Source organism: Equus przewalskii, chromosome 19 (assembly GCF_037783145.1).
Source record: "Equus przewalskii isolate Varuska chromosome 19, EquPr2, whole genome shotgun sequence".
NCBI classification, from domain to species: Eukaryota; Metazoa; Chordata; class Mammalia; order Perissodactyla; family Equidae; genus Equus; species Equus przewalskii.
This window is the reverse complement of record NC_091849.1, coordinates 46,490,550-46,560,914: the sequence shown is the minus strand read 5'-3', so window position 1 is coordinate 46,560,914 and position 70,365 is coordinate 46,490,550. Positions and strand designations below refer to the sequence as shown.

General features: G+C 39.9%; 1 protein-coding gene across 1 annotated transcript; it reads right to left on the bottom strand.

Annotated features, from left to right (window-relative positions):
- Positions 1-32,483: 32,483 nt before the first annotated feature.
- OPN5 (opsin 5) lies at positions 32,484-60,675 on the bottom strand. The gene is made up of 6 exons (XM_008523631.1): positions 60,546-60,675; positions 56,165-56,284; positions 51,891-52,061; positions 48,247-48,581; positions 37,785-38,026; positions 32,484-32,547 (listed from the first exon to the last, which is right to left on the bottom strand). The coding sequence occupies exons 1-6, from the start codon at positions 60,673-60,675 to the stop codon at positions 32,484-32,486; spliced, it is 1,062 nt and encodes a 353-aa protein (XP_008521853.1).
- Between the last annotated feature and the right edge of the window lie 9,690 nt (positions 60,676-70,365).

Genomic DNA, 70,365 nt, shown 5'->3' with positions numbered 1-70,365 from the left:
AGATAAACCAAATCTGCAACTGATAATAAAGCAGTCAGTGTTCCTAAACCTCCCAAGGGGAGAAAATCAAGAAATGCAGGCATGAAAATGTTAGAGATGCAAACAATGAGGAGCTCAAATGGGTTTGGCTGAGAGATACACAGGGAAATTTACCACAAACCTGGGTTTGGAAGCGGGGTTAGGAGAAACACAGAAATGTAATAAAGCCAACAGAGCCCAACGAAGTATGAGAAAACAAGTTGAGAATGCATTCGTAGTATTTATACGAAGTAAATAGGCCAGTGCTCTGTGGAGTGACATGCAGTATGAAATTGAGAGGTGAAAATAGTTTTTATGTACCCCTGAAATGGGAGGACTCATTCAAAAAAGTTTGGGACAAATTGGAAGGATCAATAGTGCAGGGAAATACTGGAAGCAGTTAGATGAGTACGCTTACAAAAACAAGCCATGGCTCAGGGGAAATAGAGCAGTGACACACCGTGGTGATGCAAGTCTAGAGGAACATCATAGATCTGAGCCAGTGAGCCCAAACTATGCACCACTTGTGTTCACTCTCTGTTGGGTCCTTGTGGTGATAGGTGCTCGAAAAAGCGATTGACAGCATTTCTAGAGGCAGAGTGAGTTCCATTATCCCTACAATGAGAACTGCAGGAGATGGAAGGAGGTGCTATTTGGTATAAACTAGGGTTTCTGAATTTTTAGGTGTAGAATCCTTTCTTCAAACAAAGGTCAATGCAGAAATTGCACGTGTAGAACAGATGAGTACAGTAGCTCTGAGGCCAGGAGCCTGTCCTTCCTACCACTCTGCTTTCGACCCCTCAAGCACCCTGGAAGAATCTGAAAACCATTGGTAAATGAAAAAGTAGAGAATCCCCCTTATCTCTGCCTCTGTATGGCCGAGTGATAACAGTTAGCCTTGTCTATAAAATGAATGAATTACATTAATGATGTCTAAGGCTTCTTCCTTCTTTCTCTAATTACTGTAAGTATGGCCTCTGCAAATTTGGCAAATGAAAACCATCATATCCTATCTTAACACTTTCTGGCTGAACTATACCAGAATGGAGATGTTTTTCTTGGGTCAGCTTGGACTCTGCACTATTCAGTATTTATTGACTAACTTCTTACCCCAAATTTCAATCCTTTCTACAAACATCTAGCTTCTGCTTGCGTATTTCTTGTGATGAAAGCCTCACTCACTTGTGAGGCAACACACTGAATCTTCACGTAATTGTTGGAAAGTTCTTCCTTACATTGATTTGATATCTATGTCCACCCTTTGGCCCAATCAGAATAAATCAAGCTCATCTTTTACATAACAGATCCTCAAATATCTGAAGAGATCTCTCTTGTTTCCCTGAGGACTCTCACCTTCCAGAAAAATAAAAGAAAATCTTCAGCCCCTTCAGTTATTTCTTAGATGACAAGAGTTACCGACCCCTCATTATGCTGGTTTCCCTATTTGAACACGCCCCTGCTTATCGGTGACACTCTGGAAGCAGCTTGCCCAGAACTGGACACAGAACGTCAGCTGCAGTCTGATTGTTGTACAGAAAGAGGGAACATTTATTACCTCCTAAAGACAGCCTAAGGTCACATTAGCTGTCTCTGCACCCACATCACACTGTTGGCACAAGCACTACATAATCACACAAGTAGAACACTGTGACTTCTCAGAAGCTCTTCAGCTATCTTCTTAGTGATTAGACTCTGAGAACCCGCTCCTCTGTGATTTACTGATAGGAAACAGGGAAGGGAAAGCCTTGGGTGGCCATGCTGCAATTAGCTCCTAATTTCTTGAGATGCCAACAGCCGCAAGAGAGAAGCTATTCGCTGCCGGCTTCCCCCAACTCAAACCCTATGTAACAGCCTTCAAAGATTGATCTGAGAGCAGTTTCAGCGACCACGGCTCTATCAGGAGTGAGTTATTCATTTACTAAAGCAGCCAATATTTATTGGGCATCCCCACTCATCCTTTCATATTTGGGGTGTTAATTCCCAATTTGAACAATTACTTCTTAACTTCTAGGCTATAGAAGAAAATGAGCACTAGAAAAATTTCACCTTCTATTTTTATTATATGTTTACAAAATTACAGTAATTCAGCCAGTTATCTTTAAAGCACTATCACTGGCTCCTCTTCCCATTCTCCTCATGGGAATATGTATTACACATCTTGCCTCCTGCATCTAGAACATAAAAGGTGGGTGCTGATGTATTTGTTTTGAGATATCAAAAGAAGTCATCTTCTATCTCACATATGAATAGCTTCTCCTTAGGAGACCTTGCCCTTAACAATGTCAGCTTTCTGGAAGGCAAGCTGGCCTTCCTAGTCTCCTGTACCTCTGTTCACATCCTGACTCTACAATTTGCAAGCTGTCGGATATTTGGCAAGTTGTCTGACTTCTCTAAACTTCTTGTTACTGTATAAATAAAAGTCTGTCTTTGATAGTTATCTACCTAGAACTCAATATTCTTTTGTTCTTTCTTCCTTTCTGCTACCTGGAATTTTCTGTCTCAGCGCAGTTTAACCAGGTGATATACATATGCCATTACAGGCTTCATGGCCTAAAGACACCGTAATGCAGTTTCAGATGTTTCCATCACAGCCCCTCTGCAGCCTCCTCCTGGCCACAGCTGGGCTGTAGAGCGTGGAGAAACACTACAGTCACTAGAAAGACTGCCTCCAGGATTGCTCGCTCTTTTCCAGGTCTATGGTGCTGCCACCCTGAAATGTTTGTTTGGTCTTTTGTTCAGTCATCTACACTCATCAATCATTAATTGAGCACCTATTCCATGGTAGACTCTGGGATAAGCACTGGAAATATGGGTACTCTACCCTAAGGAGCATACATTTTAGCAGGGGGAGACCAATATGATTTCCAAAAGTACTAAAAGGGATAATGTATTATTTGGCTGAAGTCTGAACAAAGTACAGAAGAGCACAAAGGAAAGAATGTTCAATTCTCCCTGAGTGGATGTGGGGAGTGAAAACAAGAAAGACTTCATAGAAAACGTTTCTGGACTAGGCCATACGTTCTGAGGAGAGAGAGAGAGTCCTATTTGTCTTCTTTGCTGCTGGTCTCCCTATAGCCTAGCAGAGGGTCAATCAAGTGTTCAGGTACCAAAGGAGACTGAGACATAGAATTGGTCTACAGTTCAAGGCAAAGTCATGAGGAAGGAGAAACAAAGACTCTCACCGGAAGACACAGAGCTTGTAACTCTTCTCACAAGGAGAATCTGGAAAATTGACTGCAGTCAAGGTCTAGTTAAGATAAACCTCATGTAGCCCCTGACACTGATCCCCTCAACCCCCACCACCTTGTCCCTGGCAGAGAGCACTACCTCAGGAACAAATGTTTTCTTTGGTGAGCTTGGATTCAAAGGTGAGGAAATTGTGTGATCCAGAGGATATCTCCCTCAGGCTACGATAGATTCTAGTGGGCCAGCATCTCTCACTCAAAGTAAAGCAAAGTATTATCTGAATGTCAGCTGCCCTTGCGTGTATCCTTTGTTCTCACTCAGGCCAAGTTTGAAGTAGGGCCTGGCACATCCTTCCATTCCTCAGAGGAAGAAAAAGATCTGCTCATACCCAAAACATTAGTGAGTAGTATGGGATTGAGGGGAGATTAGAAATGGAGATGAAGATGTTTTATGCTCAAACCTCCGTAGCGCATATCCCTGTGATGCCCCAAGAAATATGTCTCTTCTCCAAAGACCTGTTGGTGTGGTTCACCTGGAGTTTTCTTTCTTAGCCATTCCCCAAGGGTGCTCCCATCCCCAATTCTGGTCTTTTCTGAGTTCTTTTCAATCTTTTGCTTCTTTTTCATAGAGAGCAACTCATCTCTGTGCCACATCCTGCCAACTCACCAACTTCTACCCAAACACAGACCTAGAAAGAACCTTCTGGCCGCAGGGGCCCACTCACTTTAGAAGGAAATTGGAGGTTGTAAATAACTTTCACAAGAAATATGTGTCTGCTTCATCATAGACTACTGAATATCACTGAAAATTTGCTTGACAAAGCTTTCTTTTTTCAGTATTTCTTGTTTCTATATTTCCAATTTTTAATCTTTTACACCATTGCAGTATGTTAGTCTGAGGTATAGCCGCTTAGGGATTAAGTGCATGGAGTCTGGAATTTGAAATATCTGGATTTATTTCAAATCTCACATCTGCCACCTCCCTGAATGTGACCTTGGGAGAGAGATGTAACCTCTCACTGCCTTGCTCTCCTAACCTCTTAAAATGTGGTTCAATAAATCTATATTGATAGATTGCCATCTACCCTTTGTTTATTCACTTAATCATTCATCCAATTTTTGTTTCATACCTTTTATTGGAGTTCATAGGTTTGTTTGAAATAATTAATGTAAAACTCTTAACACAGAGTTCATCATGCAAGTATTTAATCATCCATTGTCATTATTACTGCTATTATCTCTTTCGTTCTTGAGAAAGGGCTTGTAAAAATTTCCATTACTTGGAAAATCAATTTCTCTTGATCTTTGACTTACATCCATCTGATCAATTTGCCTTTTGTTTTTCCCCCTCTGTTCATACCAGCCTTATCCTTGAGGAAACCGGGCCTATTGAACTTTTTGACTGCTTGAATTTGTTAACTTTAATCATATTTTCAGAGTTAAGAGACAATGATTTTCGTCTAGCAACATTCTGCTACTTAGAGAGTAATCTTTCTTCAGTACCTTGAAGTAGTAAGCCAAACCCTGGTTATCACTGTCTTGTGGAGATGTGGAAGTTTAGGTATCTAGTTTATAAAATTATAGATTGGCTGCTTTTATTGTCCATCAGTTATCAAAAAATAAAATATTTTATCAATATTTTTTTAAGATTGGTACCTGAGCTAACACCTGTTACCGATCTTTTTTTTCCCTTCTTCCTCCCAAAGTCCCCCAGTACATAGTTGTATATTCCAGCTGTGAGTGCCTCTGGTTGTGCTATGTGGGACACCACCTCAGCATGGCCTAATGAGCGGTGCCATGTCCACGCCCAGGATCCGAGCCCGTGAAACCCTGGATGGCTGAAGCAGAGCACACAAACTTAACCACTTGGCCCTGAGGCCGGCCCCCAATATTTTATCAGTTTTTGTGTTGAGTATGGATTTAAGTAATTCCAAAAATTCAGTTTTAATTTTCCTTCCTTTCAACATAACCTTTCCATTATCACCTGTCAAGTCAACCTAGGTGATGCTGGCTGGAGCCAAAATTAGTTTTCCCCCTGGATCCAAGCCCAGATAGTAGACTCCTGAGAAAAATGTATTATTGTTGTTCTAAACCACTAAGTTTTGGGGTGGTTGCTATGCAGTAATAGATAACCAGTATGCCATTACACTATAATATCTAAAATCATGAAAGGCAGAATGCCAGAATTGGAAAACACTCTGGAGGTTGTCAGGGTAGGAAGCAGCAAAGAGAAACGATAGAATAGTTGAATGCACTGAGTTTAAAAGGAACTGGGTTTTTGCTTTTGGAGGGTTTTTTTTGTTTGTTTATTCTGAGGTCAAAAAAAGAAGAGAAATGGGGGCTGGCCCCGTGGCCGAGTGGTTGAGTTCGCGCGCTCGGCTGCAGGCGGCCCAGTGTTTCGTTGGTTCGAATCCTGGGTGCGGACATGGCACTGCTCATCAAGCCACACTGAGGCGGCGTCCCACATGCCACAACTAGAAGGACCCACAACGAAGAATATACAACTATGTACTGGGGGGCTTTGGGGAGAAAAAGGAAAAAAATAAAATCTAAAAAAAAAAAAAGAAAAAAAAAAGAAAGAGAAATGGCTTGGAAGCAACAATTGAGAGTTAGGGATATACCTATACCATTTTCTGGCCTTGAGGTTTATGAGATGTGAGAGAGAAATAGAGTCTTTATTTATGAGAACCACAGGAGAACCCTTGTCATCACAGAAAAGCCAGGTTTTAAAAAAGGCAAGAATATGGAGGGAGGATTCAGAGAACCGTTAGAAGATACAGAGAAATCAGCAACTCACAGACTAGCAGAGAGAGTCGGCTGGGGGTCTGGTCAGTTTAGGGGTTGTACAGAGTAGCGGGAGATGAGCATCTAGTCAATAACAGATGACAGAGAAGGCGTTGATACGTGACCTTGCCAGATTACTTCAACTCCCTGAGCCTGAATGACTTCTGAGGAAAGTGGAACGTACACATCCACCTAAGGAGATGCAAAACTTAAATGAAAGTGCTGGGAAATATTTATACGCTCAAGCCTATGAGAAGTGGCATGGAATCAAATAGGGTCACCCCCGTCACCAAAATCGAAACAACCTGAGGCAAATGGTAAGAGAGAATAAAGGGTCAAATTAAATTGCCATTGTCCAAGGGCCATGGACCTTCTGAAGGAAGAGGTTTGGTATCTACTGTGCAAGGGCTCCTGGGTAAGGTGGAAACTGACCTGGGCCTGCAAAATGGAGCAGAATTAGTACAGAGAGAACCTTCCAGGTATAGTAATAGTCATTTTCCCCCTCCTCGTCACTCCCTTTTGAGGAATAGCTAAACTGTCAGGCCCTGTTACACATGGTTCTTTCCTCTGAGTATCTTGGATTGAAACTCTCTTTTATCATTCCCACCTTTTCTCTGGGTCTAATCTCCAGATCTAATTAGTTCAGCACTTCAGTCAAAAAAGGCTTTTCTCTGTGCTCTCTCTGAACATCTTAACATCTACCAGGAAATTCCCCTTTCATACATCATCTTTTCATCCATGTTCCCTCTTTTCATTTATTTCTCTTTATATAAATATTTTCTATTAATGCATTAAGAGAACTTTATGCCATATTTATTCTAGAAGGACATTTGCTTCCAAATTGTAAAACAATCAGGGGCTTTAAAGGCAGAAGAAAATCTTCAAATAATTCTTTCAAAATTTGAGTCTCTTTTCTTTGTCTCTCTTCATAGCTCATTATTAAATTAAAAGTTACTGCCTCCTATTTAGAGCTCACTATGTGCCAACCACTGGGTGAAATGCTTTCCACCTCTCATCTCGTCTAATCTTCACAAACACACCATGAGGTAAATATTACTCTTATCCCCAATTTCCTGGTTTAGAAATTGAGATTCAGTGAGGTTAAGTAACTGGCCCAAGATCACACAGCTAGGATGGGGTAGAGATGGAGCTTGAACCCAGAGCTGACGCTCAAGCCTATCCTTTCAATCATGCTATGCTGCTTGAGAGTCAGTCCCAGTTGTGAAAATATGAGCCCCTATTTGACATCCATGAGTTAAAGTGAATATATGTACACGCTCTTGAATCCAAAGACAACCAAGATCAATTTTCCAGATCTTCAAGGCTTTGAATAACAGGTCACAACAGGAGACTAGAATGATTGAAGCATTAGTTGAGAAAAGTTAACGGAGGAGCCCCTGGGTCTTTCGAATATATGCTGCAGGCGTCACTCAAACAATCGCCACCAAGATGAAGAGCATTGGCCTCTCTAATAATTTTTCTTATATATTCTAAAGCCAGTTGGAAGATAACACCCAAAATAAAATTGCAAGAAAATCCTAGGAAGAACGTTTTTTCTCGGCATCTGAGATGGTACTTTCAAAGGCATTGCTATTCTAGCACCAGGCTCATTCTTATTAGTGGAAAAGAAAGAGAAATCTAGTTATGACAGGCCCTGAAACTTTTGCTTCTCTGGTCTGGCAGGCTATTTTGCTTTCTTAAGCATTTTGATAAGTTAACTTTGCTTTCCTGCCAAAAGGCCTCTGCTGAGAACACCCAGTTATTAGTACAAATCTAAGGAGCTATCACCCTGTCCTATTTTCAATTGAACTTGACCTTGAAGAAATATTAAGCATGACTTGTTTAGAGGGGAAGAGAAGAGAATTACTTCATTCTCCTGCCTCTGTCAGCTCTTCTTAATCAGAGGAATTTCACGCCAAGAGGAATCTGTGACATAATGAATTGCTAAAGTGTGAAACCCTCCAGAGATGGTGTACCACTGCTTTACGCTTATGGGGCTGAAAACGTACCACCGTCAATAGATGTTCATAAGACATCCCCTGTCACTTTGCCTAGTGAGATGAAGTAATTTCCCCATCACTGAATCTTCAGATTGGACATAGGAAGGAAGAGAGAAAACGCTTGAATCTTTTTATAAGGGAAGCTTGTTATTATACTTCCCCTTCAATTTGATCTTCAAATTATGTGAAATCCATATTACTTACATTTTATTAAAAAAACAAGAATGTGGCAATTTTATTTATTAATTTTATTGACTATTGGCAATGTTATTGAACGTCAGATAGTTCTAAATTTTAAAAAAACTAATATTTTTATTTAGGATTTGTCAAATTCTGTCAAAGTGCCCTCTGTGGAGAGTGAAATGTTTCTGATCATCCTTTGGGATTCCCCACATTACACGCATATCAGCCCCACTTCAAACTCACCTTCTTTTTGCTTTGTCACACAGGAGCATGTCTCAGAGTCATTGGTTCTATTCTATTCTTTATTCAGCACCTCTAATCAGTCCCCTGGCCCCCTCGCATATTTTTAAGCATGTCTCGCATCTACCCTTTCACTCCCGTTTCCAAAACTATCACCCCTCTCCTGGTGCTGCTCCATGCAATGATCTTTATACAAGAGAAATCTGACTTGCTGAGCCTTTAGCTCCCCATTACCATCAAGAGAAAGTGTCAACAAAATCACTTACAAAGCGTGTGGTCCACCTCGAGTTCCATCCCCAAATTAACCTCTTAATTCTCCCATCTCCCAAATTCTGTTCCCATCTTTCACAATTCTGAACTGCTATTTTGAGTTATTCTTACATGCCTTCCCACAAAAATAATAGCAGACCTGAAAGCTTCCTCCACACATATTTCTCTCTCATTTTCTAGATTTGGGATGTTCTCTGCTATTATTTCTTTGAGCACACTTTCTGTTCCATTCTCCTTTTCATCACCCTCGGGGATTCTAATTATTCTTATGTTACATTTCCTCATTGAATGGGCTAGTTCTCTTACACTTATATTCTCTTTCCCTAGGACATCTCCCCAGACTCCCACCCCTAGGCTGGCTGCTCCGGTTGCCCCCGCCCCACATGCCTGGGTTCCAGGCTGCTCATTTGTGTCCCTGTAACTTCTGTACTGTCCCTATAGCAGGATGTTCCAACTTGTGCTCCTGCAGACTTGCTTACTGCCTATTCCCCCCAATCGATTCTAAGGCCCATGACAAAAGGAAACAGGGTTGTTTAAGTTTGTTTGTCTTGGTTTTTTCCATGCTTTTACCCTTATGGTCTGGCTTAATGCCAAATTCACAGCAGACACTCAATACATATTTCCTAAATAAATAAATGAGCGAATGGACTAAATAACTTTATTATCTAACATTTACCTATAATGCTATTCCCTGCCAGTTTTCTCTGTTTCTTGGTATGTGTCATGGGCAGAATAATGGCCCCCAAAGATGCCCAAATTTTAATCTCGAGGAGCTATGAATATGTTATGTTACATGGCAAGGGGGAATTAACATCACAGATGGAATTAAGCTTGATAATCAGATGACCTTAAGATAAGGAAATTATCCTCAATTGTCCAGTTGGGCCCAATATAATCACAAGGGGATTAAATGAGGCAGGAGGAGACAGGAGGGTCAGAACTAGAGAGATGGCATCATGAGAAAGACTCGACCATCCATTGCTGGCTTTGAAGATGGAGGAAGGGGTCCATGAGCCAAGGACTGTGGTTAACCGAAACAAGCAAGAAAATGAATTCTCGCCTTTAGCCTCCAGAAAGGAATGCAGGCCTGCTGACATTTTGATTTTAGCCCAGTGAGACCCACTTCAGATTGTTGATCTCCAGAACCATAGGATAATAAATTTATGTTGTTTTAAGGCACTAAGTTTGTGGTAATTAGTTACAGAAGCAATAAGAACATAATACAGTCTTCCAACAAATTTTCATCTTGGCTTGAGCTTTCATTATGTAGAAATTTGTTTAGTAACCTCCCTAGTCAGGGGCAATGCTTCTAAATGTGTGTGTAGCGTGTGTATGTATTGTGTGTGTGTTGAGTTGGGGCCTTGGTGGTAAAGAACAGACATCAGATGAACCCCAGAAGCTCTTTCAAAATCCACCTTGCTTAAATAGCATAGTGTTAGAACAGCGTATCAGAGAATATGTATTTCAAAATACACAAATCCCCCCCACAAACACACACGCGTGCAATGGAGGGCTATCGCTCTAGGATCTGTGACTAATGACCATCTAGACCTTGAACTGAGGCAATTTCCTCTTTTCAGAGAAGAAGTTTACTATAGTTTGCTATTTTATGAAGGATTCTTAGGAATGAAGCCCAAAGTTAGGTTGGGAGGGGGAGCTTCCCTGTATCCTGGATTGGGGTGGGGAGTGAGGAGTAGGAATGGGCTTAAATGACACAAACTACTTTGTAAAACAATATAAATGCACAAGAAGATGTACTTTTTTATTCTAATGAACTACTTCCACCAACAAGAGACTGAAAAAAAAGACATGAACACTGATGGGAATTCAAACATTCCTAGAAATGGAAACTGCTAACTCATATAACACCAGCTGTCAATATTGATTGGTTGTGGCCCTCAGAAACCACTGAGTCCAAATCACTTATTTCATAGACGAGGATATCAACATTCAGATCCCAGGTGCAGACCTATGCACCACTTGTCAAGCTACACTGTGGCAGGCAGCCCACATATTAAATAGAGGAAGATAGGCACAGATGTTAGCTCAGGGCCAGTCTTCCTCAGCAAAAAGAGGAGGATTGGTAGCAGATGTTAGCTCAGGGCTAATCTTCCTCAAAAAAAAAAAAAAAATGTGTGACTTTGATCCCTAAAATAAACCTCAAACTCCTAAACCTGCACTGGCAGGAAGTGGGCTGAGAACCCTCTTCAGCCCTCAGGAAGGGCACACTCTCCAGTGCCCACTTCGGATTGAGTAGTGGATAACGTAACTAAGTTCTGGCTAAAGGATGTAAAAAAAAAAAAAAAAGATATGTAGGTCTTCCACATTGTGTTCTTAGAAACAATGGATATGCTCTCTTCTCCTTTTTCTTCCTGCTCTCTGGAATGTAGAAATTATGGAAGGAGCTGGAGCAGCCATGTTGGTCATTGAAATGGATATTTCACACTACGAATGATAGAGCAACAAGGCAGAAGAAGCTGGAGTCCCTGATGAGAGTGAATCTATCTATGAGTGCTATTCCTCATAGCACCAAACCGCCTTCCAGAGAAAGAAATTTTTGACTTATTTGAACCACTATTATGTGTAGTCTCTATTTTCGATGTTATGAGGGAAATGTTGGAGACAAGTTGACGACTGGATCCATGGGCCTCCATCATGTGTAATATTATCTATCCTTCTGCTATATTTTAACAGGGACTTACAAAGGTTTGAACTAGCATTAAGAGTTGATATCTTTACCGGTACCAACAAACAAAACAACCACCACCACTTGTGCCATGTGTTCACCAAAATCATTTCATTTTCCTCTTGGGCACACAGGAAGACTCATTTTTCCATGCCTTGTTGCAGCTGGGCTGGGCCACATGCCTCCTTTCTGGCCAATGGAAAGTGGGCAGAAGAAATGCATAACACTTCCTGGCATGACCCATAAAATTTCACTTCTTGAGTCTCCGCTGTCATTTTCTCCCTTCACGGTGATCTTGGAGACTGTATGTTGAAGACGGAGATGTCACAAAGTGGAAGGAGGCTGACCATGAGGGACTGCATGGAGCAGAGTCCCTCTGCCCATTGGCATTGGATTGCAACGTGAACAAGCAGTACATTTTTACTCTGTTAAACTACTGAGATTAGGGGGGATTTTTTGGGTTTTTCATGCATGTGTATCATTACTGCAATATGGTATAGCACTTGATTTAACAAAACTTATCCGTAGCAATATTTTAAAAGGTTTTTAAAAATGTGGCTTTCACTACATGAGAGCTGCTTTATGTCTGTCTGTGTTAATCCCTCTTATTTGTGCGTGTCTGTCTCTCCCTCAGACACACACACTCTCTCTCTCATGCATCCTCTCTCTTTTTTTATTTTCTTCCCATGTTTTTTGTTTCTTTCTTAAATGGTCATAATACAGGTTTAAGATGTTTGCTGCGGCATTAGGTTTATTGGATAGTATGTCTCTAAACTCCTAAATTTCTGGGGCCCCTGTTGCAATATACAATGACGGCTCTACTTATAGTCAGCGGGAAAACCAGCTTTTCTGATGCTGCCTCCTAAGACGAAGACATAAAGATTACAATAGAATATTTATTGGTTGTTCCAATTTTTAGAGGGTGACCTTGGGGGACTTGCTTTTGGTTAGACACGGAAATCAGTGATATAACTCCCAAAGATATTCTTAATTGCCTTGACAACTCCCAGTGCCACCAAATGTTAAGAAATATTTCTAACCAGTGAGCATTTTACCTAAACCTTGTAGTTTTAGGAAAGTCCACACAAATCACCATAATGGGCAAACAGAGATTGCTGAATTTTGCTGGCCCCTTTAATGCAAGGTACCCTTATTTTAGTTCTGTCAAATTCTCTCATTTATTACCCACTGTGCTACTGAATCTTTAGATTTAAAATAAGCAATACCAACAAACCAAAATGATTCAGAATGTCAATGCAGTGTATTTTCTTTATTGAAAAAAATGCGTTTGAATAACACAGCTGTGGCTCAAAAAGAAAAGACAGAGAAATTATTTTAAATGTGTGAATAAAGAGAAACTGACAGAAATGAAAAGAACTAATCCATTTTTCCCCAGTGCGGTAGCCAAACGTGCCCTTCAGTTCAACACACAACTGCACTGGAGATAATGATCAGAAACTAAAACATCTTCGGAATATTCTCATGGAGAGTACTTACAAATGCTTTGTACAAGTTGACTTGACAGATTATGCTTCTAGAAGTTTCCCAGATAATATTCAGAATTCTAACCATCTACAGAAAGGAATAATTGGTAGTTTCAAGGACATTTTACAATAACAAATGCATTGAGAAGCTCAATTGCTATCATAATGAATGAAAAATTTAAGCTACTCACTGCCTTCCCATTGCTAAGAATGTCCTTTCCATCTTGGGTCATTATTTTCAATCATCTATGAAGATTGAAGAGTGATTACTTAACAACATATGTTACATACTGATAATTAAACTTCAATAACAACACTTCACCTGGCATTGGTCATATATTTTTCTCAAGCTTAAAAAATAAATACAAATAACATAGTAATTTTTTTCAGAATTTCAAAAAACGTATTAGAACTTAGTATCTTGTTCTGAAGCTCTAGTGATCAGAGTTTCTTGGCCTCAGAATATAGCTTCATACTTCTTGGCACAGTCACAATTATTACCACAACTCCCTCCATCCAGATCACAGGTACTAGTAAAATTGTACCTGCTCTCTACAGGGAACAACGATGTTTTTGAGGTGCAACATATCCATTGATTTTAGCATCTATTCAACAGCTTTTCATATCTATTCACAGAGGGCAGAACAATATGGACACTCTACAATCTCTGAGCCAAACCTTCTGAGGCCACATTCATTTATCTATTTATTTACACACATCTCAGCAATGGATACTGGAGTGGATATGGAGAGTTGTTTAATTGTTTTCACAAAGCATCAAGTTTAATGCTTGCCTAAGGCAACTTCAGATAGATCCTAAAGATGAAAGCTCAATGCGAAAGAGAGAGCTCCAAGAGCAGTGGCCTAATCCAGTTGAACTCATAGTCAGAATGGCCTATTGTATTCTGTCCCACTAACAAATGTATAAAATTTCTAAGCTAAGAAATCACTTCTAAGCTTTCTGTAAATAAAACCAATTGTCACAGAGTAAGAAATACGCAATTTTCCCATTTCAAGAAACCCCAGAAATAATGTGACTATTACTTACCACAAGGCTTTACAAAAAATTTTGGATGAGAGATTGGCCTATTGTATGCAGACATGCATATGTGTATATAAAGACGTATATACATACACACATATGATTAGATAGATAGATAGATACATAGATACATGAAGGGTTGTTTCCTCAAATTCTTTAATGGAGGGGATAGGTACATTGTGTAGCTATAATGCTATTTATTATCTTACAATTTGAACAGCACACTGCAAGTCAAAAGCCCCAAACAGATAACTCAAGCATAATAGGATTATGCTCCATTGGGTTTAGATTGAAGGTTTATCTCTGTGTGAGAAAATTACCTTTCATCTCAGCACTTCCCTGTATCATATTCACTAGGCAGAGGTAGCCGCATGTCTGGAATCAAGGCAGCTTTTCCTCTCCAGACCCATCTTGTCCAAATGTGCATCTGCTCCAGATTCTCTTCCCTCCCCGTCCCACAGAATGCCAACCACATGCACCACAAATATATAAATCCTTCATTCATTCTGCGACTTGTTTTACTTATTTGCTTCTAGGTTTTTGATTTCTCTTTCTGTGCTCTGAAAGACAGGATCATGTCTTCTCTTTAGCTTGATTTCCTAAACTTTGCACCATACAACCATGCCCACAAAGATGCATATTAAACACAGTTTGCTGATAAGAGCCATCCTAAGGATAGATGACCATCACTGATTGCCTTGTCACCATATGCTTCTTTCTGTGAAGCTGGGTTAAGGAAATGGAGAATAAGGGTTGAGGGAAGAAGTCTGATGTCTAGAATCTAGGATTCTTCTCGCGGCTAATTTTCCAGTAATAAATTATTCCAGGTCTGCTTTTGTTGGTTTCCTTTTTGATCTCTGCCTGACTCTAGCCCCAAACCCTTCAAAATAGTTTCTTCTATATTAGGATTCAACTTGAAGAAGGTAGTCCTGGTTGTCTCTGATCTTGCTGAAAAGAAGTGAGCACTTTGAGATTCTCTGGTCTTATCTAAGAGTTTGCCTCTTTTATAATTTTTTCTCCTATGTGTGACTAGAACACATATCACCCTGTTAACACTGAGATAACATTGGAGGGAAGGTAATAGATCATCTTCACTTTTATACATCTCTGTGCAATACTGTTCCAATTGTCCCAATGAGACTTTATCACTATTTTAATTTACATGCATCAGTTAAAAAACTTTTAAAAATTCTTCTTAGCATTGTTTCGTACTCTCTTTAAGATGAACTGAAATCTGTCTACATTTCCTCTCATTTTGACATTTATAACATAAGAGACAAACTTAATTACAGAGGAAATAATTTTCCCCCAACAATTCAACCTGCCACTCAAAATATTTGTAATCTACACAAGGCTCGCTCTGAAAAATAACTGGAAATGTTCCTTTTGGAGATTCAGCAATGTAGTCTCAAATGGGAATTTTTTTCTGAATAGTATGAACTTGAGATGAATTTCCCACATTTGCCAGCTACTCACCTTTAACGGACTCACCCTTTTCACCTCCCTACCAAATTATAAGATGCGTTCTCCCACTGCTAACCTCCCGTGCCCCCTGGGACTTCCAGTGAGGCATCATTTCTTTTTCATTTGGAAAGATTATGTACCCTACCTTCTTACTTAGGATGTAATTATTGCAGACTTTCTAGTTTCTTTTACCAGATCTCCACAAATCCCTCTGAAAGTTACCCTCAGCCTATCCCAGACACTTGTACCTACCTTTGTTATGTTTTAAGGTCTCTTTCCCCCTTAATGATATTATTTTTGTAGAATAACAGCGATGCTCAAAACATCGTTTAACTTCCAGTAGACAAAGCAGGTGGAAAAGCCCTCACTCATGAAGTCTTCTCTAGCTCCCTCATTGGCTTTCTGTGCTTTTTGGGAAGTCTTTGGGGCTCTCTGAGTCTGGGCACCTCCAGGACTGAATCACGGTTGGCTGACTGACTTCCTACGGCAAATAAGCACTTTAAACATTCATTGATTTGAAAGTCTGGTGCTAGCGGGAGCTCCCCAGGAACACGGAAAGGGTATTTTTCGTTCTGGATTATTACAACCTAATTAAACTAACCAAAAAATAAACAAGATTCACACTCTCACTTCACAATAACCATTGACATACACACACTTGGAACCAGGAACCAGGTGTGCAGGCCAAGAAAAAAATACATCTTTGTTTCTTCCTAGTGTCACAGATGCCAAAGTCAATGCTTACTCCATCTCTAGGCTGATACTTAGTGTGTGGTTGGCTCTTGTTTTTCTCTGGCTCATTGTTCTTGGTTTGGCTGAGGTTTCTCTCATCAATGAACCTAGAGGCAGGGCCATGTGCTCCTGTTTCAGAGGAGCGGGTCTCACATTGGCACACCCAGACACACTACGTCTTAAAGTGGACTGTGTTGTCATTTGTGCTGCCTTTCTGCTCTGGCTTTATTGCTCTCATTTTTTTGACCATTATTATTAACAATTTGTTTAGGACTTTGAGGGTCCATATATCATATTATTTTATCCCCAGAAAAAAAACATTTTAAGTGTTTATTGTTATCTCCATTTTCAAATAAGCAAACCGAGGCTCAAAGAAGAGAAATGATTTTCCCAAGGCCATTATATCAAAAGTATAAGAGTTGATTCCTTAACCCTGATTATCTAGTCCAAGGACCAGCACTCTTTTTGTTGTCATGGTGCCTCTACATTTTTAATAAGTTTTAAATTTATTCCTTCCTTAATTATGAGAGGGAATATAATAAATAATGGAATTATGGTGTTTGACTCTGTATCTCTCTTCTGTTTATCTGTCCAGAGACATGCATTTTAATCATCTGCAACGAATGATTGTTTATTATACAATTTTACGGTCTAGGTATATAAAAGATTAAACTGAATTGCTCTTGGTAATTACAACATGTGGAAAAAACCTACCACATTTGCCTACCTTGACCTACTTTAATGAAGCAATAATGTTCATTATTAGCAGCCCCACATCCAAGTGTTTCCTGTCTCCATGTGAGTGTGTCTCAGCCAGAATAAATGCTCAGTTAATCAGAGGTGTTTTAGTTTGCCTCAGTAAAGCTCTAATAATGCTGGTGCTTAATTCTCTGTAGCTATTACACAACTGTCTTGCTTCCCATGATACATTTGAAAATAATTACGTAACTTAAATTTTTCTGTGTAATTTTATATTTAGGGGAGATTATGCCAAACATGTACTATAGACGGCAATATTTTGACCTTGACAAGGAAAGCGAGATAAAAGGTAAATAGCTGCTGTTTCAACTCTCCATTCGGTGCTCTTCCCAGCTCTATCACACACACCTCCACTGAGGAACCACTAAGTGGTTCCACAGAGCCTCTCCCATCACTGATGGGACATGGACTAGAGCTTCCAAAACAGGTTGGGAGTGGAGGTGGGTGGATATCAAAATGAGCATCGGTAGAGTTGTCCATGGCTAGAACAAGCAAAGGGCTATGATGGTAGTTATAGGTTGTCCTAAGAAAATGAAATCTTTAGATTCCTCCTTTCCTACCCTAAAACATGGTTTACATTCTGAGGGAAGAACCAGACCTTACCTCTAGAATATTTTGAAAAGAGCATTGTCATTGGTAGACTCTCCTCTGCCAAGTAATTCTAGATTAAGGCTGTCTCCCCCACCTCCGTTTCCTTTGCCTCCCCAGTTCACATCAACCAGAACAGGCCGGGAGTCAGGGGCACACCCCATATGTCAATGCAACATTCACGATATAGTCAAAAGAAGTGCAGTGGACATAAATATCTAGGTTCTAATTCCAACTCTGTAATGAATTTGTGACCTTAGGCAAGACATGTACCTTCTCTGTGCTTTATTGGCTGAATAGGTATAATGCTGATCCTACCCTTTTACAAGGCATTGGGAAGTTTACCTAAAACAATAGATGTGAGGCTAATCTAAAAAGTACAAAGTGCAATGGAAATAGAAAATATTATTATTAAGCAAAATCCTTAGCCTAGTGACTCTGACCAAGTGTGTTTGGTTGCACCCTTATTTCCCGTGGCACTATAAGGAAACTTTATATATTAAAGCCACTAGCAGATGCTCACATCATCAGGTGTAAATAACACCTCCTCTCCAAATGTACAGCACAGATGTTAAGAGCTCAGTTTCCAGGGGTCACACAGACCTGGGGGTAAATCCTACCTCTGTCTCTTACCCGCTGTGTGATGGTTGTCAAGTTATTTCATATTTCTGAGCTTCAGTCTCTTCATGTGAAAATGGGGTAATATATTCATCTATAAATCACATCTCAAAGGGTTATTATAAGGATTAAATGAAGTAATGCATATAAAAAACATTTAACAGGGGCTGGCCCCGTGGCCGAGTGGTTAAGTTCGCGCGCTCCGCTGCAGGCGGCCCAGTGTTTCGTTGGTTCGAATCCTGGGCGCGGACATGGCACTGCTCATCAAACCATGCTGAGGCAGCGTCCCACATGCCACAACTAGAAGAACCCACAACGAAGAATACACAACTATGTACCGGGGGGGCTTTGGGGAGAAAAAGGAAAAAATAAAAAAAAATCTTTAAAAAAAAATAAAAAATAAATAAAAAACATTTAACAGAAAGCTTGGCACACAGTGAGTCCCTAGTAAATGTAAATATTCTCTCTTCACATTTCTTCCATATGATGTAAATAAGATCTGCTGAAAATAAAGAGGTCCAGGCTCAATTAATTTTGGAAGATACTGGTTTAAATGAGTTCTCAGTTGCAGACTTCTCAGAACCATTCATGTATTAATGTACAAGGCAACTCTTCAAAATACTTGAAGATCAGAACCCTTTATTTTTTGCAGTAGTTTTGAAGGACAGCATTTCTATGGATGATACTTTGGGAAATCTTATTCTCACAAATCAGACATTGATAAAATTGTGGTGAAATCCCAGGATGTTATTTGCTTCCAAATAATGGGGGGAGAGGGGAAGGAAGGAAGTGCATGAGGGTATATGTGAAACAAAATAAGCTGTGTGTTGATCATTGCTGCAACTAGGTGATGGATACACAGGAGTCCATTCTACAGCCATGCACCACATAACAATGTTTCAGTGAATGATGGACCTCATATACCATGGTGGTCCCATAAGATTAGAACTATATAGCCTAGGTGTATAGCAGGCTATACCATCTAGGTTTGTGTAAGTACACTCTATGATGTTCACAAAATGATGAAATCACCTAATTACACATTTCTCAAAACATATCCTCATCATTAAGTGATGCATGACTGCACTATTGTTTTGTGTATGTTTGAAAAATTCCATAATAGTTTTTGAAAAAATACTAAGCAAACTGCAAAAGAATATGTATGTATGTGTGTGTGTGAATATATATATATATATAAACACACACCAAAGTCTAAGAAGAATGGCTAATCTCCTGAGTTCACAGATGCTCTCAAGCAAAGCTAAGTTATCTTCTCTCACTCAACTTGGAGATGAAGCTCTTCACACACCTCATAGAACCTGAAGAGCTCACCTGTGATGCCAGCAGTCAAGAAGAACGCGGCTGGCTTAATCTTTTCTCTCATATGCCAACCAGATGTCTACTACAATCAAAATCAGCCAAAGGTTTGGCAGGAGGTAAAACAGAATCAGCCCCTGAGTAACAGAGAATTGAATATGTCATACACTCCATTGACTGGATGCAATAAGCAATAGGCTTGACTTGAAGATTTGAGCACATCTTTCATTTTAACTAAAGCTATCTTTTGGTAATGCTAAAGTTTCTAGCTGCCAGGGAATCCCAAAGGACTTGTAATTGGCCTAGAACCTAATTCACTTGCCGAAGTGCCCAATTTATTTTAGTAAGAGGATTATCTCTACTGATAATGATGAAATCACCAAGCAACTATAACTTTTTGGCTTTTTGGACAAATTCTCCCTAACCACCCTCTTGTTCTAAATGTCATTATTTTAAACATAGCTCATTATTTTTAATTATGCCCTATTAAAGGTATTTGCATATTTGCATCATGTATTTAATGGCTTAAACTCACTTTAGGGCATTAACAAAATCCTATTATTGTTCATTTAACCTTTAGAAAGTTCACAGATAGCTAACCCACATATCACCAAGATTTGTGTTCATGCATTAGTCATTTTCCAACTAGACCATTTCACAGTCTCCTGGCAGGCTCTTTTATTCATCTCGTATGTGCCTTCAATCCAGTCAAAATTTATAAGGTGCTTAAGTTTGTTTCCATCCTCTAAATTTCCATTTTCTTCATTCTCTCTGGTCAGGCATAATGACTTTTCTCTTCACCTAAGAATTATCTTTGAAATTAAGGTACACTTTTTTTATTTTTTCCTGTTGTATAGTCCAAATAAAGACAGAAAAAGAGCTATTCAATTGAGTTACAGGAATAATGGATTTCCATTCTCCTCTTTACAAAAAATTGATTCAGGTTGCCCTAGTTTGACTTCTTATTCCCCAAATACTTCTAAGAGTAGGCATCCCCAAGATCCTTAAGCAGAATAAAAAAAAGAGTAGGAAGTAATTCAATTGCAAGAATTAGACAGTTTCTGCCTACCTGAGACCCACATCTGGGAACCTGCAGCTGGGACATGGTAATAACCTCACATTAAGTGTAAAGAGTGGAAACAGTTCAGTATAGAAAGCCCACAGTATCCTCCTTGAAACTTAGTTGGCCTGAAACCCCAGAGAGATGGTCAGATACTGTGGTAAAGGCATCAGGACCAAACCCTAATCTAGTGACCCTTCCTATCAGTAGCAGACTCCTTTGCATTACTTTGTCAGTTATAAAAATGTATTTTCATCAATCCACACCCACCTCTGCCCAGCACCTCATCTGTAAGAGAACAAGTCAAATTACAGATGTGGAGTGAAGCTGCCCAGATGGAGCTGCAGCCTCATCTCCTTTAATCAGCACTACGTCCAGACCAGCTTTCACAAGCCCAGTTCAGTAGAAAGTGAGTTCCTTAGGCACTGGACTGGGGTGTGCAGTGGAAGATGTTGAAATCGCAGGTCTCCAGCACTCTGTAGTTGGTAACTCTGCCATTATACTAGAATGGGACCATTCAGCTAAGATATTTGACTTCAATATTCCTAGGGTGCATCATTATTTTTACATTCCTTGTTAATTACTTTTCTCCTGACAGGGTAAACAGGATGAGGGTGAGAGGTCAGAGAACTAACATTTGTAAGCTACCTCCTCTGTATGTGTCAGACACTATGTCAGCACTTTAGATGCACTCTCTACAACCAGAAAGTTTGTTATTTCCATTGCAGAGAAGAAAAAATTGAGTTTCAGAGAGAAGCATACCACCAGTTAGTGGAGAGATTCCCAAACTAAATTCAGACCCTAATCATACCACACACACACACACACACACACACACACACACACCAGAAGGACAGAGACTGGGATGGACATTGTCATGGAGAACAGCTTCTCCATGAACTCCTTTCTCCCTTTTCCCAGATACAATTAGTCCTGCAGATCTGAGCTTTCCAGATACATCTTATCCTTTTCCTTTCCTGGACATTTTAATGGCCACTATTCTACTTCAGGCCTCCTTTCTTATCTATTTCTCCTCCATAGTCTCCCAACTCATTTCCTTGTCTTCTATTTCTATGCAACGCCTAGAATGAATGCAACTTCCTAAGACTAACCTGTAAGGCCCTCTAGGATCTGCTCTCTATGCTTATGTATAGTCTAATTTCCTCCTACATACCTTTCAATCCATCTAATACAAACTGTCTCTGTCTTCTAGTTATGCCCCTCTGGAGGCCAGTCTCTCCACCTCCTCCTATGCCTGAAAACCTAATCTATCCTTTAAGTTTCTGCTCAAACTCTATTTCCTCCTTGAAGTCAAACCATCCATCCATCCCTTGATTCTGCCTTTCCTATTAGAAAGTGAGCTCCTTGAGGGTTAAATTCGTATCTCATTCAACATTACTACCCAGTCACATGCTGGGCCAAGGTCATACAACTAACCGGAGGCAGAAGCCAGTTCTGATAGCTCCCTTAGCAATGCTCTTTCCAATAAGCAAGTCACTTAGGGCTTTGCTGGAATCACAATAGGGTTTTGCGCTAACCCCATGTGCTATTCAGAACATCTGAAGCAAACTGTATCCTCAAAAGTGTCTCCTTCAGATACATGGGAGGGACCTCTTATGCAACTTCTTGATTATCTATGACAGATTAGCTTGTGGATTTGTGAAGAATGAAGATTTCATTTGGAGAATCTGATCAACAGCAGGACGGCATGATAAAAACTATCAACCAAATAACATTTTATCACAGAAAAAAATAACTATTATGATGTTGGCTCATAAACAAGTCTTCCTTAGTTCTCTAGTGGCCAATCTGCCCACAGAACAGACTCCTTAATTTCACTAAAGTGCTCTTCTTGCCAGGCTCCACATCCCTCATGTGTGGCATGATAATTTCAAAAATATATCATATTATGTATTGGGATCTTCATTCCAATAAATATATATTCCAACCAACCGCTCTGGACATAGTTTTGAGTTTACGGGGAACTGAGCTGATTTCTCCTCTCCAGAGTGAAAAGCAGAGAAGTTATTGAGCAAGTATCTGAATTAACCTGGGAGAGAAGATAGGAAGAGGGGCAGTTTTAGGTCATAAAAAATTATTCTCTATCTCATTTCAATAACCTAAGCCAGACTTATTTTAATCAAGAAGGGCATTTCCTTTGCCTTTGCTATCCGCTACCCACATCCAATTAATCACCAACTCTTGTCAATTTTTATTTCCAAAATACACCTAAAATCCATCCCTTCCTCTGTAGCCTGAGTACCCCTATTCAGACCCTCATCAGCCATCACCTAGATTAATTTTCCCGTCACTCCTTCTTAAAACCTTCCTTCAATGCTCTTCAAACTGTGGAGTGTATAAGAATCACCTGGGATGTTTATTTAAACGCAGATTGAAATAAACACTACAAAATTTAAACATCACACAGATTTAAATAGGTAGCACTCCACAGAGAATTTGATGTAGAAGTGGGGCCTGATGATTTCTGCTTTAAACAAGCATCCCAGGCAACTCTGATACAGGTGTTCCCATTGCCATGTTTTGATAAGAATGATGACTACATTGACCTCAAATATATGGCCCAAAATGGAAATATGAAAAAAAAATACATGTACTAAAACACTTACATAGTTTCCTATAGTCAACTGAAAATGAAGGACACTAGTGGCCACAATGTCATAATGTTCACAGACCTTCACGAATTGATGGCATCTTCCCGGTCTCCTACCCAAGTTCTGAGAGCCTCCATAACACACCATGTCATGAGGTTCTCTCTGGTTTTGAAGACCCTCAAAGCAATTTCTTCTGACCAACTCCTATTAGCAACTCCCTCTTTCAGAAATGTCTCCAGGTCCCATCCCCTTCCCACAACAATCTGGCCTTGGAAAGCCTTCTTATGCTCTTGCAGCTCCCTGTGCAACCTCTATCATAGCACTGTCATAATGTGTTGAAATCATCTGTTTACTCATCTGTTTTTCCACCAGACCACGACCTCTTTTCGTATATGCAGCATGCATTATTTTTTGCGTAGCTTCTATGTAAGAAGCACTCATTAAATAATGTTTCTTGAATTTATCCTCACCTGCTATTACCTCATCACCCCCCATACAACTGGTTCCCTTATAACATAAACAGAGTTAGGACTTGAGACATCTGGTCTGGGACCTCCTGACTCCATTAAAAGGAATAGAAATCAGTTGTTAATTTCCCATCCCACTTGTAAATCAAGCAAGGAAGTATAATTATTATAAGAGACTTAGAGTAGGATTTTAAAGCAAGCAAGCTGGAAGGAAGAAATCTAAACACAGAATAAACCCCTGTTGATCCCTAAGCTAAAAAAGGCACAGGCTCTGGAGGCAGCATGAGAGAGCTGGAATCCCAGCTCTTCCACTGACAGGCTGTAGGATTTTGAGCTGTTGCATAAATTCTCTTTGACTCAGTCCTCATAGTCGACAAAGAATAGCCACTAGAGTTAAGACATGTAAAACAGTAAAGCAGATTTTGGAAAAAATTTTTTGTGTGTACCATAAAGTACATTTTTAGGCTCTGCAAGACAGTCTCTCAACTATTCCAAGGGGAAGCAGCCATAGACATAGGTGAATAAATGAGTGTGGTTGTGTTCCAATAAAACTTTATTTACAAGAACAGGCAGTGGGCTGGATTTGGCCCTAGGGCTGTGGTTTGCTGACCTCTGCACTACAGCAATGTTTGCACATGTTAAACTTAATAATATTGCAGCTGTTATTATTTTCCTTGGAGAAATTTACTTCTTGGCAAATAACTCAAGTTTCAACATTTTATACAAACTTTAACTGTGTGGTTCCCACTATAATGAGAACACAGCTCACCTATTTGTGCTAATTGGAATTAACACGAAACAGGCTGCCCACAGAGACTCACAACCTCAGAGGATTTCCCACCACTGCTCATTTATGTTGATCATCAGAAATAAAACCAATAGAGTATTTTCTGGGATAATAGAGCTTCCCATGTAATTTCGACCATTCTGAAATCCAAAACTTAATTTGAAAAACCCCGTAAGACACTGTAATGGGAAACACACAACAAAAGCAGAAGCCTGGCCAATGTGAATGATTTTGTTCATTTGAAAATCATTTATATTGAATGATAAACTATGTTAATTAATAATTGTGCTAAATTAAATCAAGACGACGTCGAATGAAACCAAGGTAGCAAACTGCTGAATATGGAATACATTGCTCCCTTTTTTCTTCCCTCCAGTATCACATTTACACTTATAGTGCCAAACATATATATACACACATATGTATATACATATACATATGTGTGTATATATAAAACCTTCAGAATTTTTCAGCTATTTCTGATCAACAAGTCATGGCACTGATGCCACTACCTAGGAAATTTAGGATGACCAAGGGGTGAGGCAACAACTAGATGTTAGTTGTAGAGTTTGTTGCTAAATTATGCACACAACGATTTAACCACTTCTGGCATTTTCTCCAGGAGCTAAATATAAATAATTTTTTGGATGAATTTAAAGAAGCCACAACTGCCTTTTTTCATATCAACTTTTGCAAGCAAATATTCTTTTGTGGAATTTGCCTAGAAGTAGTTGTTGCTCTCCTCTGCCCACATACTCCCCCGCTTATTAGATCCTCCAACTGGTCGTGTCTGTCTGCAGGGTCTGGACCCGCAGCAGCTGCTTCAACCCAGCAGGAGAAAGGGAATGCCCTTGCTCATCCACTCTCTCAGGACCTCCACTCTCCCTCTCTTTCCTGCCTTACCTGCTCAACCCTTCATGCTCCAGGTGCTTTGACTCTTGCCATGAACGACTTTTAGTTGGTTGCTTCTTACAGAGCTGCTTGCCTGCTCTACTGGCTCCCAGATCACCTGACTGCTGATTTCCCAGACTGCCGTACTCCCAGTCCATGCCTTCTATTGCAGGCTCCTCGTTGGTGCCTGCCCAGCTACCTCAGGTAGCAATAACAGGAAAAGGCTCAGAAGAGGTGACCAGGGTCTTCTCTCACCCTTCATCTCCCCTTTCCTTGGAGAGGCATCATCTTTGGAGTGTGCCTGATTTCATCTCCATCCTGAGCTAGGGACATCATCTATGCCCCACATTCAGGCTCAACAGCAGAATTAGATTATCTTCTGGATGGATGCCCTCCCAACTCCCCACTGGCAGCGAGTTCCTGCAAAACACTAGCTTGGACGTGTTTGTACAATCTTCAGGCCCGGTCCCATATTCAGAGAAGCATGCCAGTTTCTTCACTCTCTGGGAGTATTCAGAGTGACTTGCTGCTTTAATATTATTCTTTTTCAATTCCAGTGCTTTAAAACTTTTATCAGTCTTGGCTCATACATGGCTTTACTTCCTACATGGATGGAATGTCAAAATTTATAGATTCAGATATAATTCTGGGAAGTTTGGATAAATCCCACACACTTGCTGCCAAATTTGGCTCATTTTTCAAAGGGATCAGATGCTTTTTTTTCCCTCTAACAAAAATAGACCTTGTTCATTTGGGTGTGTGTGTATGTGGGGTGGGTGGGCGTTGCAACTGGATGCCACTTTCAAAATAGAAAATACTTACAAAAGTGTAACTCTTGGTAATAAGGAAAACTCTCTTCCTCTCTGAATAAGTCAGCTCTGAGTAGTCAATCCTCACTAATACTGCTGTATGTGAGGAAATGCTGACTCCTCAACAGCCTCTTGTGCCCCTTCCCTGGTTTCTTGGGGAAGAGAATGGGCCCTTGTCCTCAGCATTCCACAGGAGGCTGTCATCTCAGAGTTCTCCCTCCGGGACACCTGGTACCATACTGTACCTTTGTTCTGAGGGTGGAACACAGCTTTGAGAGTGTCCTTCCCACAGAAGACTCATATCCCTAGTACACAGGGGCACTTTCAAAACCCCAGTTCTCTGCTCTTACACCAGCTGTCCGTTTGCTGGGGTGCTATTACTCAGACAAGTTCTGATTGTTACCAAGTTCAGTGGGGAAAGACTCATAACCACATTATTCTTAAGATAACCACTGACTTAACCAATTGTAATGGGCATGCAAATCACCTTGTTAAATTGCAGATTCTGGTTCAGTAGGTCAAGGTTGGGCCTAAGTTCTGTGTATCTATCCAGCTCCAAAGAAATACCCACATTCTAGATCTGAAGACTACACTCTGGGCAACAAGGATTTAGACCACACTATATACAGCATCATACGTAGACAGTAGCAGGTTAAAAAGCCTAGATAATCCTAGATAGATCTTTCAAAACAGAATTTTCTCTGCTTTGAATACTTTCTGTAGTTAGAAACCAGAGGATCAGGTAACTGAGAATTTCTGTCACTAGCTTGAACTCCAAAGAGAAATTTTGATTCTGTCTCTATATCCATAAGATCCATAGTGGGAAATTAGAGTGTTCTCACCTCAGTGAAGTGTCTATGAAAGGCTAATCATCTTGATCCTTCCATTAGAGCTAACTAGACAAGGCACTCTGGTTCCTTTTTCCTTCCAGGATGACTCCCACTGAAAGAGAGCAAACCTCTACTTTCTTGGTCTAATGCTACATGTTGCCCCCAGCCATGGCTCAGATAGTCAAGTATCTTCCCAAGGTGGCAGTTCCTAACACTAGCAGCTCCCTGCAGCAGAGATACCAGTGGTCACTCCCACAGAATCTTGGGGTCTCAAATAGCTTGAACATCACCCAGATCTATAGTGACCAGACATCTGAAGAACGCTCTCCTACCAACTTTAGAAAAGAGTTCACAGCGGTCACTATAGAACCCACTTGGAGTAATTATATGGTTTTTCTCATAATGGTGATAATAATAGCTTCCGTTTATGGTATACTTTCAATGGGCCAGTACTATCCTAAGAACCTTACAAACTTTATTCAGATTACTCACAACAAATCCTAATAAAGTAAGACTGTTCTTATTTCATAGCTGGGACAACTGAGGACATTGGGAGATCATGTAATTTGCCCACACTCATGTAGCAGATGAATGACAGAACTTGCATTTGAGATCAGGTCTGGCAAACTCAGCAACTGTACTCTGTACCTCTATACCATGCTGTCTCTCTGATGCTCTCGTGTTCGTTTGAGAGAAAATGTCTGATTCACAGTGCCTCAAATCACCTAACCTACCCAATTTTGTGGTATGCTGGGGAAGGAAATGGATTCATGAGATTTTCCTCTGCTTAAACCAATCAATCAAACATCCAGAGATTACAGGAGATCACTGCCCCCAGCAATGAATGACATCAGATAGAGAGGACTTGGTGAAAGCCCTATATTTCTCTTCTCATCTGGAGCACAAAGGCACATGTGCAAATCAGTTCCTAGGTTCTGTCCAGACATTTTGCAGTTTCTCAAAGTATCCCATCAAAGTAAATTCTATTGGTGCCTGTAGATACCCATCTAAAAATTATTCCTATTAAACCATTTACAATGTAGATATTTCACAAGACTTTGCCAAAACCCCCAAATTCTTAAAGAACTGAAAACACATCCTTCTCTTCTTTTGTATCTCCCAAACATTCAGGATAGTATATACTACAGGTACTGAATAAAAACTTCCTAAACGTAAAGCTGAGTGAGTGAAGGTAGTATTTGCCTATGTAGATTTGGCCAGCGTTAAAACCAAAACAAAGCAAAACCAATAATAATGCACATTTACAATTTGGAACAATTTTTGCTCTTAAATAACTTTCATGTAATATATCTAATATATGTCTGTCCAGTCTAGAGCCTGTGGCACATGTGAAGGCCCTTTTTGGGTAGTATATATATATATATAACAGTCTGTGATCAAACTGGGAAGGTCCCGACATACAATTACTATAGTGTCTCCTCTCTCCGGTGTGGTTAGGGAAAGCAGGTTCAAATTAATTGAAAGAAGTCCTTTAAAAGCCAATGCTTGTTTTGATCTAAATCTCTTAGATAAAATTATTTTCATAATATACTTCACATGGTTCCATAACTAATGAACATACATGTTGAAAGTTGCACAATCTTTGAAAAATCATTCAAGGTCACAGCGGCGAGCAGTGGTTTTGCTATGTAGTGGAGGCTCATGCCTTGATGTTGGGAACACCCTCCAACGTGTTTTTTTACCAAATCCCTTATAACTCGTATTTCTTGGCCTTTGCCCCTTTTTCACAAGAGGAGTACAGAATGGTCAACTCTGACCTCCTGGGCAATAGGTCTGGCTGGCTTTCTACAAAATTAGTTATTGAGTCAAAGGCCAATGCTACTTTCGCTAACTTTTTTTCTATAATAACGTATATTTTCACTCTATATAAAACGTCTTCTGATATTTCAGCAGTTTTTAAGACAATTTGTTATGCAGGCATCAGTGATCCCTTCAAGATCCTACTAGTCGGCTCCCTGTCTCTCTCTTCCTCTCTCCCTCCCCTTTCTGGTTCCTCTCTCATTTGCACTAACTTCATGGAAAACATTCCCACTGGTGGATTTGGGGTTCACATTTCTAAAGATCATTAAAGGTGGTAGTGTGTTTTTCAAGAGAAAAATTAATGAGACAAAAATTTTAGCTATGGTTTCAGTTCTAAACAAGCACAATGCCTGATTCTTGAGATAACTGCATTTCTAAGAGTCAAATAATTGGGGTTTCCTATATAGTATATTCCTATTGCCTCACTCTATTGGAAAAAATCAAAATACGTTTGGATTTTATCATGATTCTTGAAATCCAACCTTTCAAGTTAATAAAGCATTTCTATTCTTAACCCCATTTCACCAACTCACTTATTCATTCATAATACTAATGAGATAGGTCATATTCAAATGGGGGTCCATAGAAGCAAGTGAATTTAAAATAAAGAATAAACCAGGGATCTAGGATTTTGCATACTCAATTTCATACTCTATCCCATGCTTCCAAGTCATAACCTGATAGATACTCTTTTGAGTTCAACCATTTGATTTTTGAGTGCTCTTCCCACATCAGGCACTGAGCCAGTTACGAGAACCTAAAGGTGAGTAGGCATAGTGTCTGCTCAAGCTTTCCAAGTCTGTCTCACACACAACCCCACCAGCACACAAAGGTAATATGTCTTTTTTTTAAGCTAAAGCAAGCTAAATCAAATTTGTAGAAGTGTTTGGGGCCTACACAGAGCCCTCTCAATCATTGAGATCCCTGGGGCAGCCCCGAGAGCCTGGTGTAGGCAAGCCGACCCTCAAAGACTCATTGTTTTCTTCCTCCATTCCACCCAAAGACCACCTCTCTCCTTTCCTATCAATGCTGGTAACAATTCTGGTGCCTGGCAGCTCCCAGAGTGTCACAAAAAAATGTGGAACCAGAGTATAGAGGATCACTTTTTAAGTCACATTTTTAAAATTGGAAACAGAAGTTAATTTTCAGACCTTCCCCCAAAGCTCTTAGTACTTAAACTCTTCCTCCCCTCATAACTATACTAATCCTTTCTTATACATGCTTTTGAATGCTATGTTAAAAACCACATTCTAGTTAAATAATTAATAAATGGCAGCGTATATCTACCTTCACAGACTTCCATACAGTGTCAGTGTTAAATTCTACCTTCTAGACAAACTGACATCAATCTCAATGTTCTTTTCTACTTCTTTCCTCCATCATGCACTTCCATAATCATTGCAGCAAAAAACAAACAAAAACTCCTTCACTTCATTTTCTTCAGGTCTTTTGAAACCACTAATGTCTCCTTTAACATTCTTTTCCTACCTGCGTAACTTCTGAACTCTATAAGCCCCATATTATCATACATGACTTTAGGTTATTTTTAACTAGCTATTATTTTAAATATCTTCACTTGTGTTGTGGACACTGTGTTCAACAAATTCCAAATATAATTCATTATCTGACCCCAACCCCCTCCTGCATTTTCCCTTTCTGTAGATACCATTATCCTCACTGGTCCCTAGGTAGATGCCCCCAGGTCATCCCTCATTCCTCCATCTCCCATGCAAACAACTGTCAAGATCTCCTACTTCTTAAAATATTTTAAACCTGTATTCGCATCTCCATTTCTATTACCAATCCTTAACTCAGGCCCTCATAAATTATACTTTCTTTATAAAGCTGCCTAACTGGTCTCCCAACCTCTAATCTTGAAATCCCATCCCCACCCAGAACAATCCATCTCCACACTGCCATTAGACAGGTCTTTCTAAAAATCATAAACTTCATCACTTCCTTCCCCTGCCTAAAATCCTGCGGGGTCTCCCAATCACCTTCAGGATAAGATTGATATAACAGCATAAACAACAAGGCCCTTGGAGTCTCACCTGGCACTTGCTAACTACCATTGCTAGCCCTACTTATGACCACCAACACCTACATTAATAATAATAATTATAATAATAGCAATTGCTATTATGAAGGGGGTGCTTCCTCTGTTACATTCATGGTGCTAAGCGATTTATATGCATATTTTCTCATCTAAGCCTCACAATGACCCTGTGAGTGAATTGTTGTTACAATCCCCATTTTACAGGTTTGCCAAAGGGCACCGAGCAGGGTGCAGACACAGGCAGTCTGACTCATCACTCTAAACCTGTGTCCCCCTCCACCTAAGGTGCCACACTGTTTCACACCCCTATATTTTACGTCTGCCCAAAAGTCCCTTGCCTCTCTTTTGTAATGACGATACTGTCTCTTTTCTCCAGACTTTGGTAAGCAATCCCAAGTCTAAGGCAGAGTTGCCATTCCTTTTGCTTTAATCACAGAGTGTTTTATACACGCAACTATTTAGCGCTTGTATTACCACTGACACTCATCAACTGATTCTTCACTCCCCACCCCAACTCTGGAGACAACGAAAAGACAAAGAAACCAAAGCTGCCATGTACTGAGGGCTGAGCCTTGGAGAAGGATCCGATTCTCCAAAACTCCTCAGATAGAAGGAATGCAGAGAGTATGAATGGCACTAGAGGGGCCTCTCTCCTCCCTTTCTCTCTCTCTCACCAGCTCTTATCAGAAAGGGAGGATCAGAATTATTGAACAGGGCTTAGGTTTATAGCAGGAGGGAGAGCTGAATGGAGCAAGGCAGCATGGAGGATGCCCACTTAGGCTTTGAACTGAAAGAATTGCAATATAGATGGCCCCACTCATTGGATTAGGAAAGGAGATCAGACATTGGCTTGAAGGTCAATTTGGACTTAGTATTTACATGTCCGCCCCTTTCATTAGCTCTTAAAGGACAGGGATCTGCCTTCAAGGTGATTCCATCTCATTCTTCTCTGCATCTCTTTACCTGTAAACCTCACGAGGTATTTGTTGAAAACAAAGAACAAACAAAAGGAAGAACAGAGGTAACAAAAAACAAATGAATAAAAGAAACACTTATATATAGCTATCTCTGCTAAATTTGTTTCTTGAATAACTATAGCTAGGAATGCTCTGTCACATCCACTATTGTAGTACGTAGAGCTTAATGAGAAAAACCCATATAGGGAAAATTATCATCAGTGGAAATTACTTTTGTCCTTAAATCCCAAGATACAAGAGAGTTTTCCATTTAGGGATTTAAGGCAAAATTGATTTCCCTAGAGGACAGCTTGGTGGAATGACTACCACTAGAGTGTGACCCTCTGTCAGCACAGAAGAGAATGGCTGTGAGAATCAGAAGCATCTACCAGTCAAAAGCCAGGGTCCAACGCACTGTCCCAGTGATCACCCACCCAAATGAACTCCAGAAACTGCCTCCCTGACCCTACTTTAAGGAATAATAATGATGCTGTAATAAAATTAAACACCTTAATAAATAAAACTTTTAAACATTTTTCTTAATATCTCAGACTTAATACTGTTTGGCATGACAATAGGTTTTAAAATACAGTGAAAAGAAAACTTCAGGGAGGCTCATCCTAGTAATATTCCTGAAAGTAGTACCCTATAATCTAGTTTCCATTTGGCTATTGGAATTTCCCAGCGAATCCTGGCTTAAGGAAAAAGTGTACAAAATATAAAAATATAATATAAAGAGAAAAGTGTGGACACAATCAAACGTTAACAGCAGTGAAGAGGCAAATAAGTGAATAATTTTGTCCATGAGTGATGCTGTGTCCATCTTCATACCTCCTGATGGATTTCCAGCACAGCAGAAGACTTCCTGACTGTGGTTACAGTGTGCAGCCTAGAAGTAGGAGAAGAAAAATGCAGTTGAATATACATACAGACAGTCCCCACTTACAATGATTTGACTTATGATTTTTGGCTATATGATGGTGTGAAAGTGATAGCATTCAGTAGAAACCATACTTTGAATTTTGGATTTTGCCCTTTTCTCAGGCTGGCGATATGCAGTACTGTCTTCTCTTGTGATGCTGGGCACTGAGCAGAGGGTAAACAAGTGACACACTTGCAACCTTTCTGTACTCATATGACCACTCTGTTCTTTACTTTCAGTACTGTACTCAATAAATTACATGAGATATTCAACACTTTATTATAAAATAGGCTTTATGTTAAATGATTTTGCCCAACTGTAGGCTAAGGTAAGTGTTCTGAGTGTAGTTAAGGTAGGCTAGGCTAAGCTACGATGTTCAGTAGGTTAGGTGTATTAAATGCCTTTTCAACTTAAGTTATTTTCAACTTACAATGGGTTTATGGGACTAATCTCATTGTAAGTCAAGGAAGATCTGTATATATATATATATATATATACACACACACACACATACACACATACATATGTATATGTATATCATATCAAACTTGGCTACACAAGTTTGCACAAGACTTGCACAAGACTAGACTGCACAAGACGACTTAGAAAAAGATGGAAAACAATAATTCTATTTAGAATATTCAAAGTCAAGAAATCCCTTGGGTAGAGATTTCCCAAAAGAAGCCACTTATTCATGACACATTGCCTGTACCCTAGTGAGCTTCCTGTCCTCTAGGACAAAATTCATTGCATACCTACCCGTCACTCAGTTGGGCCTCGTGACTCACCTACTAAAGAGCAAGCTTTGGAAACACAGCACTCAAACTAAGGTGGTCAGGGGAGGTTTGATTACAGTAGCAGTGTCAGAATTTAGTCTTTGTTCTTCTCTGTTATTTATCTTTACTAAAATAGTAGGAATGTAAAAATGCCTTCACTATATATCCCAGTGTCTTTTTACCTTTTATATTATATCTAAGTTTAGCCTAACATCTGAAGTCTGGTTCACCTGTCGCTGACAATACGTGGCCCCATTGGTTTCTATGTAGGTGGGTGAAAGGCCTCTGACTCCATGAGCTGCACTGCCAATGTTTTCTTTCCCCAAGGTCTTGCTCACTCCTTTTCAACAATGGCTGTGTGAGAGTCATCTGGGAGAGTTGGCCAAACAACTGAAACTCAGGACCAATCAAGACAAATTAGACCGTCATCTTATATACTATACACAATATACACAAACGCCACAATTAACTCAAAATGGATTAAAGACTTGAATGTAACACCTGAAACCATAAAAATCCTAGAAGAAAACATAGGCAGTATGCTCTTTGACATCAGTCTTAGCAGTATCTTTTCGAATACCATGTCTTACCAGGCAAGGAAAACAAGAAAAAAAATAAACAAATGGGACTACATCAAAGTTAAAAGCTTCTGCACAGCAAAGGAAACCATCAACAAAATGAAAAGACAACCTAACAAATGGGAGAAGATATTTGTAAATCATATGTCCAATAAGGGGTTAATATCCAAAATATATAAAGAACTCATACAACTCAATAACAAAAAAACAAATAACCTGACTAAAAAACGGGCAGAGGATCTGAATAGACGTATTTCCAAAGAAGATATACAGAGGGCCAACAGGCACATGAAAAGATGTTCGACATCGTTAATTATTAGGGAAATGCAAATCAAAACCACAATGAGATATCACCTCACACCTGTCAGAATGGCAATTATTAAAAAGATAAGAAATAACAAGTGTTGGAGAAAAGGGAACTCTTGTACACTGCCGGTGGCAAAGTAAACTAGTGCAGCTACTATGGAAAAGAGTATGGCTATTCCTCAAAATATGAAAAATAGGGCCAGCCCGGTGGCTCAGCAGTTAAGTGCACGCATTCCACTTCAGCAGCCTAGGGTTCACCGGTTCGGATCCCAGGTGGGGACATGGCACCGCTTGGCAGGCCATGCTGTAGTAGCACCCCACATATAAAGTTAAGGAAGATGGGCATGGATGTCAGCTCAGGGCCAGTTTTCCTCAGCAAAAATAGGAGGATTGGCAGCAGATGTTAGCTCAGGGCTAATCTTCCTCAAAAGAAAAAAATAAAATAAAAATAGAACTACCATTTGATCCAGCTATTCCACTTCTGGGTATTTATCCAAAGAACACAAAAACACTAAATCAAAAAGATATGTGCACCCTTGTGTTCATTGCAGCATTATTCACAATAGCTAAGACTTGGAAACAACCTAAGTGTCCATTAACTGATGAAAGGATAAAGAAGATGTGGTATATGTATGAAATGGAATACTACTCAGCCATAGAAAAGATGAAATCTCACCATTGGCAACAACATGGATGGACCTTGTGGGTATTATGCTATGTGAAATAAGTCAGAAGGAGAAAGCCAAATACTGTATGATTTCACTCATAAGTGGAAAATAAAATAAAACAAACAAACAAACACATAGACACAGGAATAGATTGGCGATTATCAGAGGGGAAGTGGAGGGAGGGCAAACAAAAGGGGTAAAAGAGCACCTGTGTACTGTGACAGATGGCAACTAGATTTTGGGTGGTGAACACCATGGAGTCTACACAGAAACTGAAACATAAAGATGTATGCCTGAAATTTATATAATGTTATATGAACTGATGTTACCTCAATAAAAATTAATTACATTTTTGAAAAAGATCAATTAAAGCCAAATATCTTCAGGGGTCCAGGCAGCAGTAGTTTTTCAAAGTTCCCCAGGTGTCACTAATACACAGCCAGGGTAGAGAAGGACAACTTACAAAATACAGGAGACTACACCTGGATACCCAATGTGGTGAATAGTAGCATTTCAGAAAGGACTCTTGGCCACATTTCTTTCTTTAGTTCACTGGCTTCTACCAAAATCTCAGGGGACTCAATTCAGGGGAAAAAAGATAAGTTAACTTTTAATGAACTGTTACAATTACTGAAAATTTATTTCCACAATCTCATACTCAACACATTAGTTTTTTATTTGAATCTGAAATATTTCCCAAGAGGGCCTGCCATTAAAAGCAAATGCATTTCAGAGCTCAGAAAAGGAAGAACAAGGATTAATTAACCCAGTTTAATTCAATTTAATTGTGCTGGTAGTACATTAACCACTTTGGACTGGCTTCATATCACTTCCCCTCATTCCATGGGATTCCATGTAACCCACTTTCTTAGCTTCTTGATAATAACAAAGATAAACAAGGAGTTTTTTTTGGCTTCTTTGGAAAGCTAAAACAAAACTTCTGGTGGCCACTTCTCACCCTTCTGCTCTTGTCTGAAGCAGATCCTTCTAAAGTCTCCGACTCATCACACCTTTGCGGCATTTCGTTCCTGAAGATGCTTCAACTCTAGAATCCAAGGGCTTCTCCCTGCTACGGCACTGCCACCTGCTTTCTCCACTAAAAGATGAAACTCTGGAGTAAGCAAACAGCCCTTGTCTTCCTCCAGCAAAGCAAGTGCTGTATTCCGTGTAAATGGCTAATGGGAGCAGGTGAACTGAACTGTTTCTTGCCTGGCTGATTTTTCCAAAGGTTTGTGGCCTTAAGTCACTTTCTTCCACATAAATTTTCCTCTTTTCATTGTTGAATGGTGAATATTTATGTGCTTCTCACACTTGTGAGTGAATATACAGAACACAGAGTCAGTCTGAGGCAGAATTATGAGGTAGGTGAAATTTGCCTTCAGCCATTCCTGTCAAATTCCCATCTCCTTCAGAAGAAGAAGTGCCCCATTATTTTCTCCCACAACTGCTCTGTTCTCCCTACCTGCATTCATAATGAAGTATTAAGAGTGGGTAAGGATAAAGTGTTATTACTTCCAAAATAGATGCAATTTAGCATTTTAATTTATTTAATTCAACAGAGAAGGCATTAACCACCAATGATGTGGGGAAAAAAACACTAAGAATTGTTACCTAGCCCTTCTCACACACGCATTGCATGTAATTCTTACAATTGCAAAACATGAATATTGCCATCAGCCCATCCCAATTTTCAGCCCTAGTAGTTAATTTGTCCAAAGAATAGAGCTATTGTAAATAGCAAAATCGATCTTAAACACTGGTCTTCTACCTCAAAATTGTGTGTGTCTTCCCCTGTACCACAGCAACAATGACAATACTACCTTTTATTTGTGCCTTTTTTATTATCTTTTTCATTCATCCTGTATCTACACAGTAAGGAAACCAAAGGTCAAAAGATTTGTCACTTTCCCAGGCACAGTGAAAGAACAAGCTAAAAACCCACATCTCACAGCAACTTCCACCTTTTGTTCTTCTGTTTCCTACTTACTAAAGGAAAACAGTATTGAAAAATAACTAGACCTCGGGTAAGGATTAAGGGGCTCAGAGAACCTGGGGCCGTCTCAACACCCCTCACCTCAGACCATGAATTCAGGAGCCTGGTCCACATTCTACTGCTAAGACGGGCCCTGAGTGAAGACACAAGGACACCAATCATCCTCAACTCTTTACACACGCTGAGCCTTTAGGAAAAGTGGTGCCGGATCCCCAGTCACTTGTCCACTGTGTAGTAGAAATAGCGTAGATGGACAAGCATGGGTTTTGAAACCCAGTAGACTTGAATTTAAATCCCGGCTCTATTTCCTGGCTGTGTAAACATGGGCATCTCTCTTCATCTTAAACCTTACTTGAACCTTAGTTTCCTTATCTGACAAAGAGAAGGAATAATATGCAGCTCTCATGAAAATAAAAAGAACCTGGGAGAGAATAAAAATGTCATCTGCCTTCTCCCCTTCCTTTGCCTGCCCAAATGCTATACTCTCAGCTAATGGTAGAAATGTCCCAAACAGGAGAACCCTTCTGTTGTGAGAACTTAATTGTGGATTTGTGCCATGTGGAACAGTACTCTTGGAGTTAAATGGATTTGGTCCCCAGATAAGGAGTGAGGTATAGTGGTTGCAAGAATGAATGTGGCTCCATATCTTAGTTGCTCTACAATCAAAAATGGAATCACTTTTCTCATTATCTACCCATGTCGTTCAACTTTATATATCTGATTACTCGATTTTAGGAATGATAAACAGGAAATGAAGGCCTCCTTACACTACTCCTACGTGATAAGCTCTAACCCTAAGAAAACAGCATATGCGAGTGTCTTGAACCCCATGGGATTTTGAAACAAGGAGAGTATCATTCATTTCTAGCTTCTGAAGTTTTACCTGAAGTCTTCCAAAGATTTCTTCTTGGTTGCTTTCAAACCACCAGTTTGGCAACAGGCAAATTTGTAATCAATGACCTGGTAAATGATGGGGTTGTACATTGCTGCTGATTTTGCAAGCAGGGTTGGCACCACAGAGAGTTGTATGGGGATGGAGTCTGGCCTTCCAAAAGCTGACCACACAGAGACCACTGCGTAAGGGATCCAGGCAATCAGGAAGCCAGCACAAATCAACATTGCCACCTGGTGAGGGAAAGCAACAGAGAACAGAATCAAGACACACGGAGGAAAGGACGGGTGTGAGGGAGGAGCAGGTAGTGTATTTACACCCGAGAAAGTCTATCTATTATCTTTCCATTTATCTTTCCCACAGGAATCATTTCACATGGACTTCTGAGATGTTTAGCCAGAAGAAGTTATCACAATTCTTTATCCCATTTGCCACATCCTATCCATTCTCCCCTCTAAAATTTGAATTTACCCAAAGACCCAAAGTTTAACCCTATAAAATCTGTCAGATGGAGCCTCTGTTGGACAATAAATCATGCTAAAAAGACACCAGTGCTCCCAAAATTTCCAGATTTCTCAATCTACATCCCTTAAAACCTAGATGAAAACTATGGAAACTATGGAACTATGGAAACTATGTTCACCTTGCTGAAATTTTTAATCACCCTTATTTGCCTCAGGAAACTTAGAAACTCTGCCCTTGTTTGAAATTCTAATATGACTCTTCTTCACAGATTTCTATTAAATGTTACTTCTTTTGGCTCAAGTTTTTCTCAAGTTTGAGGCTCACACAGTAGAAATTCACTAGGAATAAAGCAAAATAGAATCACCAAGCTTTAATCAAAGTCATACAGTTGTATAAAACAAGACTATTACCAAAAAGGACTTTTCTCTCTCACAAAATTATAACTACTTTAGGGGCCTCTTGACTTTCAGACCAAAGAATAATTAGAGATAGGATTTAAAACGCCCTCGCTAGTTTCTCACCATCTGCAGTTCAGACCCTTTAATGATGTAATCTTAATTAGTGCCCTGTAACTATCTACCTGACCCTACAGATTATCTCACTTTAATTCAAAACAAGCACTTTGTGCAAGATATGATGCCAAGCGCTGTGGGGGACACCAGTGCACCTTAGTGCCTGAGCTGCGTCCGTCTGGAATATGAATAACTGCAGCCCAAGGCAGAATGGGATTCAAGTGCCAGCTCAGAGGAGGACAGAATTACATGCCATGGGGCAAATTAAGAACAGTTTTAAGAGGGATGTGGCATAGAATCTGCATGTTGGCAAGTGGAAATAAAGGAATAGTAGTGAGACCAGCACGAGCAAAGGCACAGGTGTGTGTGAGATTTGTGTAGGAATTAGTGAGCAATTCACCTTGGCATATGAGAAAGCAATAAAGGGAGATGAGTCTGGAGAGAAAGACAATGTCCATGTATTCAGAGTTTTGTATAACATCTTAGAGATGAGGCTGGAGAGAAAGATAACATCCAGGTATTCAGGGTTTTGTATAACGTACTACTGAGCCTGTACTTAATTCCACGTGCTTTGAGGAACTAGTAGGTTTTTGAGCAGGAGGCTTAATGAGAGCTGTGGTTAATAATATGAACCTGTAAAACGGAATGGAACAGGAAGAAATAGGAGGTAGAAAGATCATCATTTATTCCTTCAGTCAACAAGTATTATTGGGCATCTCCTATATGTTTTGTGTTGAGGATAAAGCAATGAACAAAGCAGACACAATCCCTGCCCACATAGAATTTCCACACTTAGCAGACTTGTTTAGGCAACAGTCTACACGAGAAATAAGAGGGGTCTTAACCAGAGTGCTGACATTGGCAAATGAGGTCCAAGCTTTGATGCTTATTGTGAAATTGAGCTATTTCAAGCCCTAGTTGAGAGAAAGTGAACTAACTTCAAAGTATCCTTACACTGTTATCTACTAGAATATTCTCTCTGTAAGATAAATAATGAAACTATATTCAAATTAATGCTCTGTGTAGTAGACATCTGGGTTGGTTGGTTTGTTTGTGTTTATCCTCATCTTCCCAGTATACCTTCTACCTTAGCATTGCCAGCATCCCTTCTGCCTCCTAAGAGTTAACATCACAAGCATCATATGATCAGTCTTACCAGAGGACTGCATGCCCCTGGCTACAATAGTAGGAACAGGAATGAGCACAAGACTAGAAAGAGTATAATCAGTCTCATCTTTGATATTGATTTATAAGGGAGTTCTAGTGGATTTTCCCTCATGGTTCTAGTAAAAGTGGGTCTTCCTTTTATCTTTGAGTTCAAGACCCTGGGAAGCTGTAAGGATGGAGCTAACTGCAGAAGGCACCACTTCCTCTTTTCCCATCACCTTATTTAAGAAGCAAGACTACCGCTCTCAACATCAGAGTCATGACAAGCAAGTGTGAAGGATCAATAAGAAGGAATGAGACACAAAATGTTTTATTAATAGTAGTTAAAGTAACAACATTTGTGCATATTTTTTTGTTTTAGAAATTCAGTTGGATACGTTTTTCTTATAACAAAGTCATTTGTGTGTGCATATACAATTCAAGATGCTTTCGTGGGAGAAGAGTACGGTATGCAGGGAATGGTCTGTACTCCTCGGGCTGCTTGACCTGTGGAGCAGATAGTCAGTAGGGTGTGTTTGCCCTGGGAACCCCACATTTGTGGGATGTGTCAAGAAAGAAGCACGGGAAATCTATGCTAAAGTCTCAGGTTCTAAAATTCCACCCAAGAAGTTCAAGGCTCATCTCTAAAAATTAACTGTAGCAGAGAAAAACATCAACAACATCTATCTCACTTCATTTTGGAAAAGAGATTCTAAACCCCAAAGAGATAAACCAGGTGAGCCCAGACCTCTTGCACATCCTGAAGCTCTGCCTTAGGGTCCTGAGCCAAAATTCTCACCTGTGTGTTAACAGTTATAAACAATGCCTAATGCATACCTGCAACTCTCCTGCTTGCTTCCTTTTCCATCTTTCTGCAGAAGTTTACCCAGAAGAAATTGTGTTTGATTTGGTCTGTGTGACTTTTGTTTATAAGTGGAATGGATGCCTCAGAGCTCACAGTAAGGGTCTTTTTTTTTTCCTAAATCCCCAAACAATAATAACTATATAAATAAAGCTTGCTTTAGCAGATGTCTGGGAACTTAACATAGCTCCATCCTTTCTCCTTTGGTGAGTCATATGATTTCACAGTATCTCAAAAGCTGTTTTCTATATTTCTGCCAAAATCATTGACACAAAATAGATTAGCACTGAGTCCATAATATTTTCTACATTTTACATATTTTCTACTTTTATGGGAGTATGCAATGGGGAACAGGAAGGACTTGAAACATTTGCATTATGTTATTCTTTTTAAGAAGACATGGAAGAATTAAATAGACTGCGGTTTTTAAACACACAGCAAATGAATCATTGTGGTTTTTCTGAGATTAAAATAAAACTAAATACTTTAAATTGAATGGCTGGAAATCAAGTTTAAAGCAGAAAGAGGTATAAAAGCCTAGATTTAAAAGTTACTGCAGAATGTTACTTCTATTTTTGAAGTGAATGCAAAGTTAGTATGAGACATATTCATTTTTTACAACCTTCTCATGTTAAAATATACTCCATAAAATATTAAACGTTAAAATATTAAATATTGAAAGTATTTTAAAATACACTCTACAAAAATTTCCAAAACTTTCATGTTACACTCAGTTTTCCAAAAACTTTCTGCTTAAGTTGGACCACGTTTCATCTTTGCATCTATCTGTTCTTTGCCTTCCTCATTTCCTAGTGGGCCTTCATTTCTATTTTCTAAAATTTCTCTCCCACATATCATTAAACCAGTTGTAACATGGGCACCTGCACCCATCAACTTTTTCTAAGGTGTTTATTTTTTAATCACTTCAGTTTTACCACTGCCTTTTGGTTCACTGGAAAAGCATGTAGAACTTCAAATTCTTAAATTAGAGAGTTTTGTGGGAGGAAATTCACAAGATACATGTTTAGCTTCTACAAAAGAATCACACATCTGCAGCCCAGTTCATTTTAAATATATCTTGCTGCTGAGGACCAAGGGGTATTGGTACATTCCAGCTATAGTTCAAGCTGGCATTAAGTGTCTCGTAAGCAATTTTGTCCATCATCGATCAATTGCAGTGACTTAATCAATTAAGGCAATAATAGAACAATGGGGTTGAAAGCAAATTCTCTAAGTTATATAAAGCCCTGCCTTTAGGCCCAACACGTCTGAACCGTTCCAGCAGATAAGGTTTCCAAGAAGGGAGATCCAATCCTGTCTGTGTGCTGAGGCAGTGTGGAAGAGTGGGAAAGTCACCGACATGGAGATACTGAGGGGTTTAGACTCCAATCATGGTTCAGCTCCAGCAACCAATGTGAGACAGAATCTCTGATTCTGTAAGAACCACCATCTCAGTGCCTCCACCAGGTTCCTTTGCCCAGATATGATAAGACTTCAGCCAGCATTTGAAGTTGCATGCTACCTTGAATAATGAAATAGATGAGAAGAGGACATGGAATTGATGTGGAAGTGAAGGCTTACAAGGAGGGTTGAAGATATGTAATAAATTCACCACCAATAACAATTTTGAATCATATTACAAAATCAGCTAGACTACTGATAGCAGACATATTTCAGTGGCTGGGATGAAATAAGGTCACAAGAAGAGAGATCACCACATCTGTGCACTGAGAGAATGGGAAGAGGGAGGGTCCCGGTCTGCTTCAGGAGAGTGTACAATTGACAGGAGCACAGGAACGATAAGATTTGGTTTTTCCATCCTGGGTCTAGATAGCAAGTATATGGATTTGCTCCTACCCAGTGGTAAAATGATATCAAAAGATGATAATACAACAATAAATGCCAGTTATGAGACCACTACCCTCCACATGTTGGCAACTGGTGATTGAGCCATACTACCAATGGCAAGGAGGAGAGTGGGAACTTGACAGCCATGACCTACCTTCTTTGACCCTCCATTTTGTCATATATATAAAAATAAGGGTGGTGATACTTAGCTTTCACACCACCTTTTAAGAAATTAAGTAATTCGACAAGTATAAGTGTGTCTAGCTTGAGTTTCTTCCTTTCTTCTATTTTATTGACAGAATGACAACTAAGGCCAACTGTCCCACGCACTTCTCCATACCCTTAAAAAGAAGAAAAATTCTGAGACCTTTGATGTGTCTGCCATATGTTAGCCTGGTTGTGATCCAAATAGAAAATATTAATTCGTACTTTTAAAAAAGGAGAAGAATTCTGCACTTCTCAGTTGCAATTTTCTCAAATCCTAAAATACCACTACTCTATAAACAAGCAATTCTATGATAGAAAGGAGAGGAAGTAAATTAGGTCATGTCACTCTGTGCATCTGTGTTTTGGGATTTTGGTCTAAAACTGAACGCAATATCCCTTGCCAGGCAGTGGCTGGCTCGAAGAAAAAGAAATAATTACTAAGTATCTGGTTCAACAAAGTAAAGGAGATTTCACTGTTCATTGTAGATACACTAAGTCCCTGGAGCGAGGAATACGGTGATCCGAGGGGAACAAATACTCAGGCTTAGAGGCCAGGGGGTTTTAGTAAAAAGAGCTATTGCCATAGACCTTTAAACAATCCAACCAATCCAGCAATTTTCATAGAACCTCAGAGTTTTAGAAGGCAACTTACACATCATGACAAAACTTAAGTAGTAATTGAAAATGGCTTAAATTTAGTACAGAAGACACCACAATAGAAAGTTGTGTTTATCTTTCAGTATGGGTTGAATATTGACTAACATTTTTTGTACAAATGCTAATAATTAGAAACCCACAGACTGCCCTTAGAGTCCCTCCGGGGTTTCTCTGAATCTGAACCCTCAATGATAAATAACATTTGATGAGCAACAAAGGAGAGGAGGCCTCTGAGGGAAGCAGGAAGTTATGTGTATGAGTTTTAAAAAGACTTCACAATCAGCGTGAAAGAACAAAGCAAAGCAAAATGCCTCCTCAGGTATGAAAGGAACAGAGGCACTCAAGCCAGGGGTCAAGGGACCACTTAACACTCATTAAGGTAATTAGATCAACTTAGTTTATTCAGTTATGTGTCCATTCCAGCAATCTTAATTAAACATCCAGCAGGCGCCCGGCAGTGGGACGCAATAGCCCGCAGGATGTGCAGCGTAGCCCACACCCAGCAAAAAAGAGTGACAAACATGAGATTCAGGAAATAAATGGGCCAAGTGCCCTCATGGTCCATCATAGAGGGACTTAAATCCAGCCCAGGGGATCAGGAAAGCTTTCTGGTAGAAACAAGGGAAATTAAGAGAAATCTAGGTTCCCAAAGGATCTGGATATTAACTATAGGCCTGGAACATTGCAGGTGATCCACATGTGTTAAATGAATAAACATGAAGTCCCAATAAGCAAAGCATAGAAAAATTTGGAAGATTTAATCTACGCTTATGGTACTTCCTTCCTGTCACTCCACCACCCCCCTCATTAAAGCAGAGGCAAGACTTTTCCCTGCATTATGTGAAGGTTTCTACAGAGCAGAAATACTCAAGGAAGTAAAACATTCATTTCTCAGCTTCTGCCTTTCAAAACAAAAACTTGAAACTTAAAGGAGAGAAAAGGGTTTTGACTGTGAAGAAAATGATTTTGAGTATCCAAAGCCAGAGACCTGAAGGACTCGGGCATTAAGCTTACCACATGAACAATTTAGAGGGATGCTTGTGGATATAGGAGCCAGTTTTCCCACCTGAGAGTTGGTAAAGGTTCTACAGCCCAAAGACAGGGAGGACATCAGAGGAGCTGGTAAGTGACCTTGAGAAGCTGTCCTGAAACTGCTCCACTGAGCTGAGCACAAGGCGGCAGGGATGGGGTTGAGGAGCAACAGAACCCTCAATACATTTGGTGACTTGTGAGCAGAGAACTTGTGCCTTACTTCCCAGGGTCCTAGCCAAGCTCACAGTATCCCCCTGATGAGGTGCAGTCAAAGGATGGGGAGGAGAAGCTGGGATTCTGATGAGCCTAAAGAAGGCCTACAGTTGGAAGAAAAAGGATGTAAAGTGTCATGACAATAGATTACTCCTACCAGAGGGAACCTTAAACATCTCAGCAATACCAGGGTCAATAAATGACAACAACCAGACCAGGAGCTCCCACCCATTGACACCATGGAATTATAAAGACCTCCCTGGAAATTATCCAAAGCCCTGGGAAGAGGAGGAAAACCCTGATTCAACTGAATTTATCCTGATTATATAATACCGTTTGTTTTACAAGGTCAAATGCAGGAATAAAAATGAGATTATACTAAGTCATAGAAATATAAAGAGAGGCATTTTTTGTTTGGGGTGTGTCTTTGTTTTGTTTTTTTCTGCATGCCTCTGTTTATAGTCTATGAAATTTCAGCCTACTACAAAAGTCTAACAAAACCTTGTTTTTTTCCTATTTAATTGGATGGAAGTGACAAAGTAGAGAAAGGTTTATAGATGAAATGTCAATTTTTAAGTTGATGAGAATAGACTGGCAAAATCTAGGTCCAGATAACAACCCAGCTGGAAATAATTAGAGCACAAAGTAGATGATTTTGATTTTGATCCCAGAATCCGGGGAGGTGGACTTTAAGTAATAAGCTTGAAGACCAGGCTGCTCTGAAGATCAGAAGTGCCAAGTGAACAAGTAAATCGACAATCCTGAGAGGTACTTGAATGGGGAAAAGGTTTCTAAGATTAGGAAAAGGCCCAGCGTGAGGCTGTTTCTACTTATTTTACTCATGACAAAACTTAAGTAGTAATTGAAAATGGCTTAAATTTAGTACAGAAGACACCACAATAGAAAGTTGTGTTTATCTTTCAGTATGGGTTGAATGTTGACTAACATTTTTTGTACAAATGCTAATAATTAGAAACCGTACATTTAAGTTATTTTAATATAGGTTTTACATAGATGAATGAAATATAGACATATAATATATAAGATAGACATTATATGTAATGTAATGCCATTTAGTATATGTTAGAAGAAGATATATATAGAATAAAATCATGCATATATGTGCCTAGACTTTTCATTTAACATATCTTTGGTTAATCTGGCCTGGGTGAGCCTAACTATTTGATCTACACAGTCTAGGTCAAAGAGAATCATAACAAACCAAAGTAAATGGTGTATACTGAGCTTCACCTTGTTTGCATAACGAGCTTCAGAAGCACTCACTAAACAGGCTGCCTGCCCTCAAGAATACACAAAGAACAAGTTGCTGGGGTATTCCTAAAAGCTAGCTGTCAGTGGGTTGAGTTGAGATGAGTGACTAGGAGAAATTGGAGAAGGGCCCATGGGTATGAGGATCCAGATTCACTGGGCAAGTTCATCAAAATGTCTTAAGGTCAATAACATTGGAGGATGGCAAGAAGAGAGAGGAAGTCATATGACGTATCAGCAGCTTTACAGAATGCCAAACTACAGGGCTGCAAGGTAAACTGAAATCCACACACCAGTGTGATGGACATCACATTGTTTCCCCGTGGGTATACATTGTGGGTATACTTCCACAAACTATTGAAAAGGAACATTCTTATCGCTGTTGCATTTGCCCAGTTCCTACAACAATACCTGGTACAGAACATGATTTGAATTAAAGGTATTCAAAATTAACTTGAATTGGTTTATTTGAATTAAATTTCTTTTTAAAAAATCACAGATAGGACCTAAAGCGAGACCTGGAAATGAAGAACTTAATTCCTGATCCTACATCTCGTGGAAATATTTTTCCTACTTTACAGCCAATTATAAGATAGAAGTAGATCATGATTCCTAATTCTGCATTTCTGTCCAGGGAGAACTGTTCTATTATCAGGTTATTAGCATAGATGTAGAGTGATGAAAACATCCTTCAACCTTCCTCTTACTCAGCATGAGGGGTTGAGGGAGTAAATGTCAACCAGAACCATCAGGAATCTCAAGCTCATACTGTGCAACCAAGAGATCTTTGCAAACCTCAAGAGATCTGCAGTTTGGAGAAAGGAATATTACTGGGCCCAATACTACAGGACCAAGGCCCTGGCTTATTAGGAAGCCACCTCTGGTCTGGAGGGAACTATGTTACTATAGGTCCCTGAGACCAGTGGTCTCCAGAGTCGTCTGTGAGGACACTTGAGGGTGGGATATCAATACACATGATTGATTGGGGTACCAGAGGGATGATTAGGACTTCAATCTGCATTTATTTTCATCTTTAAAATATAAGATAGAAATTAGGGTTGTTAATATTAAATACACAGTTTGATGATATTACCCACATGCCATTTATGTTGAGCGTAGGTGCTGAAAATATGTTTTCGATATAAGGGTGAGACATGATGAAACTGTGAGGATCACTGGCTTAAGCTTTACCAGAATTCCTAAAAGGTGTAAAAGAAAGGAGGAACTATGGCTTCTTCAACACCTTCTATGCACCAGATGACAGGATACCATGCTTTATCTCATTGAATCTCCACCGTGACCCAATGAGATAGATGTTACTATTTCTTTTACATAGTGGAGGAAATAGAGATTCAAAGTTTAGTATCTTGCTCTGGGTTACAAACCTGGCCAGTGTCGGTGATGGAATTAAAATCCTAGTCTGCTTTCAAATTGTCTGCTCTTTTCCTTACACAACAATATCTAAAGAGCTGCCAACCCTGAAACTAGCATTTACCAAGGCACTAAACCCCGCAGAAATGGCTCTTGTATTAAGATAAATTTCCCATAGGAAGGCAGACATGGTAAGCTCTTACTCTGTAAATAATGCAAGGTGGCAGAATGTCCCTAATTTCACCCTCCAAAGTCTATACAAAACGGTAAATTCTATGAGGCATTTGATTCATAAAAGTGATTATTCTTATTACCGAAATAATTTTTAAGAAGCAATAATATTCTGTTCAATAGAAAGAGTAAGCTCCCAGTAGATCCATTGTACAAATTTGGTAGATATTAGAAGTGTGTGTGTGTGTATAAATGAGAGAGACAGAGAGAGAGGAAAGAGATATTACAAAGGCTTAGATAAATAATAACAAAGTCCAGAAATACATAAATAGTGGAGATTCTAAATTCTCCCAACCTCCAACATTTCCTATCCTCTATGACCTATGAAGTTTGTTTTGTTTTTTTTTTTTTTTGAGGGAGATTAACCCTGAGCTAACATCTGCTGCCAATCCTCCTCTTTTTGCTGAGGAAGACTTGCCCTGAGCTCACATCCACACCCATCTTCCGCTACTTTATATGTGGGATGCCTGCCGGAGCATGGCTTGACAAGCAGCGCATAGGTCTGCACCCGGAATCCAAACCAGCGAACCCTGGGCCACCAAAGCGGAATGTGCAAACTTAACCACTGTGCCACCAGGCTGGCCCCCTGTGAAGTTTTAATTGATCAGAAAACACCTCTGTAAACTATTCCTGCAGTTACCTTGGTCAGTTTCACTTCCAGCACGTGGCTGCCATGGATCCGACTGTCGAAATGAGCCACCTCTTTGGAGGAGGACTTAACCTTGGCAATGATTTTGACGTAGGAGAACACGATCACAGCCGTTGGGAGCAAGAGGCAGAAGAAGAGGATGTTCAGGATGAAAATCTGGCCCCCTACCGAAGCCTGGGCCAGCCACCAGTCCAGGGTGCACGAGGTTCCGAAGGGCTCAGGCACGTAGTCCCCCAGACCTACCAAGGGCATGGTGGTCCAGAAGGAAGCATAGGCCCAGATGACTGCCAGGCAGATGTAGGCGTGCTTTCTTTTCAGCCAAACCCCTGGAGGCGGAAGAGAAGCATTACCAGGAAGCAATCTGCCCTCCACCCAAATACCTCCCCTTGATATGTCAAATTTCACATCCAAAGAGTTATTCCATTGGATTCTGGGAGAAGTGGTCAGATAACTGATGCCTGAGGGAGAGTGGAGTGCAGGGAGAAAAGTTCCAGAGCTTGGGCCTTTTTCCAAGAATAAAATTGCAGGTGATTTCACAGGGACGGTTTCTCTAAGCATCTGGGAGCCTTGGGAGGGAGAAGTGACTAAAGCTGGGGAAAAGGGGAAGTAAAAAGATGAGAGGATGCTGAAGACAATGGAGGATCTTATGGAAGCATCCCGAATGATCTTTGAGATCCTATCCAATGGCAAGAGGCCAACTGGTAGACTATAAGGTCCAAGCCCAAAAATGCGTGTATCAGTGGATCATCCAAGATGGAATCTTTGGGGAAGGTGAGAAATGATAAGACATTGCTAGTGTCTTTAGAATACCCTTCCTCCTAAAAGCTCTTGTGTCTCTCATCTCATGTGTCTTCCTAAGCACTTGTTGAGCGGGGGTTGGTGGGCCGTGATTACAACTGTGTGGTGTGTTGTTAAAGTAGTTGACTCTGCTTGGTGAGAGCAGATTTTGAATCTTCAACCATTATTAACACAATACTCACACTCACACAGCCATAGCGGGAGAGGTAGAGAATCTAGGTAGATTATATCATGTTCTGCCAAAGTAATTTTGTGAAAACACTTTTAGGAAAACAGAAAAAGAGCTTTGTTTTTCAGCACTAGTTTCCATTAACCAAAAGAGAATTCCAAGAGGAAGAAATAGTGCAGTCATCTAAGAAAAGCTGAAAAGCACTAATATCATTTTCTAAAGTTCAGCACAACCACGGAAGACAGGTCAGACTGATCTAATGCTGCAGCCTACACGGCAAATTACTTTCACACCCCACTTATCACCTCGAACCAAAAGGGCCGGAGAAGTGATTCCTGACTACCTGGGTTTTGTGGTAGCAGAGAAGAAATAGCAAAACATAGTCAATAAAAGTCAGATGATTTCTTCAAGATAGACTCTGCTTAGTGCCAGGTGAGGCTTGGGAAGCAGTAGGGCCTACTTCTTCTCATTTCTAATATTTGACCCTCTTCGTGTAACCTTTCTAGACGCCGGTGTTTTCAGCAGTAAAATGGAGGAAATAAGAATATATTGCTTACAGATTTTGATAAGTATTAAAGGAAATAATGCAAGGCTTGTCCTGCAAACTATGAAAAACTACATTAACATGAATTTTTACTCCTGTGTTTGTCTCACTTAGCATTAATAAGAAATACGATGGATTGTTTCTACTGTCTCTATTTTTTCAAATACGTGGCCTTTTGTATCTTAAAATGCAAATTTCTCGAGCCCAACCAGATAGGGGTAACAATCGTGTTGCTACAATATACATCAGCTCTTGGTTATCCATCATAACGGATAAAACATTGGCATGGATAATCACATATATTTACGGGAATGTGCATAGGCATACGTATAAGCATTTATAGTTAGGGTTACTTGGTGAGGTGTTTTATACTTACATTCGAGTATGGTGAAAGGCTGTCAAGTACAGGAGGGAGTAGATTAGTAGATTGGTTCTGTGTTGCTCCAGAAGTCAGAACTAGGACCAATGGGTGGAGGTTACTGGGAGGCAGTTTTGTCTCAATATAAGGAATAACATTGTAACAATGAGAGCAGACCAATCAGAGAATGGGCTGCCTTGTGCAGTAGTAATCTCCCCGTCACTGGTCACTGGAATTATTCAAGAAGAGGCCAAGTGGCTGTCTGGCAGGGATGCCTTAAAATAGTTTATCACGTTACATGGGAGAAAGGTCTACACGTCCCCAAGTGACCTGCTAATTACAACATTCTAAACCCTGTGGAGGGTTTAATAGTGCTTCAAATCAAATGATGAAACCATACTATTGAGAATCAGCCTTAGAAGAGACTGGAAAATATATACAGTTCCCATGTGGAGTTATACTCTGCAATGATTCTAGGGGTGGGCAGTTTCATCTCTTTAATTGACACAAAGGCTGAATTCAAGAAAATATTTAAAAAGCAGAAACATCAAGGTTTAGGATTCCTCAAATATTCCCAGAAAGTGGAACTTTTTGTCTTCTCATCCAAAAAATCCATAGGAGTATTTAAAATCTATCTGGTATGACCAAAAATAAGTTGATAGAAAGAATTTGACTCTGAAGTCATCCAGAATATTTATAATTGTATATTTTTTACGTATTGGAAATTTTGATTCAAGCTATTTCTATTGGAAATTTTAAACTGTTTAGAAAAAAGATGCAAATTAAAAAAAAAAAAAAGTGAGTGCTGGATCTTGAAGACAGTGGTCCATGACCTTACCCTCCCTATGTTTGGTTTCCTTGGAGTTTGGGACTGTAAACTTTCAAAATATAAAGGAAAATTCCACCACATTGAGTGTGTCAATTGCCTTGATCTCTTCCACCTCAGGCTCCAGGCCATGCTCTGTCCCCATGGTCGTAACCACTCTAATCGACAGATTGATGAACAAAGCAGCTTTATCCAGACGGAGCAATATGACTCCCTGGTCGCAGTAGTTTGTCAATATTAAATTTAAGGGCCCAAATGCTTCTCTTTCTGGTTCAATAAATTCCCAGAACCCCAAGAAGCCAACGTACTACAAATTTATTTTTAACATTTAGAATGTTCTAATCATTCAAAGAGAAAACGTTAGCTTCTGAAAACTTGTTTATTGCTGGCTCACCCCTCACCCATTCCCTTCGTCACTCATCTTTCTACCTGCCAATACCATAACAAGAATGTCTAGTGGTAGGTATTTCTGTAGGTGTGTCCTTTCCTGCAGGCACAGCTGCCCAGCTCTCAAACTTGGAGGTGGACCTTTTGGAATTCCTCCTCTAGGAAATCATGGGGAGCCTTACTGCTAAAGGAGAATCAGAAACATCTTTTCATACAATGACGCTTACTATGTGGGGAACCAGCTAAACACCTTGGACATAACATCCTATCAATGCATTTTATTTCTTCTGTTTACATGGCAAAACATGGGAGAAGCTTACACAATTTATACAAGGAAACCATACTTTCAAAAGCATTGTGGCCAAACACCAGACTTTCCTATAAAAGCAGTATTAAGTCTTTAAACATAGGTTAGAACAAGATAGGCTATAAACAGAAATACTCTTGGTCCCTGAGGTCATTAGTAATCTTTGTTACCTATGGGTAGAATGCGTACAGTGCTGACAAATCACCTAGCTGTAACTATCAGAGAATGAGAAACCTTCCAACTTACCATAGGATAAATAGCAGATTTTCAGGTATCGATCCAGGCTGACAGCAGTCATAGTGATAAGACTTCCACAACCAAAGAAAAATCCAGCCCATCCATACCAGCGGCAGCCAATCCAGCCAAACACCCAGCGGTGACAGAAGCAAGAGATGATCGTGAAGGGTTTGCCTACAACTGGAGCACCAAGCAGTTTATCAAGGGACGTTCCATCTGGTTGAAATTTACCCACTTCCCTCAACTCACAGTTGAGTTATAGCCTGTTCAAACCAGAGAGATGGCTATTTTCGTAAACATTAGGTTCAATTTGTTTACAACCAGACCCAGGTTTCTGAGATTTAAACTATTTATTCCTTCAGCCTCCATGTGTTTTTGCTTTTGTTTTCACTTTCTAGAAAGCATTCTTCTACTTTACTTCACAACCTGCACCCTCCCCATTCAGCCATCGTATTCAATCTTCACCTGCCCTGAAGGGAGAGTAATGGCAAGCTCTTCAAAGTCTCTATCTGATCTAGCGAAGGAACTTTCTCTAAACTTAACGCATTAGGAAAACCAAGTGACTGATATTCACAGCCTGCAGGGGCCAGCCCGGCCCCGCCCCTCCCAGCTGTGCCCCTTCCTTGGCATACAAAGGTACACACAACTTCCTGTTGGTTAGGCAGTTAACGCACGCTTCTTGTATGCCTTCTGTAAGCTAAGCACAAGTTTCCTCTACTTGTCTAGACAGCTAGTGCCGTGCTCCAACTTACTAGACTGTGCACCCTCACATTCCAGCTTCCTGATCCTAGTGAGTCTGACCCCATTGCCAGTGAGGAAATTGAGTGTAGAAGAATTAGTTTTTTATTCAACAAATACTTATTCGGTGCCTGTTATGTAACAAGCACAGCGAGGTGCTGGAAGACTAAGTGGAGATCAAGCCAGGCAAGTTCATTTTGTCATAGAGAGAGCAGACAAAAGGAATGCATAATTTGTAATATGAGATAAGATATGATGGCATGGTAGGTAGTGATTAGTGTTGTGAAGAAAAATATAGTAGGGGAAAGAGATAGACAGAAATTGTTATTGTACGTCAGAGTAAGACAGGAGCCAGCCTAATGAGACAAGGCCATCTGCAAGGCCCCAGGCCTATCGACATTGGCCCTAACCAGTCAGCAGGCTAGGAGATTAGCTACAGGCCACCAAGATCCACGTTCCACAGCCTCGGGACTTTCCTGGGCTCACACACGTGACCTAGCACCTTACACAGTGACTAGTCCGCTGAAGGTGACCCTAGCTCCATTAGCATAGTAAAAATCACACCCAGGGTGGAGAGTTAGCATGCTAATGATACATGTGTCACATGAAGTGGTATGTTGAACAACAGCACAGGCGCAAGGAAAACCCCACCTCTACATGCCGTGACAAGGCGCTCCTCCCCAGCCTTTGCCTAACAAAAGCCCCACAATCAGATCCCTAAGGAGCCAGTCACCTGCCCCTTCCTTTCCGCACTGGCTTCCTTGTGCTTCCCATGTGCACAAGCTAAAAACTTTTACTTTTCTACTCCCGTTTGTTATCTCTCTTGATTTCTATCCTGGGGGACAATAAGAACCCAATGTGCTGGTAACAAGGGGATCAGGGAAGACCTCTCTGAGAAGGTGACATTTAGGCAGATGTCTACATCAGTGGTAGAGACCCAGGCAATGTCTAGAGGGAAAAAGTTCTAGGCAGAGGAGACAGGAAACTCAAACTTGAGCAAAGTGTCTGCTGGGTCGGGGCTAAAGACAGCAAAAGACAAGAGGAAGTGACTTAGATGGAGTGAAATGAGTGTCTGTTGTGCCTGGGACCCACCAGCAAAAGCTATTTTAAGCTTCCTTCTGGAGTGGTGATTTGTTGAACCTAGAATGTGTCTCTCTCCTCCACTTCATGGAATGCTCCTGAACCCAGCTGCACGTTAAAATCACGAGGAGTTGTTCTGTTCTGTTTTGCTTTGCTTTGCTTTGTTTTGATTTACTTTAAATATCGGTGTCAGGACTCCGACCCCCAGGGAGTCTGATTTAATTTATCTAGAGTAAGCCTGGGTATCAATATCCACTTTTCTTAGCTCTGCAGGTGATTCCACTACATATAGCCAATTGAAAGCCATTGATATTTAAACAGCAAATATTCGTTGTGTAGGTGAAACACCTGGTCTCTAGAATGTGCGTCTGCAAGGTGCTTATAATAGAATATAGTTGACCAAGAAAAAAATAATACAGACATAAAAATTTTTAAGGGGGACCAGCCCCGTGGCCCAGTGGTTAAGCTTACACGCTCCGCTTCTGCGGCCCAGGGTTTCACTGGTTCGGATCCTGGGCTCAGACATGGCACCGCTCATCAGGCCATGCTAAGGTGGCATCCCACAACTAGAAAGACCCACAACTAAAATGTACAGCTATGTACTAGGGGAATTGGGGGAGAAAAAGTAGAAAAAAAAGAAGATTGGCAACAGGTGTTAGCTCAGGTGCCAATCTTTAAAAGAAAGTAAGGATTATTGGAAGGGAAAAGTGTATTAGAGATACTCAGAAGTTGAAAAAAATGATCTAGGTTCATCAGAGAGAGCTATCACATAGAGGAAAATGCTTTCTTGGTGAATTACTCTAAAGATATATGCAGAGAAATGGGGTGATATGTGCAACTGTAGTGCAGGCTTGCTTGGTTGAAAGCATTTTCAATGTATCAGACCAATTAAAGACTTTTATTCAAGCGTAGTCTAATTCAGCCTTAAGCATCAATCTGGTATTACTCATCGGGGAAGCTGGTGGCTGAAATGGCAGGTTTCATTCAAGCATTTACGTTCAGTAACAGGGAGAGAACCATTAGGAGTCAGCAGGGAAAGCTGACCATGAAAGCTATCATTCCTGTTGCGACACCGCCATCGTGTGGCAACAGCCAAAGTGGCAGCCATTTTGCAGGCTCACGAATTCCTTGAGTTCATCTTGACTATTTTCACAGAAAGTGGCCTGACAGGATATGCTCCTCTTAATGTGCATGTGTTTCCCATAAGAACTCATGACATTTAAGCCTGTGTATACTGAGTAAACCCTTTCTAAATAACCAAGACCATCCAAACTCTCAATAAGAAGGCAGCACGTGGACTGCTGGTGATAAGTAGGGACTGAATAGATAGAGGCTTATTATTAAGCCTTGTTTTTAGAGACTGGCAGTGGCAGAAAAGTCCACTTATGAAGAGGGAAACAAATATCAGAAAACATTTTTAAAGGAATCCTTTTGATGGGAAACTGCTAAAAGTTTTCCAGTGGAAAGAGGAGCTGATGAGTTTGTTCCATTCAAACTCGATTTCTCCAACTCTAGTAACTTAAGAGTGTATGCTAAAGAGCGGAATGTTGGGATCCAAAGACACATTTGGGTGTATGTAGGCTACCCTCGCATTTTATAGACAAAAACAAAAGGACATGACTTACCCCAAATCATTCATATTTGTAAAAATGAATTACAGTTAAAGAGAAATTTTATTTCAACTCCTCCTTGCTGGGTTTTCAGAGAGACCAAAAAAGCAAGAAATAAAACAGTAGTTCTTAATTTGGGGTTCACATTAAATTCACCTGGAAATTCTAATTTTAACTAGCTGACTTTTACTAACTGATGCCCAGGTAACATTCTCAACTAATTAAATCAAAATTTCTGGGTATGAAACCCAGCCATGAGTATTTTTTTAAGTTCTTCAAGTGACTGTTTTGTGCAGCCAAGTTTGAGACCCACTGAACTGGAAGCTTCCTATACTTGCCACCCATCTCCAAGCCTCAGTGAGATATATCACTATGTTATCACACTTAAATATGTCATTAACAGGGCAGCTCTTCTATCTTCCTATACTCACCTCTTGAACTGTCTTCAGCCATCATTTACCTTTTAAGACCTTACCCCCTTGATATTTATTGTAGCAGATTTCCATAAGGATGGGAGAGGTGTAACAGAGTTTAAAACAGTGATCTGGAGCCTACCTGTAAGTTTCTGTTTTCTGAATCATTTAGCCCCCTACACCTTGAGGTGTCTAAGATATCACGTGTTATTAAATTGTATCCTTGGCATTGACATACCCAGGACATAGAAAGGACTCAATAAACGTGAAATGAATGACCTCTTTAGTCAGACAACACTCCGTTGACTTACCACAAAGTCTGTAAAGATGATTTGCGAAGGGAGGAACAAAAGGCAATGGGGTAAGGATATCTCTGAGCCAGGGAGGACTTTAGAATGGGGCACCGTTCAAACCCCCAAAGAAGAAATGGCATGGTTGTTACCTGAAATCCCCAGATCACAGATTGCTAAATTGATAGTCATTATTTCCGCAGGTCTCAGCTTCTTCTTTCGTCTAGAAGACATATAAAGGACATACCCATTTCCAAATGTGGACAGAATCCCTACAAGGAAAAATATAAATTCCCATTGTTAAAACTAGGATTTAGCGTTCACTGGACTATGAAACACTTCTCAATTTCAAAAATGGTCACCATAGATTTAGAGGGTAATGAGAGGACTCTAAATAAAAATCTAAATTAAGAAGATGAAATAAAAAGCATGAGTTGTGAGTGACAGGCAAGGGATGGGTTGCCTCCAGAGGAATAGGAGTCAGGGATCATAAGACTGAACTTACCCAGAAAAAGGAACCACTAACTTCCCAGTGAAGGTCAGGAGGGTGTGGGCATCCCGATGCTGAGTTCTTGTACTGGCCCCCAGAGTGGAGTATTCCTCAGCCATTTTTGTAGAGTATCGGCTTTATAGAACTCCCTCCCTCTGATAAGTAGGGTTACCCTTGGCTCTTGATAAATTCTGACAATGAAGAGACCCAAACCAAGCAAGGTGCTTTCACTATCGCTGTGGACTGCAGAGGGAGCAGCAGCATTCGGGAGAGGCAGAGGCCAGATATGGCATAACCCTCTGCAAAGAAAGGTCATCTCCTGGAGACACATCCCAGGACTTTTGCCTCCTTAGGACACATGGATGCTGGATGTCTGCAGCTGCTACTGGACTAGGTATCAAGGGGAAGTGGGTGACAATTGAGAATATGGCCTCTCCCCCTCCCACCAATGGGAGAGAAAGTGACCCTTAACCCACCAACCTACCAACAATGGTATAAGTGTTCCCATTTTTTTATATCCTTTTATTAATGACTAGTTAGCTTGGCATTACAATGAAACTGTTCAAAAGTTCTTACAAACCCAGTTTAAATCCAAAAAGACCCAATCCCTACTGACTTTATTTAAGAAAAGAATACACCTACTTCCATAGCTTAACATGTAGAGTAGATTTCCTCAGGATTTCTTGCTTCATAGTGTAGCTGTGTATAAATGAGAATCTGGTACAGCTGCCTTTAGTAGTAAGGAATAAGGAGAGTATTAACAGGAGAAACCCAGATTTTTCTATTTTAATTTCTACTTCTCCACCACAATTCATTTTGGGGGCAAGGAAAGATATGTGTGTTTCAGCTGATGGTATGAAACCACCAGGAACTGACTGCATTGTGCTCTTAGGAAATTCTGGATCCCTGGAGTCAGTGCTGCCTAATGGCCCGTTAAAACCTTTTTAGCTTTCTTAAGAGAGAAGAGGAAAAAAATAGAAGAGATTATGGAGTTGTAGAACAAACCAACTAAAATGAAACTTATGTCTCATTAAGGGAAACCAGCTAGCAAGGCACAGTGGAAAATTAAAACGTGAAAACGTGGCTTGAAATATAAATAAATGCCATCTGCTTTGTATCTAAGAAGATTAAAAACAATAAGGATGCATATGCCTTTTATACACAAAGCTCATTTAAAGATCCTTTGTCTTTCTACATCTCTTTGTTTTTTTTTTCTTTTGCAGGGAAAGATTTGCCCTGAGCTAACATCTGCTGCCAATCTTCCTCTTTTTTGTTTTTCTCCCTAATGCCCCACTACATGGTTGTATATCCTTGTTGTAAGTCCTTTTGGTTCTTCTATGTGAGCCACCGCCTCAGCATGGCAATTTACAGATGGGTGGTCTGGTTCCATCACGAGGAACTGAACCAGGGGGGTAGGTGAAGCAGTGAAAGCACCAAACTTTAACCACTAGCCCATCAGGGCTAACTCCTATATCACTTTTGAGAATATTGATTTTCTTACTTATCCTTTCTTAAATTATCTGTATTAACTCTGTTTCATAAGGCTCCACCCAGTGCCCAAAGCATTATCCAAAAATAGTCACCTCTCTCTGAGGTGCATATGGGTTATGCCCACAGGCAATCTTATATGTAAGGGAGTGTCAAGAGAATGCAAATTTATTTTTTAATGGTAGTTAAGGAAAACAAGATTAAGAGGGTAGAGACTAAAGGGAGGGGGGACATTTTAGATTATCAAAATCCTGAATCTTTCTATGAATACGAAAAATAAAATCTCCTATATAGAATGTTAATAAGCTAAGAATTTAGAGTAAAGAGTAGAGGGTAGAAATGGGTCTCGAATTTATTTCTCCGCCGTTCCAAACTCAAATTTATCTTTTCGTCTTCCAGTTTTCCCTAAGACATCTAGTATTTCACGAAGCTCACCAAGAATGTCATTCTACTCTGATTCCTTAAAAGGAATCTGGGCACATTCCCACACACCTATCCTCAGAGGAGGTGAAAACCAGACATAGGACCAAGCCCGAGAGCTGCATCTAAGATGAGTCCAACCCCTCGAGCCGCCCCTGGCCTCATCCTGAACAACTGTTCTGGGATATGCCCTTGGCTCCGTCCCCAGCTCCCTGAGTCACCTGATGCTCGCTTTGTTAGGAGAGTCCTTGAGGACCTGCTCTTCTAGATGCCCCTCAGCATGCCCATTTGAATATGCCTGTGGATTTCCCTCCATCCCACACGTGGAAGAGAGAAATCCTCCTGACTCCCCCCACACTCCCCCTGGCAACCTCTCCCCGCTCCATCCTCCATGCCAGGGTGGGGATGGACTCATATCCCTCCTTATTTTGTGTCATCTGGAGAAACCGGTCAGGATAAAGATGCTACTTTTTAATTCATTCCTTGCAACTGATTGAGACAAATTCAACTTATAGATGTTTATTTTTCTCTCTTTTCTGATCATGGAAAGTACTTATGTTTAATAAAAATGCAATGTGGATTTTACTACCAGATAGTCCCTGCGCAGACAGAGAGTTTGTCTGTTTTGTTCACTGTTATATTCCCAGCAACTTAAACGGTGGTAAGGTATAGGCACTCAGTATGTATTTGTGGTTGAAAAGACATAGGGATCCATTTCTATGACATAGAATTTAAATCGGTTTGATAATGACTAATAATAAAGCCAAGGACCCAGGGAATCCCTTTGCAGCAGAATTTCTGATTCCATCTCATCCATTCCATTTGCCTCAAGTACTGACCATAGAGGGGTCCCCAGACTTTTCTAATGAGTTTTGCTACTTTCAGGAGGTTAAATGAAATTCTCAGCCAGTAATAAATAGTTGAGAGAGAGAAAGGAAGGGAAGGAGGGAGAGAGAAAGAGAGAGAGAGAGAAAGCTTGACCCAACATCTGAAAAGATTAAAGGCAGACACACCTAAAGATGTAACCCACCGGCACACTGGTTACCCAAATTTAAAAAAACATTTTTAAATTTAAGAAGAGTATTGTAGTTGAATTCTAATTGCCTAGACTAGTGCTGTCCAATAGAAATATAATGTAAACCAGAAATGTGAGCCACATATGTATTTTAAATTTTTCTGGCAGCCACATTAAACAGAGCAAATATATTACTGAATTAATTTTAATAATATATTTATTTAACCTAATATATCCAAAATGTTATGGGTTGAACATGTAGTCAATTTTTGAAAATTATTAATGAACTATTTTACATTATTTTTTTCTAGTACTAAATCTTCAGTATCTGGTGCATATTTACACTACTGCACATCTCATTTTGGAAAAGTCACAGTTCAAGTGCTCCAGAACCACATGTGGCCACCGCATTGGATAGCAGAGTCTGGAAGCAGATGTGCCATGTTATGGATTATGCACAAAAATCTTTTGACCTTGGACTGACTTCCATTTATTACATTTTTCCAACTCCCACCAAAATCACTTCGTGATGCTAATGTGATGCGACTTTACTTTTAGGTGAATTAAACTCAGTGTGTCCATCAAAATCGCTTCATGATGCTATTGTGATGCGACTTTACCTTTAGGTGAAGTAAACACAGTGTGTCCATCATCACTACGGCACTAGGCTAGAGTTTTCTCAATTGTGAAAAAAGGAGGCTGAACTAGATGATTTCTAAGGTCCATTTGGAGGCTACACTCTTACATCAAAAGCATGTTTTAAAAAAGTAAAGGCACTCTGTTTAAATAAGATCTCGTTATCATTAACTTTCTTATTCAGAAGAGGAACCTACTACCAAAGCAACCAAAATGAAATACAGTCTCAAGATAAATTATTTTGCTGTAAACGTTCTTTAGATTTTTAAGGGAAAATTTATCCCTAAGAATAAAGATAACAGAGTTATTTCTATGAAACATTCCTTGAACTTCGTAATGCTACCCCATCTTCTGCCTTCCTCCCTCTCTCATCTCCACTTAAAATATCCACATAAGTGGATGCAGAATCTTTGTGCAAAATCAATATCTCAGCCCATGAATTTTCTAGATGCAGCTTTTGCACAGAAAAATTAAGGAAGCTTACCAATTATTGTTAGATAAAAGCCAGCCACCAAATCCGCTTCCCAGGAAAGTTTGGAAGCAAAAGGATCCCCATCTCGCAGGTAGTGTGGCAGGCGCTCATCCTGGGGCAGGGCAGTGTGGTTTAGCGCCATGCTGTTCTCAAGCCACCAGGCGTCTGCAAAGCAGATCGGCAGAGATCTCAACAGACCTGAATAAGCCAATCTGAACCATCTCTTAACCACGCCCCTATTTTAAAATGAAAAGCAAGTTCCCAGGGTCATGCTTGATTCACTAATTAATAACTGGAGAACATGTTAATATTTTTCTTCAATGATCCAAATGTGTCAGTATTCAATTATTGGATGTTTGGATTCTCCAAGCCTGAATTCTCTCCTTTCTTCATCATGCTGCCCTCTTTGGGCCACTTCATCCCTCCCTTGGGTGAATAAGAGGTTGAAAGCCAAACTCCATCAATTTTACTGCTTCTTAGCAATTTTTGTAAAAGTCTGAACTAAGAGAAAATATTGTATGGAGCGTATACTATACACACACACACACACACACACACACACATACACTGTACATATATAGAGAACATTTCATCAATATTTAAAATATGTTGTAAACATATAAAATATTTTTTAATTTGCCAGAGTATTTTTTTAATATTCCAAATTGCCCAGAAGAGCTTCTCTATCAGTTATATATTCAGGGAGCTTTACAGTTTTTCTGAAAGAAATAGAGTTATTAGTTATTAGAGTGTTGAGTACAAAGGACCATAGAAACTTTACCAAATAAAGTTAAGAACTAGGAGATTTTCAAGCTTATCTTGAAATTTGGGGCTGTTTAGGAAAGAAAATTCAATCTTGGTAACTCACACGTCTCATACACAGGAAGATTTGGTTCCAAGTTTCCTAAAGCAGAAAGCAACGTCATTATTTCCCACCACTGCCCCTCAAATCCATTCCCTAAATTGTGCATTCCTGCTCCAGGATGAAACCTTGAGCAATGACGGGTTCCCAAAACACACAGGCCTTTGTAGTGTTCCTACCGAATTTTGATTTTAAATGGTTTACAAAGTCTTTGATAAACCCTCTGCAAAAATACGTCACACAATATCCTCAATGCTGAAAGTTGGAGTGGTGTGTTGTTCCTGAGATAAAGCATTCTACTGATGTCATAACTTTGGAATGGTTGTTATTACTTGGTTTGAAAGGGGGAGAAATACTAGTGTAGATGTTTCAACTGCTTTTGAACTTGCTTATTTCAAATTGAACCAATAGATGTCACTGTTTAGCCCTCTAGGAAGCGATTTGGGGCAGAACCTATCAGCCTGCCCCACTATTGGTGACAAGCTGATCAGCAGATATCTAAGAATGTCGTTCAACCTCTCTAAAAGACACGGATTTAACCTCTGCCTAACTTCCTATTTACAACTTAAATAGGTCTTCTCAACTCACAGTGACCCTCATGGTCCCCAGTTGGCCGAAGCTGCTGTCCACTTCCACATACAGTTTGAGGGCAGTCACATGGTTAATGTTCAAAGTCCTTCTTCATGGGAACTGTAGGAGTGGAGCTGCAAGGAGAAACCTCTGACGGCCAACCCTCCCCCTTTTCAAGACTTGCCCCAAGTTCAAGTTTATCTTTAGAACTCCTAATTCCCCTTTGATTGTCCCTCCTTCTGGTAAATTCTCTCCTCATTACAGATTCCCTATGCATGCCCATTGGCTGTTCAGTCCTATCCTCCACTTTAGATTCAGAATCATAAGACAAGGGTTTGAGTCCAGCTCTGATACCCACCCTCTGATCTTGAGATTATTTTGACTCTCTGGACCCCAAGACACTTCATCTGTGAAATGGGTAACATCGTTCTTACTCACCACTCACACTTTATGTCGGAACAATAGGATATTGGATTTGAAAGCATGTTGTAAATGGGGAGTCTTATCCAGTTATTATTACTTGTCCCAAATTTGCCCATCCATGAAGGCATAGCTATTGCATGACAAGTTTCCTCAGGGTCCTATGCTAAATAAATGTATGCTTGTGTAACAATTGAAGTATTTATTGAACATCTACTATCGACCCAGCACGAGGAGGTAGTATAAGAGATATGGATCGTGTTACCTGCACTTAAGGAGTATAACTATCATTTTGGACAGAAAAAAGATACAGCTAATGTTCAGAAAATAATAATACAAAAATATAAAACAGCAAAATGCTGCCTTGTTTGGCTTTAGACAATTTTTTAAAGCAAGGAAATAATTAAATGACCTGAAAAGTTAACTAGTTTGTGTGTGGTGTCTTACTATCAAAAAATGTCCTTTCTATATCTCAAGGTCCCCAAGGCCTTAGACAACATAAGACTCAATACACTGGTATTGATAATGATGATGTAAAACTTCGGCTGAGCCCTGAGGGACTGTAATAAGCAAGTAAGAACTGTGGAGAGTATTTTTCAGGGGGAAAATGACATGAATAAAGATTTGGAGACAAAATGAACATAAGGCATGTAAGGGATGGAGGAATACTGTCTCCAAGGACACAGAGTCCACGATGATGAGATGTGGTAGCCACCCTTTTTTGGTAATACTTGGCATAAGGGTTGCTTTTGACATATTATATGTGGGTTTATTTTTTTCCAGATCCACTGATCAAAGTTTGTGCTATTGTTGAAGTTTGACAATAAAATATTTGAGGGTAGGTGTTTCCAATTCTTTTCAAAAACATGACTTAGGTAGTTTCCTGAGGTAGCGTGAGAGAAGGAGGTAGAGAATCTTAAATATATTGGTTATTTGGGGGCTTTTTACTCTTCTTCATACACTACAAGCTCATTTTCAACCCCACACTTTGCACATGTTGTTCCCCCTACATGTAATATCTGTTCCCTGTCTTCCTAGTCTACTCAAATTCCGCTTGACCTTCAGGCCCCTGTGCAAAGTCTCTAACTTTCAGAAGATAAATCTGGCTCCTTCAATAGCTACTTGAGAAAAGAGCCTCTCTTCTTTCCACGCCCTAAAGTACTCTGAGGCATACTTAATCATGTTTAATTTACTTAATTCTTCCTCTTATTTACCTACACATGCATAGAATAACTTTTAATTCTAAAGAAAAAAGGTAGAGGTACCAATGCATAGGCAGAGAGCTATGCTATGGGATCATTATCATCACTTTGGCGGTGTGGTTTCGTCATCAGAGTAGGATGACAGCAGGATGCAGCAATGTGACCATCACAAGTGTTTCTGCAGAATAACGCTAACTGTGCTACTTAAAATAATAAATGCCACATATAGTCCAGAATCTCTTTGTTCAGGGACCCATTTTAGAGAATTCCTTTATCAATACTGAATGTGACTGAGTTACCTCATTGGGCAATAAAATAAGATTGTTTGGTTGCTTTCGTCCTGTTTTACCTCCTGTGTTCGAAGGCTGCCTACGGCACAGAGTGCCCCATTCTATCTTCCCAGGTGCTCAGAATCCTCATCACCCTGTCCCCCAGTTCCCGGCAATAGCATCCTACAATCAACACCAGTGGTTCTCAACCAGCCGCACATCCCAATCACCTGTACTCTTACGTTTGCTTTTTTGTACGTTAGTTGTTGATTGTGTTCTAGTTGTTCTTTGGGTACCATGGTCTGGGGCAACTTCCAGAGACTGTGATAGCTACAAAAAGATCTTTTCCAAGAGCATCCCACAGTAGTCAGAGTTTGCCAAATTTCGTAACCATGGAAACTTTCTTTTCTTTCACAGCATCTCATGGTACTAGTACTCGAAGGGACAACATCTGTGGGGGAATGCTGCTTTAGTAAAACTACACTAAAGAATCAAGAATTACATTTGTGATTGGGAATTCTAAAGGTATATTGCATCTAGAGAAACTTAACTTTAAATTCAAATGAGGGAGATTTTGGTTACTGTGGAAATACTGCCTAACACTGGAAGTGCCTCTTTGAAGAGGCTCATATTTCAGGGAATGAGTGAGAGGGTTGCAAGAGAAGCTTTCCCTCTAAAAGTAGAGAATAAAATAAATGACTTCTCAAGATTCCCCCTGAAATGAGGATTCTATGCAAAAATACAAAGTAAACTTCTTGGAGAAATTGTACGTGATTATTCACATTATTCATGTTAGCCTAATCCTTTAAGCAATAAAATATGCTCTACTGACCTTGCATTTGCTAATTAATGGTCGTTATGGCCATGAATAAAGCTTCTTAAGAGCGTTCTCATAACAGCTTATTATAGAAAAGTCTGAAAACATCCTCACTCCACATCACCCACAAACGTTTTAAATGTCTTTTGAGTTACTAGGATTAACTTCAAAAAAATCCCCTATGATTCCACAAGAAAAATTCAGGAGTAACTTGAGGCAGAGCCAGACCCAAGTCCTCATGTCTAAACCGAATAGACTTAACGCAATGGCTACTTAGCAGACATGGAAAGGAGAATGGCAAAGCGTCACCTCCTAAGAGGAGAAAAAACCAATGAATCAATATCAAGGATGAGAGTCTAATTCTGTTCAACCTTATCTAGCCTTAGAATTCTCTTCAAAAAGTATTAGGCAACAAATTTTCTCTTTCCCTGCTAAATTTTCAGTGGTTTACAGCAGGAGTTAGCAGAAAGCATGGGCACTGTGGATAGCTACTCAAGCAAAGTGTCAAAGAATTCTGCTCCAAATGATCTTCCCCACTGGCCTGCTCTGGTCTCTGACACTTTTACTACTTTTTCTCTAAGGTGTTAGTATCCCAAAATTTCTTTCTAGTTAATATTATCTGAGAACGTAAGACTCGAATTTATCAGCACCCATGAAAACATTAACATGAAGGAGTTACTTGAGACCTAGCAGAAACCAGTGGAGCTGAAAACAGGTGTCATACAGGTGATATCAATGATGACAGAGGAGGGAGCTGGAAACAACGTAATCCGTGCATATCCTTGAAAGAACATGGAAGGCCATGAAATGTCCAGAAAGTTAACAAAGAAGCGTTCAAGAACAAGGAAAAGGACGTCAAAGAAAGACGAGCAGCAAGAATTGAGCTACCTAGCCTCTAGGGGTAAAATGTCTTAAGTGGTAAGCTAAAATGTAAGCAAGGAAACACAATTTTTTAAAAAATTTGGAAGTCGTATGGCTGGCTTATATAGGTCTTTGTCAAGTGGAAGTTCACCCATTTTTACTCCTGTCTTCAACAACTACCCTCAGTAAATCTACAGGAGAAAAGGTCTCTGGTTAGATTCATTTTTACCTCAACTCCAGAAATGTATGCCACCTTCCAAGCTAGTGTTTTAGGGTGAGAGACCAACAGGACAAACTTCTTTCCACCTCAACCCCGACGATCAGCCAGCATGGGTCCCTCATTGTGTGCAGGAACAACGTTATTAAAGACCAGGAGGTGGAGTTTCCTTTGGCTCCTTTGTCCTAGTCTCTCCCCTCTCCTCTTCAACCTGAAACGCTCTGTTCCCCATTTGAGCACCGTAATGGTCTCATGCCATCCCCACCCCTCCCTTTCCTGTCAAATTCTTCTCTAAAAAAAATGTTGATAAACTTTGTTGACATAATAGGATGTTCACAATATATTTAGTGGAAAAAATAATTATCAAAGAGTTATGAAATACTTTTTTAAGAGAAAGAAAAGTATGGAGAAAAATACATAAGACAGACATCAAGAGATTGAATTTTTTTGTTATGAATGGTGATAGTATAGTTTTTACATATAGTGATGTTAGGAGTAATTTTTTTCTTCTTTTTATTTGGAGGGTAATTGATGATATAGACATTTTCTGATTATATAACATCAGTATATTACTTTTATATTTAGTGTCTGTATTTTTAATAAAGGATTTGTTGCAGATTATTTATAACATTAGTAAAAATTTTACACCCATCCATTCATTCATTCATGTAAATATTACTGACTGCAGATTGTGTGGCAGGTCCCTACTGAGTCCATGAGTTACTTCCGTTGGGGCTTTGCTATTAATGGGGGGTGTCATAGGAGCTGAGATCGAAGCTATGTCTGCAAGGGATCCTGCTCACAGCCCTGAAATCTCACCGCACAGGTCGCAGCTCACACCTGTGTTCCTGATCATGTGCCTAGCACTTGGCTATGTGTGGTCAACACAGGTCGGGCCCCAGGTGACACCTTGGGGATTTTCTCCCCAGTAATTGTGTCGCTTGTTCACTGAGTGTCCTGTAAATTCAATAAGCATAAACTGTGCTCTTCATAATGATTTTCTTGCTATGTCAGCAGCTGTAGGTACTTAACGTGCATCAAGCAGTAATATTACCAGTATTAAGGTGTTGTAGATCAAATCTGTATTCTAGTGAAAAGATTCAGATTATCTTGGCATAGATGAGAATATAGTATTTTTCTTTTATGCATTAAAAAGGAACCTGTAAGCACTTTGACAGGTAAAGCGGCAATCAAAAAATGAAATAAATAATTTGGGGGCTCAAATACCCCCAATCCAGGTCTCCAGAGGGGTAACCTTCATCTATCAGTTAGTGCTAATGAGATCCTTGCTTTCTCTGCAGGGGAAATGTTCACAGTCACAAAGAAAACTAGTGCTCACTGAGGCTGGCTGTCACACAGAAATGTACATACACTCCAGGTTGTTCTGCCACAGTTCAACATAATGCTAGAGAAGAAAATAAAATAGACATTTTTTCAACCCATGAAATATGGCAGGAAACATGGGAATGAAGGGAGGATAAAAGGAAGGAAAAAAGAATATTTTCCTCTGCACAACCAAGCCAGCAAGACAGCAGTCAATTCAACTCATTATCTTGTAAGTTATGTAAATAAGGGGCAGAGTTTTCTGTTGAGAAAAATAACCTCCGTGTCAATTTATTCCTCAGCAGTTCAGCTTGAAGCAAATTGACCAGTCTAAGGTATTGGCAAATAGTAAGCAATAGAGAGGTTTTCTTTAATATTGTCTTAGATCGTTAATATAATCTTTTTAAGTGTCAACTGTTATGTAACTCCTATTTCAACCGTCTCCTCTTCTGAACTTCTGAGTAATGTTTCAAATTAATTTGTGCCCACATTCTGTCCAACCCACTTCTCCCAGGCAAAAGGGATGAAGCATAAAGTTCACAAAATAATTACGATTTTAATTGCCAGCCCTCAATTTTTTTCACTCACAGAACGAGAGGCTCCTCCAACCCAGGTACCAGACAACATTGCCTAGCTCTGTCGTGGGGTTCATTCTTCTCGTCCTTCCCCAGGGGACCTCCCATACCCCGAAAAGCCCTTCCTAGGGAAACTGTTAAACAGCCCAAACCTCTGCTGACAATCAAGGCAGCACCTGGCCTAGAAGATTGGCTGAAAAGCATACAGCACACTGTAAACCCCAGAGATGGAACTGGAACCTCAGGATTCCCGTCAGCATCGTTACAGAACACCTGACCTGCAAATCTTTCTCAAGTTGGAAACGTCTTTTCTCTGCGCCTTCACTGTGGACATTTCATTTCGTCCTCTAGACCTCAAATTCTAATGCAAAAAAAACTTGGGCAAAATAACATAACTTTGAAAAAAAGGGCCACAAGTCCCCTACTTACTTCCCAAATTCAAGCACTCCAGCCCTGAGCTCATACCTCTGTACAGATCACGTTGGCTGGGATTTGTGGTTACAAAGTTGCCCTCGGTAATAATAATGGTCAAGGTGAAGTACAGGCAGAATTTTTAGCAAATGTATCTATTCATTCCTTCTCAAAAAGAAGGAAACCACAAGGCTTATTTAAACATACAAAGTTAAAAAAAAAAAAAATCTAGAAGAAACAAGTGGGCTAAAGACGCACATTTACTTTGGCAAGAAACTTTGAGTATTTCGGACAGATCAGAAACTGCAATTTTACAGTCTGTCATTATTGTACTGCTGGGCACATTTCTTGTTTTATTCCTGATCTGAAATTCTGTTTCTGAAACAGTTTGAAGTATTAGTTGATAGATTTGGGCCTAAACGCCACAGGGGGAAAAAAATCCGATTAGCTTTATCAATTACGTAGTGATATTCAGAGTAAAGATTCAGACAGAGCGGCTCTAACGTGCTCTTAGTTCCAACAAAGACAAAGAAAAAGAGAGAAGTCCCCTAGAAGTGAATTAAGAACTGTTGTCTGTGCCCCATAAATCATGCCCCAGCTGCTCTCCCAGTTCCCTCTAGCTGACCATTCAATTCAAAGTCGTATTTTCCAGACAGTCTTAGAATTTGTTGTTTTTAGTTATTTATCTGCTTGTTCAAACTCACCAATTTGAGGACCTGCCAAAAAGGAGTGTCTTTCCCCGGGCTTCTCAGGCTGGGTTTGCTCAGATCTTGTGGTGTCTTCCTATCGGTTCTCTCCAAACCAGCACTCCAGTTACTCTGCGCTCCAGCTGGTTTTAAACATTATCAAGTGAAAGGTATTCATTTTCTAGACTTCCCTGCTGTCTCCACCCCTCTGATGAAAGGACCAATCACATCTTTGGGAAAAATAATCTCATCTTATTGAATTGTGAGGAGAGATGCAATTTTTGGAAGCTTAATTTATTGATGATTAAAAAACCACCTGCAGCTACTTGGTCCTTATATTGATCAGAAGCCAGAATAATGCTGTTTGCTGACTGGACTTTAAGACACCATATACTTGCTTTTCTTCTTTACAGATTTAAAAATCTCAAATTAATCTTTAAATAGTCAAGAATTAAATCCTAAAGCTTTCACTAATTGTCTTCTTAAGCTATTTTTTTAATCAAAAGATACTCTTTAATTACCTAATAGAACTGCTTCAGAAAGATCACTAAAATGGAAAAAGAGAAGCTCACATGTAATTTTTAAAACATAAAAGTTAACACTTTGTCCTGACCTGGTTTACAGCCCTAAAGCTTTGTCAAGAATGAAAATGAGGTTTCAGTTCTTTGGCACTAACCAGCCACAGGATCTAGCGCCGGGAGTTGAACAGGTGTACGCCCTATAACTGGCACTCTGTTTAGTGTTTTACGTGCATTGTTCCATTACAACAATAATGCTATGAAGTAGATTATTGTTGTTATTATCACTATTTTGTTGGTAAGAATACTGAGATTCAGAGAAATTATGTAGCTGCACAAGGTTATGCTACTTCGCTCCTCGTAGAATCTTATTAAATGTTTGTTGACTAAACCGAGGAACAAACCCTTAACCCACACTTAACATTGCTTCAAGTAAGTTTGCATGGAGAAAAGTGGGAAACGCATGGGAAAAGTGATTTGGGAGAAAAAAACGTAATGTATCAATAAATACGATTATTTTAAGAAAGCTTCCTAACAGATAACAAGATTATTTCAGACCAGCCCTCAAAAAGAAATAGTCCCAGGTTTTTCACTATAATCTCAGTTTTAAACATCCTACCCTATCAACATTATCACTGTACTTTTCCAATCATATGATCCCATTTTTCTAAATTTCAGCTTTATTAAGGCACAACTGACATATAAAATTGCAAGATATTTAAAGTACACATCATGATGATTTGATATATACATACATTGTTAAAGGATTCCTCTCCATTGAGTTAATTAATACATCCATTACCTCACTTATTTATTTACTATTTGCTGAGAACACTTAAGTTCTACTGTCTTAGCAAATTTCAATTATACAACACAGTGTTATCAACCGTACTCACCATGTTATACATTAGATCCTCAGATCTTATTCATCTAATAACTGAAAGTTTGTACCCTTTTACCAACCTCTCCCTATTTCCCCCAGCCCCAGTCCTGGCAAGCACTTTCTACTCTCTATTTTTATGTTTGACTTTTTTTCTTTCTTTTATTTTTAGATTCCACATGTAAGTGATACCATGCAGTATTGTCTTTGTCTGGCTTATT

Bases quoted from the DNA above. Each gene is read 5' to 3' on its own strand.
- OPN5 (XM_008523631.1), bottom strand. From the start codon at position 60,675: ATGGCGCTAAACCACACTGCCCTGCCCCAGGATGAGCGCCTGCCACAC. The intron at 56,285-60,545 runs GTAAGCTTCCTT...TTTTCCTTGTAG, and splicing joins CTTTTATCTAACAATAATTG to GGATTCTGTCCACATTTGGA. The intron at 38,027-48,246 runs GTAACTGCAGGA...TTCCCTCACCAG, and splicing joins TGGAAGTGAAACTGACCAAG to GTGGCAATGTTGATTTGTGC.